General features: G+C 34.7%; 4 protein-coding genes across 11 annotated transcripts; 1 reads left to right on the top strand and 3 right to left on the bottom strand.

Moving 5' to 3' along the window:
* Positions 1-21731: 21731 nt before the first annotated feature.
* On the bottom strand, positions 21732-23732 carry LOC139887536 (uncharacterized). The gene is made up of 3 exons (XM_071870650.1): positions 22997-23732; positions 22463-22642; positions 21732-22408 (listed from the first exon to the last, which is right to left on the bottom strand). The coding sequence occupies exons 1-3, from the start codon at positions 23730-23732 to the stop codon at positions 21732-21734; spliced, it is 1593 nt and encodes a 530-aa protein (XP_071726751.1).
* A 10372-nt stretch (positions 23733-34104) lies between these two features.
* LOC139886491 (aquaporin PIP1-2-like) lies at positions 34105-36277 on the top strand. The gene is made up of 4 exons (XM_071870322.1): positions 34105-34517; positions 35147-35445; positions 35816-35956; positions 36061-36277. The coding sequence occupies exons 1-4, from the start codon at positions 34187-34189 to the stop codon at positions 36154-36156; spliced, it is 867 nt and encodes a 288-aa protein (XP_071726423.1). The 5' UTR covers positions 34105-34186; the 3' UTR covers positions 36157-36277.
* Positions 36278-36931: 654 nt separating this feature from the next.
* LOC139863339 (myosin-17-like) lies at positions 36932-39397 on the bottom strand. Of its 8 annotated transcripts, XM_071851992.1 has the most exons (8): positions 39258-39397; positions 38535-38661; positions 38416-38451; positions 37995-38129; positions 37662-37923; positions 37487-37573; positions 37240-37315; positions 36932-37073 (listed from the first exon to the last, which is right to left on the bottom strand). In XM_071851992.1, the coding sequence occupies exons 2-5, from the start codon at positions 38618-38620 to the stop codon at positions 37911-37913; spliced, it is 270 nt and encodes an 89-aa protein (XP_071708093.1). In that variant the 5' UTR covers positions 38621-38661; positions 39258-39397; the 3' UTR covers positions 36932-37073; positions 37240-37315; positions 37487-37573; positions 37662-37910. The 8 variants fall into 8 exon arrangements, 7 of the variants coding, with proteins under 7 accessions (XP_071708093.1, XP_071708081.1, XP_071708091.1 ...); XM_071851980.1 differs by having other exon boundaries at positions 37240-37573; XM_071851990.1 differs by lacking the exon at positions 36932-37073 and having other exon boundaries at positions 37092-37315.
* Positions 39398-41137: 1740 nt separating this feature from the next.
* LOC139886490 (uncharacterized) lies at positions 41138-43878 on the bottom strand. Its single transcript, XM_071870320.1, has 2 exons — positions 43716-43878; positions 41138-42548 (listed from the first exon to the last, which is right to left on the bottom strand). Exons 1-2 carry the CDS (start codon positions 43812-43814, stop codon positions 41451-41453), a joined length of 1197 nt encoding a protein of 398 aa, XP_071726421.1. The 5' UTR covers positions 43815-43878; the 3' UTR covers positions 41138-41450.
* Positions 43879-72089: the final 28211 nt, after the last annotated feature.

Raw genomic sequence — 72089 nt, forward strand, 5'->3', positions numbered from 1 at the left:
TCTGATCGAATATGTGTTGGAGGCTTTTGTGGTCAGTGAAGATAGTACTTTTAGTTCCATAAAGATAGTGTCTCCACAATTTGAGTGCAAAGACAACGGCTCCAAGTTCGAGTTCGTGAGTAGTGTAGTTTCACTCGTGAATCTTCAGTTGACGAGAAGCATAAGCAATTACCTTCGTTCTTTGCATCAATACGCAACCAAAACTATTTTTTGAGGCATCGCAATATACGTCGAAATCGTCACTGCCTTCAGGAAGGGATATGATAGGTGCGGTGGTCAATTTCTACTTCAAGGTTTGAAATGCTTATTCTTGTTTGGTTTTCCAAAAGAACTTCTTCCCTTTGTGAGTCAGCGCGGTCAAAGGACGCGCAATCAGAGAGAAACCTTCAATAAATCTTCGGTAGTAACCAGTGAGGCCTAAAAATTGGAGGATATAAGTCAGAGTAGTGGGGGTTTCCCACTTGCTGATAGTTTCGATCTTTGCGGGATCAACTTTGATACCCTGGTCGCCCACAATATGACCCAGAAATTAGACTTCCTTTAACCAAAACTCACACTTGGAGAATTTGGCATAAAGTTGCTCTTGTCTTAAGAGTTCCAACACTAGTCGAAGTTGTTGCTCATGTTCTTCTTCTCTTTTGGAGTAGATGAGGATATCATCTATGAAGACGATAACGAACTTATCTAGGTATGGCTTGCATACACGATTCATGAGATCCATAAACACGGCATGTGCGTTGGTTAAACCGAATGGCATTACCAGGAACTCATAGTGACCATAACGAGTTCGGAATACAGTCTTAAGTACGTCGCTCTCCTTCACCCTCAATTGGTGATAACCTGATCGTAAATCGATCTTAGAGTAAACACTTGATCCTTGCAGCTGATCGAAAAGATCGTCAATTCTGGGAAGGGGATACCGATTCTTGATCGTCAATTTGTTGAGTTCGCGGTAGTCGATACACATGCGGAATGATCCATCCTTCTTCTTTACAAACAAAACAGGAGCGCCCCAAGGTGAAGAACTTGGTTGGATAAATCCACGATCTAGCAGTTCTTGTAGTTGACTCTGCAACTCTTGCATTTCAGAAAGTGCTAGTCGATAAGGTACGCAAGCCACAGGTGCTGCTCCTGGTACTAGATCAATCTGAAACTCTACTGATCTCGGTGGGGGTAATCCTGGCAATTCTTCTGGAAAGACGTCGGGAAATTCGTTCACAATTCGTACATCATCTACGCTTTTCTCCTCAGTTTCTAACTTCTTCACATGCGCTAAAACAGCAAAACGCCCCTTTTTCATAATCTTTTGTGCCTTCATGCAACTAATGAGGTTCAACTTTAGGCTACATCTCTCTCCGTAAACAATCAACGGCACACCGTCAGTACCACTGAAATTGTGGGGCTTGCAGCTCTGAAATTCCTTATAAGTACACCCGTTTTGAATGTGCTGGTTAACCGGTGGAGCTTGGGGGTTGACATCCGCCATAGCTGCAGCTACTCGAGCAGCAATCATTTCCTCGATCTGTGCTGATGTGGGCGTTTCCCTTGGAACTCTTCCGTTTTCCATTGATCTTCTAAACAAAAATTTTGACTTAAGTCAAAATCAAGCATTCAATAAATAATAATACAGTATATGGTAACCAACATGGAATCAACACAACACATGTTAATTAAGTATTGCAACTAGATACAGATACCACAAAATCATCATATAGTAACGTAAATAGAACACCGTACAGAAATTTAACAACACAAAGTTCCATTCATTAATAAGAAAGTGGCATACATCTGCATAAGGTTCGTACAATACATGAGTAAAACATGAAACTACAAACGGGATTACATAATGAAATCTAATACAATAGCCCTATGGTGACGGTGGGTAAAGGATGTCCATCATGTGGGACACCTGGTCCTCGAGCTCAGTTACCCGAGCACGGAGGGCATGCACTTCCCTGTTCCTCGACGACGGGAGATGCTGGTGGGGCAGGCAGTGCAGATGGTGCTGGTGGAGCCAGTGGTGCAGATGGTGCAGTACCAGAAGTAGATGGTGCGTAACGGGAAACCTTACGTACGAATGGATCAGCAGGGTATGGCACAACCCGCTTACGGGCGGTAACCCTAACCAACTGTCCACGTGCGTCCAAGAATGGTCTACCTCCGTTAACCCCTGGAATAACAGTACCATCGAAACGATACCGCTTCTTCGGCGGGGTAGAGGGCAGCTGCACGGGCGCCTCCTCAGGGTCCTCCTCGGAATCCTCCTCGCTGGAGTCATCGGATGATGAGTCGTCTGAATCATCTGAAGGTGGATCTGCTCGGCCGGTGGTCATAAGTCGATATCTGCTAGGCGGGATCGGCACGACATGTCCATCAGCAAGGCGTCTAACCCAATGTCCTCGCTCATTACGGAAAGGACTGTCCCCGTTTCCCCTAGGAATCACAGCACCACTGGAATGGTGTTGTGGCTCTGGGAGTCCTGGGCTAGGTGGAGCTGGAATCTCCTCTGGATCCTCGTCTCCGTCTGAGATGATCATCAGGTCAGGGGCGTGGCTACTGTCCCCAGAGGACGAATTGCCAGAGTCGCTGGAGGGTAGCGATGACGGGATCTATGAGTCAGCAGCAGTAGCAGGCAAGGTGGCAGCTGAATATGAGTTGCTCTCCAAGTCAATGATGATGGGTGGAATGTCCGACATCTGAACAAGGAAAAATAACTTTTTTCATGTCAGTAAGACATATAGTAAGCACATAATGAGGCAAAATAACTACGACAATCTAGATCATATATAGCAGTAAATAGCGTGGCAATAATAACAAATCCTACAGAAGTATCGTGCAATCGAAAGCAGATAGTAGCATGCAGTAGTGAAAACAGGTAGTAGCATACGGCATATAGCAGTAAAAGTAAACAGTAGCATGCAGCAACTTCCACAGAAACAAGTAAGCTAGCAAGTTGTAGATTAGTCCTATTAGTGAATCCTATTTGGCTCGGTCTAGACTCACTAATGCAACCTAATTCCCTATAACCAATGCTCTGATACCAAATGTGATGCCCCGTACAAAATTAACTTGTACGGATCATCAACAACAGGATCATTACAAGGTCAAACACTATATGCTGTTTTAAAATAAGTTTGCATTCATAAGAAGAGGTGACGTCTTAACCAACATCAAAAGTTTTACAACCGATAGTATGCTTCTACGAATAGAATCATTTAATAATAGTACGTGACCCAATGGTCATTACAAATTCATTATTCAAAAGTAACATAAATTGTGAATGCAAGGTAAACGTTTCATGCAGAGATATCTCTAACAAAAGCAGCGGGAGTCTACACAGCAAGACTACTACAGCAGAAGCATCAAACCTCTAAGCACCTGAGAAAATATGCTTAAAAATGTCAACACGAATGTTGGTGAGCTATAGTTTAAATTGTAATAGCAATGTACGGTAGGCCACGAGATTTCAGTATTTCAAAACAGTATGAAAAGTATATGCTTAACGCTTAACCGTGGGCACTTGGTAACTAACTTAACGTAATATCACCCTCTAAAAGTACACTTGGCGAGTGCGTAAGTTTACGAAGTATTAAACACCCGTTAAATGCTAGCGCGACTAGCCCGAGTGGGGATGTCAAACCCTGTGGATCCATATCTAAGATTCGCGTTCACCGGTTCAAAAACCAATGACTAAACGTTACCGAGCTAAGGGGAAAGTTTATGCCGTTATATAACCCACGCATATATAAAGTTTAAGTACTCGTGCCTAGTATGTAAAATGTAAAAAGCGCATGTATTCTCAGTTCCCAAAATAGTTAAAGTAAAAAGGGATGCTATAACTCACAGTGAAAAGTAGTAAAGTCGATACGAGATAAGTAAGCAAGTAGTTGGTCCGAAAGATCCTCAACCTAAGTCAAAAGTTACTAAGTCAGTAAATCGTTCCCAAAGGTTTAAAAGTATGTAAATTAGGTCTTAAGTATCATCATCATTCAACAACATAAGTAAAAAAGTAAAGTAAGTTTTCAATCAAGAATAGAGATTGAAACAAAGGTTAACTTCGTTCAGCTGCCACGACCTCTATACGAACTGAAATGAGGTGAGACCAGTGGCCATGTCTCCGTATATGATTCCTTTAACCACTGACCAATTTTCAGAACCAAATTCGTCTTCGTTTGACCGTGGCGACGGTTTAAGTGCGAGTAGGTCAGAAATTTCAGCACAACGTTAAAAGGGCGTAGTGACTTTCGGAAGGCTATAAATCCTAAACCGTATATCGGATTTAGGCGAGGCCTAAACGGAAAATCATCTAATCAAACTGAAATAACTGTAAAACAACTTTCCAGTAGCCCAGGGAGTTTGATCTAACCCAGAAAACAGTAAGCAAAGTGCTCCAGTGGGATTCTTGGTGCTTAATGTTCATCATGGTTCTCATCCTTGATGCTTGTAGCTTCAAGTGTACAACTCGTTGATGTGTTTGCATCAATTTAACCAAGTTTTGACCATCATGAAACTAGTGTATATCAAAGATAAATAGCACAAACCATTTAAGGGTTGTAAGAAGGTTGATGAACCAAAGTTACATCAAGATCTTAGATCTGACACATACATGAGTTCTAATAGTAATATTAAGCTATAAACTTGAATGTAAACTAAATAAACAAGATCTTAAGTTGTCAAACTTAGATCTTAGTTAGATCTTGAAGATCCTAGACTAAAAAGTCTAGATCTAGTATTGTTAAATTAAACCCTAAGTTATAGCACTTGGATCTTCACTTTAATAAAACCATAAATTATGAAACTTAGATTTTAATCTTGTGAAATGTATATAAGCTTATAAGCTTTTGTTTTAGACAAAATTGGAAGACCATAAGATATAGAAACTTAGATCCAACATAGGTGTATAAAGTTATAACTAGAAAATTTAACTTCCATGTTCTTGAACTTACAAAGTTTAAACTTTTAGTTTCAAGAAAAATGAGATCAAGTTTAACTAGTAATACTTGACCAATATAAATAAATCACGAATTTAAAAAAAAGAAAAAGATGAAGAAATAAACTAAAGTTACAAGTAACATATTCATGTTTGTTTCATACTTAAGGAGATTCAAGTCAAAGCTTGGATCTTAAGAAAATAAACCTTAAGTTTCCAAAACATGAACACAAGTAAGATCTTAAAGCTTATGAACTTTAGATCTTTATAACATTTCAAGTGTAGAACCATAAACTAACAAGCTTATATCCTTGTTCTTGATTTCTCATCAAACAAAAGATGGAAGAAGCAAGATTACATGAAGATACAAACTAGAAAGTTTGATCTTTAACAACAAACAACAATCAAGTAAAGTGAGGATGATACTTGGGGATTTCAAAGGAAGGAAGAAGAAAGAAAAAAATATTTTACTTACAATTTAGAGAGAAAAAGTCTAGAGAAAAAAGTGGTGTAAGTATGATATGTGTGGAATGGAGTAAAACTAGCATATATGTAACACACACAAAAAAAAAAATTTGAACTCCCTCCCCATGCCAAACCGTCGGTTTTGGCTTTCCAAAAGGGGTGGTCAATGTTGTTCTTTCATGTGTGGGAGGGTGGTGTTTGCTAGGAAAGTGTATAAGGTTAAATACATGGGAAGGTGGTGCATGCATGCTTGAAACATCCTTGTCTCCAATAATTAATTAATCTTTGTTTAATCTTAATGAATCACTAGCATAATAATGGACTCACTAATTACTTCATTAAGTAATGTAGGGTGGGCCTTGATAGTCCAAGTTCAATAATATAAGCCTATGAATATGTATGCAACAATTTAGTAAAAAGCCCAAGTAATTAACTACTTACATTAGTTAATTAGGAATAATTAATAATAATTAATCATGAACGTAAATAATATTTGAAATATTATTCGTGAAAAGCGCGCGTCGAAAAGATGAGTCAGGACATTGGAAAGTCAATTACGGTGACAAGAAAAATGTATAAGAATACATTTATTAAAACGCAAGTATTAATAATAAATATTAATAATATAAGTCGGAAAATCTAGGGTCGTTACAGATAAAATTATTAGTCCGGTTCAAACCGCGTTTATTGCTGGATGGCAGATTCTAGATGGCCCACTCATGTTGAGTGAGATAATCGATTGGTACAAAAGAAAAAATAAAAAGATGCTCATGTTTAAAGTTGACTTCGAGAAGGCGTACGATTCAGTTGACTGGGAGTATCTCTTATTTATGTTATCGGTTTTGGGTTTTGGTGATAAATGGTGTTCATGGATTAAGGGGTGTCTTTTTTCAGCTCGCACGTCAGTCCTTGTTAATGGCTACCCGACTTGTGAATTTCCATTGAAATAGGGTTTGAGGAAAGGTGATCCTCTCAGCCATTTTCTTTTTATTATTTTCATGGAAAGCCTTCATCTAGCTTTCAATCATGCCATGGAAAGAAATATTATTCGCAGGATTAAAGTGGGGACGGAGAACATTAATCTATCTCATTTTATTTATGCGGATGATGTAATTATTTTTTCAGATTGGAGTGCTATTGAGTTAAGACGCATTCTTCTTATTTTAGAAGTGTTTTATAAGGCCTCGGGTTTAAAGTTAAATATCAATAAGTCCCATGTCTTTGGTATCGGGGTGGACCAAACTGAGGTAGAATCATTTGCGAGTGCTACTGGCACTCGAGTTGGTACGTTTCCTACCTCTTATTTGGGTATTCTTGTTGGTTCGAATATGAAAATTGTGTCGATTTGAGATTCATTATGTGAGAAGTTTCGGTCTAAATTATCTACATGGAAGGCGAGTCTTATATCGGCAGGCGGAAGACTGACCCTTATTAAATTTGTTATGGGTAGTTTAGGGATTTATTGGTTTTCTTTATCTAAATGTCCTGAAATTATTCTTAAACGACTTGAATCGATACGAGCTACCTTTTTGGGGTGGAAGTAACTTGATCACAAAGATGTCTTGGGTCAAATGGGAGAAAGTTTTAGCTTTGTTTGACAAAGGTGGGCTTAATATTGGAAGCCTTAAAGCTTTTAATTTCGCCTTAGTGTTTAAATGGTGGTGGCATTTTTTAAAGAACCCAAATGACTTGTGGGCTAAAGTTGTTAAATCGATACATTGGCATAATTTTCATTCGGATCACAACAGCTCGTTAGTTTGGGCATCGATTGTTTTTGTCTGTTCGAATATCACGAATAAGAAGTTGTTACCAACAGATTGTTTTCGTATGTTAATAGGGGATGGTCGTAGTATTCGATTTTGGCATGACCTATGGGTTGGAAACTGATATTGCTCAATAACATCATATATATCTATCGCAATATCGTGTAAAATGCTCTAGAATCGAGGATAATGAAGGCGTTTCTACAAGTGATAATCCAAGATGCGCAAATTTGTATCGGAAGAGTGATTTACAAAGAGTTTTGATGATTTATGACATTGGTTGATCCCGATACGACTTAAGGTCTATTTAGTGCTCTAAAATGGTAAAACAAAGCTTCCAAGGTGTTAGGCTTCGTCCAAATAAAAGAGGATTGAAAAGAAAGCGAAACAGTGGATTTCAGCATATCTGGACGCCGTCCGGGGTTATAGGACGCCGTCCAGCATCTTGAAACAGGACGCCGTCCTGGATTTGAAGATGCCGTCTAGCTCTTAAGGACGGGACGCCATCCAGCCTTTTTGGACGCCGTCCCGTAGTAGGTTTCAGCCGACTTTTGTGCTTTTTACCTACTTTCTCCACTTTAAAACTACTGTTTTGAGGGACTGTTTCATAACTTACGAACCAGAGAGTACAGAGACGATTTTTAGGAGCAAAATTGGAGAACTCCAAGCTCTTGGAAGAGGCTCAACATCAAGACATCAAAGATCAAAACCTTCATCATCCAAGAACTCCTTGTTCTTGTAGGTTATTCCTTATTCTAAAACAATGATTTCAGTTGTTAATCTGATTTTTATGTTGTCTGTTACCATGATTGTTGGCTAGTTTCTATAATGTTTGTCTAGATTAATAACCAAGGTATTGGATGTAATCTTATTGATTGAATGTATTATGTGTGATAGATTAAAGCTTGAATTAAGAACCATGCTTATTGCTGTTAAAATCATTTGTATCTAGTTAATTGATATGTTGTTGATAAAGAGAACTCTTGTTGATGTATCATATTGATTTACAATCAACTTGTCTTAGATTGATTGTTTACTAAACTGGACCAATGGGGTAAACTAGATTAAAATGGTTAAACAAAATAGGAATGAATTGTGTAGAGCGAACGCAAAGACAATTGTTATTCAAGTCTTTGATCTAGCTAATCAACTAGTCACAAACGAAAAGGTCTAAGTAATAGGGAACCCTCACTTAGTAATTCTAGTTTTAGTACTCGCTAAAGAGAACTCTTGGCGGGTCGATTTAGGTGATTAGCATGCTTATAATAGTTATTTGATTACAAATACAAGAACCATAGTGAAAAGGGAACCCTTGATCTTGTGATTGTGTTTGCGTATTTATTTAAGAGAACTCTTAGTGAACCTATTAGATAACTTACACACATAATTATTCAATCAGGCCTTAATATCAAAACTTACATCCAATACCGAGGGTAAAATATCTAGATGAACATTTCATCTCTTTGATTTAAATCAAAACTATCTTACTTGCTTTCTTTGTATTTATTTTCATCTTATAAATTTAAAAGACCAAAAATATTGTTTTTACATTTAACCTTCTCTGATTTGGCTAAATCGTTAAATGGCCACCAAAACATAAAACTTGTACCTTTAAGTTTCATTTACTTAGTTAATCATAATATAGTTTCTAATTCTAGTTTGGCTAATACAACTGTCCTTGGAACGATACACGGAACTAAACCAGTTACTATACTACTACACGATCGGGTACACTGCCCGTTAGTGTGTAGAAATCTTTAATCGGTATTTTTCCATATTATTTTATACGACAATTTATACGACACTTCTCGCACATCAAGTTTTTGGCGCCGCTGCCGGGGACAGTTTTGTGTCAAAATAGAATTATTAACTGATTTGTGATTAAGTAGTTTCTTAATTATTTTAAATTTTTAATAGTCTTTGATTTTTAAACTTATAGAATCGGTATGTTTAATAGTTTTTGTTAGTTGTGTGATTGACAGTTTATAGGTAACATATGCCACATACCCGAAGTTCAGAATCTCCATTACTTACACCGTTTACAGAACCTGATAGAAAGCTTGTTAGGATTTCAAAAGAAGTACTTGAAATTTTTGAATCTTCATTAAAGCAAGAAACCTTTGATTCAGAATCAAGTACGACCAAGCCTCGATATTCAGACTTTGGTAAACCCGTTCAACCCCCAAATTTTGAAATGGAAGGAGAAAGACCGGTGGTACCACGACAATCAATGGCAGCAAAGATGAAAGCAACTCGGACCGGACAAGGTAGTGCTATTACTCCACCTAATGGTGAGGTAACTTTTGAAATAAAAGGACCTATTCTTCAAATGATTAATAACAGGTGTCAATTTGGTGGTGGTCTGAATGAAGATGCAAACAAACATATTCGTCTCTTTCAAGAGATATGTCTTCTTTTTAAACTTAAACCAGAAACTGACCAGGCCATATTATTAAGACTTTTCCCTTGGACACTCCAAGGGGAAGCACGAAGTTGGTTAGATTCATTGGCCGAGGCTACGATAGAAACGTGGGATGGTATGTTGGAAAAATTTCTTAAGAAATATTTTCCAGCATCCAAGTCCGCGAGACTCCAACACGAAATTACCCAATTCTGTCAAAAGCCGATGGAAACCCTGTACGAAGCATGGAATCGATTTTCCAAAATGCTAAGAGGTTGTCCAAACCATGGTTTGGATACCTTTCAAAAGGTCCAAATCTTTTACAAAGGTTGTGATGTAGCAACCCGAATTTCAATTGACCAAGCGGCCGGTGGTTCTCTTATGGACAAAACCGAGCAAGAGGCTTATGAAATAATCGAGAAGCTAGCCGATTATTCTCATGAGTGGCATCAAGAACGCCCAATTACTCGTAATGCTCAAGTCCAAAGCGCCGGCGCCTATGATGACCTTAGTTCCCTAAGTGTTAAAATAGACGGTGTTGCTCGAACCATGGATAAAATCACCAAGGAAATTCATAGTATGAAAGTAGGTTGTGAATACTGTGGTGGTCTTCATTTAGGAAAAGATTGTGATGCCGGTTTAACAATGGCTCAAAAAGAAGAAGTGACTTTCATAAGCCAAAGAAATAACAATCAATTTCAAGGAAGAGCCCAATTTAACCGGAACTTTAACAGCCCCTACAACCCTCAAGGTCAAAATTCCAATTACCAACAAGGGTCAAGTAGTGGGTTCCAACAACAAACTCCGGGTTTTTATCAAAAACCCCAACAGGAAGAAAAAAAGTCAAATTTGGAGAGTATGTTGGAAAAGTTGATTTCATCACAAACTCAGCTTGTCACAAATATAAACCAAACCAACGAGAAAAACGAACACCAGTTTCAAAATCAACAAGCCTCAATTCAGAATTTGGAGAAACAAATGAGTGGTTTAGCTAATTTACTTAGTGAGAGAAAACCAGGTAGTTTACTGGGCGATACAAATAAGAACCCTCGAAATGAGCACGCCAATGTTATCACCACACGGAGTGGTTTAGCATACGATGCTCCAAAAATGCCCGAAAATTCTGATTTTAGTGTTTCGTTGAACCGAAATGATGAACCGGTTAAGGAGCCGGAAAAAGTGGTTGAAAAGGAAGAACGGGAAAAACCCGTAGTGAAACCATATCAACCACCGCTCCCATACCCAAGAAAACAACAACAAGAAAGGCTAGAGGCCGAAAGGTCAAAATTCCTAGATATATTTAAACAAATTAACATAAATATGCCTTTCATTGATGTAATCTCAGGTATGCCCAAGTATGCTAAGTTCTTAAAAGACTTACTTACTAATCGAAAGAAAATGGAGGAACTTTCATCCGTCACCATGAATGCTAATTGTTCAGCAATTTTGATGAACAAAATACCAAAGAAATTAGCAGATCCTGGAAGTTTTACCATACCATGTCTCCTGGGAGATTTGGATTGCATTAAAGCATTAGCGGATTTAGGGGCTAGCATAAATTTAATGCCTTATTCATTATATGTTAAGCTAAACCCCGGGGTACTAAAACCAACCCGAATGGCAATTCAACTAGCGGACCGCTCTGTTAAATTCCCTCGTGGAATTTTAGAGAATATGTTGGTAAAAGTAGGTACCCTAGTATTTTTGGCTGACTTTGTAATTTTGGACATGGAGGAGGACACACGTGTGCCTCTTATACTAGGTCGACCTTTCCTCAATACTGCTAGAGCTATGATAGATGTTCATGGGCAGAAATTGACCCTTAGTATTGAGGATATGAAGGTTACCTTTTCCGTTGACCATGCCCTACAATACCCCGAGTCTACTGATGATCAATGTTATTATGTGCAAACCATAGACACATATTCGGAGTTGTTGCAGGAATTTCCAGAATTGCAAGGTACGGGAGAATGCATTTTTGCGGAAGGTGATGAAGAGAATATGTTGGAAGAAGTGGAGATGTTGACCACCTTCATGGCTAACGGTTATGAGCCAAATGATGAAGAATACAGAAAGTTGGATTTAGGAAATGAGTACCGATGTAAAACATCGATTGAAGAACCTCCCATTTTAGAACTCAAGCCACTTCCAAAACACTTGGAATATGCTTACCTACAAGAAGGTTCTACTCTCCCGGTTATCATTTCATCCGAACTCTCTGTAAGTGAGAAGTCTAAACTTGTTTCCATGTTAAAAGCCCATAAAACGGCTCTAGCATGGAAAATTCATGACATCAAGGGTATAAGTCCCTCTTATTGTACGCATAAGATATTAATGGAAGATAACTATAAGCCATGTGTACAAAGACAAAGGCGACTCAACCCTAATATGCAAGAAGTTGTTAAAAAGGAGATTGTCAAACTCCTAGATGCAGGTCTCATTTATCCAATTTCGGATAGCCCTTGGGTGAGTCCGGTCCAATGCGTGCCCAAAAAGGGTGGCATGACCGTTGTCACAAATGAAGACGACCAATTAATTTCTACCAGGACTATCACGGGTTGGAGGGTATGTATTGATTACAGAAAATTAAATGATGCTACCCGAAAAGACCATTTTCCTCTTCCTTACATTGATCAAATGTTGGAAAGGTTGGCAGGAAAGAACTTTTATTGTTTTCTTGACGGTTTCTCGGGATATTTCCAAATCCCTATAGCACCAGAGGACCAAGAGAAAACGACCTTTACATGCCCTTATGGTACTTTCTCCTATCGACGTATGCCCTTTGGCTTATGCAATGCTCCTGCTACCTTTCAAAGGTGTATGGTAGCTATTTTTCATGATATGATTGAAGACTTTATGGAAGTATTCATGGATGACTTTTCAGTCTTCAGTGATTCTTTTGACTCATGTCTTCATAATCTTGAGCGTATGTTGATTAGGTGTGAAGAATCAAATCTTGTGCTAAACTGGAAAAAATGCCATTTTATGATAAAAGAGGGCATTGTATTGGGTCATAAAATTTCTTGTGCAGGTCTGGAGGTGGATAGAGCTAAAGTGGAAGTCATAGCCAAATTACCACCACCGTCAAATGTAAAAGGTATAAGAAGTTTTCTGGGGCACGCCGGTTTTTACCGGCAGTTCATTAAAGATTTTTCCAAAATTGCAACCCCCATGAACAAACTTCTTGAGAAAGACGCTCCATTTGTCTTTACGGATGAGTGTCTTACCGCCTTTAACCTACTTAAAGCAAAGCTCACACAATCACCCATTCTCATATCACCGAATTGGTCAATACCATTCGAACTTATGTGTGACGCTAGTGACTTTGCTATTGGTGCCGTCTTGGGGCAAAGAATTGAAAAACATTTCAAGCCCATTTATTATGCTAGCAAGACATTGCAAGGAGCACAACTTAATTACACTACTACCGAGAAGGAACTCCTGGCAATCGTCTTTTCGTTTGATAAATTCCGATCCTATTTGGTACTAGCAAAGACGGTTGTCTATACAGACCACTCGGTATTGAAGTACTTGCTTGCTAAGCAAGATGCTAAACCCCGGTTAATACGTTGGGTCTTGCTTTTGCAAGAATTCGACATCGATATTAAAGACAAAAAGGGGGCCGAAAACCTAGCTGCTGATCACCTTTCTCGACTTGAGAACCCGAATCTTGGGGTTCTCCATGAGACTGTTATCCAAGATAACTTTCCAGACGAAAATCTCATGAAGATTGAGAAAATTGATGATCCATGGTTTGTAGACATAGCCAACTATCTTGCGGGTGGATTCCTAGAAACCGGTTGGTCACATCAGAAAAGAAAGAAATTCTTTAGTGACCTAAAATACTATTTTTAGGAAGACCCTTATCTATTTAGGCGATGTGCGGATGGAATTATTCGTCGGTGTGTTTCGGGGAAAGAATGCACCGAAATTCTGCTTGACTGTCACCTTGGTCCAACAGGTGGGCACTTTGGTCCCCAAATCACGGGGAGGAAAGTTTACGAGGCCGGTTTCTATTGGCCTACAATATTCAAAGATGCCTACACTGTTTGTAAGGCTTGTGACGCGTGCCAACGGGCCGGTCAAATCACTAAACGGGATGAAATGCCTCAACAAAGCATCCAAGTATGCGAGGTGTTCGATGTTTGGCGAATTGACTTTATGGGGCCCTTTCCAAAATCTCATTCTTACCTATACATACTTGTTGCCATAGATTATGTTTCCAAATGGGCGGAGGCAAAACCTCTACCAACAAATGATGGCCGAGTTGTAGTAAACTTTTTGATGGAACTTTTCTCTAGGTTTGGCACGCCAAAAGCTCTTATAAGTGACCGGGGCACCCACTTTTGCAATAAGCAATTGGAAAAGGTGTTGAAGAGATATGGAGTAATCCATAAAATTTCAACATCCTATCATCCCCAGACAAGTGGGCAAGTAGAAAACACCAACCGGTCATTAAAACACATACTTGAAAAGACCGTTGGAGCAAATCCAAAAGAGTGGTCAATCAAGTTAAACGATGCATTGTGGGCCTTTCGCATGGCCTACAAAACACCAATTGGAACAACTCCTTTCCGTATGGTATACGGAAAAGCATGCCATCTCCCGTTGGAGATTGAACACAAAGCGCATTGGGCGCTAAGGGCATGCAATTTGGATTACCAAGAAGCGGGTCGGTTACGTTTGACCCAACTAAACGAATTAGACGAGTTGGGGCTCGAAGCCTATGACAACTCTCTAATTTACAAAGAAAAAACCAAACAATGGCACGACAAAAGATTGAAACATCCAAAAGAATTCATGGAAGGAGATCGTGTCCTTGTTTACAATTCCCGTTTCAAGTTATCACCAGGAAAGCTTAAGTCCCGATGGACGGGACCATTTGTGGTTAGAAAGGTGTACCCTTATGGTACAATTGAAATGGTGAACTGGAAGGGTGATACTTTTAAAGTGAATGGCCACCAGGTCAAACACTATGTTGATGGTCCCCTAGAAATTGAGGATGAGGTTAGCCTCAACTTCAAGAACAAAGCATAAATCAAAATGGGGACGAGTTTGGTGAACGACTCGTTAAAAAATGGTTCACAATTGTAAATAGGTTTGAAATGTGTGCACGATAAATTTTAGTTTGGTACAAAATGATTTACGTTTGGCCTTTAAACACGCGCGACTCAGAAAAACAGGTCAGTGAGTTTTAGTGCAATGGGACGCCGTCCCATTTTCCTGGACGCCGTCCCCATTTAAAGACCTGGACGCCGTCCCATTTTCCTGGACGCCGTCCCCATTTAAAGACCTGGACGCCGTCCTCTTTTGCTAGACTCCGTCCCAAAATGAAACCTTGGATGCCGTCCTCCTTTCTGGACGCCGTCTAGAGTGACTGACTCAGAAAAAAAAATACGTTTTAAATACCTATCCAACCCATTTCTTAACCACAAAAACACATTTTTATCCATTTCTCTCTGCCAAACACGAAACACTCTCCAAAAAACCCTAATTTCTACCTCAATTTCGCGATTTCTTCTTCAAATTCAAACTTCAAATCATGTTTTCTAGGGTATGGATACTCCATTTTTACACTTTTCTTTATCAATTACTTGAATTGTATGTTTATATCTATAAATTGGTGAAGGATAAGTGTTGGGTGTTTGATTTGCATGATTATTGTTAAGATTAACATGCCTTAGTAGTTTAATTGCCCATAATGTGTTTATTTTGCAAAGATTACATGCTTTTAAGGGTTTGTTCATGATTTTAGGGTTTGTGGAATTTGAATCCGAATTTAGGGTGATTAGTTCATGATGTTGAGTTTGTGTATGATGTTAATGAATCTTGTGAAGTATTTTATTGTGTTGGTGATATTGATGTTAAATTGGCCGGGTCATTTTTGAATGTTCTTGAATTTTTTTAGCATATTTTTGAATTGTAATGAACTTATGAAGTATGTATGCTTGATTTTCATTTGTATGGGCCTGTTGAAGTAAATTGATGGAATGGAATGCCATAATGTATGATGTTATAATAGGTCATTTGAACTAAAATTGCGAAAAATGTGTTATGATTTGTGATGAATATCATTAGAATGCAAATTTAAATGTTATGACCTATAACACAACATGCTTGAATCCTTGAGTCATAAGTTGATGCTACATTGTGAAGTTGTGATTTTTATTTTTGAAAAGTTATTAACGGGTTTATGTTGACTATAGTTGACTTTGGTTTAAAATTGTGAACATACGCTTTTGCTTAAATGAGTCATAATACTTATGAACTTGAAATGGAATGATTAAGTTCTCTTGCTACTCGGTTATGTTTTAGCTAACATTAACACAACGGTTTCTATGTTCTTTTGGTCTGGTGTTAATGTTTTGCAGGGACATTCAAGCCTAGGAGGACCGGCAAAGAGAGGAAGGACAGCAGGTTTTGCTCCACCACGACAACCACCACCACAACAGCAACATCATTCATCATCATCGTCAGGAGAAGAAGAAGAGGAGGATCGAAATGATCCTCGAGTTTGGTTGACACAGGTTCAAAACGACGAAGACTACACAGAAACATTTGAGACGATAAACCGTAGGCCTATTAATGCCACTTGGTATTTTATCTGGGGCCCATTGGAAGAGGCGGGTATGCGCCGCCATGTTTCTAACTTACTCGCCATCCCCTACGGTAGAGTAGTCACCCACGCTTGGGAGCAAGTTTTCAGCATCAACGAACCAATTTATCCGGTGCTGCTTAAAGAATTCTACTCAACTGTGCGGTTTAACAATGTCAGCGATTATTTGTCAAATGACTTTCTTCGATTTCGTTTAGGGGGTGAGTACAGGGGTATAAGTAGTTTTGAGCTATGCCGAGTTTTGGGTATTTTTGAGGAACTCACCGATACCCAGTTAGGTGAATACTTGCGGGCCTCCGATTATGTTGGCCGGCATGAATTTAGTGATGTTTCTTATTGGTGAAGGATTTGTAGGCCGAATGCGGCTGCACAGTTTAGATCAAGCAGGCACAGGTACAACGAAATCGCAGCCCGGGATGATAAACTGCTTCATAGACTTATCGCATGCACTTTTAATGCGAGGGTTGAGGGTCACGAGAAAGTGAAAACATTGGATTTATGGATTATGGACCAAATAAAGCGGGGTTGCTATACTGACATTCCTGGGTTGATCGGTAATTATTTCCTGGCCATTGCTACCGAGACACGGCAACAGAAGCCACTTCTGGGAGGCCACTACATCACCCGAATTGCTCGACATTTTAACATAGATTTCAGCAGATTACAGGAGTGTACGAACGTCATGAAACCATTAAAAAGGTTTCTTATATTAATGCTGAAATTCTTATGAAAGATAGAAATGGGCATTTGGTACCTTTTGAGGCAGGTGGCGCAAGTGGCAGTGGCGTGCAGCAAGAACAGCAGCAGGAAGAAGAGGCGGAAATGGAGGCACAGACTAACGTTGGTGATCAGGTTCCGTGGCATCCGTCCCAATCAAGTTGGGACAGTTTGGTTGGTAGTGTTAATAACATGAGGTTGAGCCCGAACGAACAAAGGACGCACAACAACCAAATGTGGGATAGTCAGCAACGAATGGAGCAACGCTAGATTGCTCAAGTACACAATACGGGATGGAACAGTTATGGTATTGATTGGAATAACCATAACTCAGAGTTGTTTTATTCCAACCCCGAGCAGTACTATGGAACGACACGTCTGACACCCCAATACTACACGGATCCTGAACATCCACCTCCCCCTCATCCGATTTATAACTCTACCGCTGCGTTGCAGGATGCTCAGAACAGATTTGAGCAGGAATATCCACAGGGACGCCCGTACAGAGATGGTTCGGGTAATTATTTTTGGCCGTATGATAGCTAGGCCTGCATGCCTTTGATCATTTTGTACTTTGTTTTGAGACAATTTAATTTGTGTGGTGTGATTTTAGACAATATTTGGTTTGTAATAACTGGCTAATTGTGTGGATTTATGAACGGTTGTGGTTGTAAAAACACCGTTCTTTTTATTATAAATTGTGTGGTTTGTTAATTTGTGCAGCGTGATTGAACTTCAAAGACTGGCATTAAGTTCAGCGACATTTGATATTATGATGTGTGTATGATGATAATCGCGGAATGGACGATGCTCTTATGCTGGCAGTAAGTTCAGCGGCATCCGTCTACATGTTCCACGATTTGCAGGTTAAAAATTAAAAATTTCTACAATCACCCTATCGCTTTACCCTCTAAATTTAATCCTTTTTCTGATTTCATGCAATGAGGGCCTTGCATGATCTCAAGTGTGGGGTGGGGAATAGAAATTTATCAGGAACTCGTTTCACTAAAATTAAGGCGTTTATTATAAAAATTTTAATATTTTCAAGTAGCCTTAAAAACGATTAAAAGTCCAAAAACCATGTTATACGCATTATGATCTTAAAATCTAGAAAATAAATGTTGGTTTACATTTTAAATTATTAATAGTCTTTGAAGTTGCACTATCATCCAATTATTTGAATGAAAATCCTACTAGTTTAGTAAGCTAACTTGTAGGTCACTTGTACCAAAACGAGTGTAAACCGTGAGAGAGCGGTGATTGTATAGCGTGGTCGGAAACCGGATCTCGCGCCAGATCGAAAATCCTAAGGACGGTCCTCATTGTTTCTCCTAACAAGGACAATGTTGCGTCCGACCACTTGATATGACCAATAGGATGTATCTTTTCCATCCTCAAGGAAGTAAAGTCTTCCGAATGACACACTTACTGATTCAATTCAGAAGATGTAGTCCAGACCAGTTGTAGGGTGACAAAAAACTCTTGAAAAGTCATTACTGACATCGACTGGAAATCTACTAGGCCTCAACGTCAAACAGGAAAACTGGTAGTCAAAGTTTATCTCAATGAGGGAGATTAACTAGTAAAACGGGGGGGGCACCATGTATACACAAAATGTTAGTGATTTATCAGATCCCCGGAAGGATAACCTCCAGAAAGGTAAAATATCAGCTTTTAAGACTGATAAACCTCAATCTTCATGATTGATTTAACGGATTAGATGATTACCTCATAATTGTCAATGATGTCCGGACGTAATGTGTATCCTCCTAAAGCACATTATTTTCTACCGACATCTCGTAATGTTAGGTACCGTGGGAGGGATTGGCTTGACCAATAGCGGGAAACCCGCACTCATTTTTAAAAATTCATAAAATCCGATCAAAATCGGAAAACGTGCATAGTATTAAAAACTAGCATGATATTTTCAAAACCATAAAACGTTTTCATAAGATCCTGATTTCCCTAGGGTCAAATTTTTCGGATACTTGGCTCTAATCTCCCAAAAATGTGTGTGTGTGTTTCCATTGTGTATATAGCGTGCGTGTGATTTCAATAAAAGTGTGCTATACTTAAAGCGTATGTTTCCATTGTGTATAGAGCGTGAGTTGTGTTTCATATCAACGTGTGTGTTTCGTGTGCTTCGAGTGATTCATGTAATGTTTGTAATCTATATTGTGTGATTATGTTTGATATTGTTCTACTTTGTAAAGAAAGAATTGCTTGAGGACAAGCAAGGTTTAAGTGTGGGGTGTTTTGATATTGCTCAATAACATCATATTTATCTATCGCAATATCGTGTAAAATGCTCTAGAATCGAGGATAATGAAGGCGTTTCTACAAGTGATAATCCAAGATGCGCAAATTTGTATCGGAAGAGTGATTTACAAAGAGTTTTGATGAATTATGACATTGGTTGATCCCGATACGACTTAAGGTCTATTTAGTGCTCTAAAATGGTAAAACAAAGCTTCCAAGGTGTTAGGCTTCGTCCAAATAAAAGAGGATTGAAAAGAAAGCGAAACAGTGGATTTCAGCATATCTGGACGCCGTCCGGGGTTATAGGACGCCGTCCAGCATCTTGAAACAGGACGCCGTCCTGGATTTAAAGACGCCATCTAGCTCTTAAGGACGGGACGCCGTCCAACCTTTTTGGACGCCGTCCCGTAGTAGGTTTCAGCCGACTTTTGTGCTTTTTACCTACTTTCTCCACTTTAAAACTACTGTTTTGAGGGACTGTTTCATAACTTACGAACCAGAGAGTACAGAGACGATTTTTAGGAGCAAAATTGGAGAACTCCAAGCTCTTGGAAGAGGCTCAACATCAAGACATCAAAGATCAAAACCTTCATCATCCAAGAACTCCTTGTTCTTGTAGGTTATTCCTTGTTCTAAAACAATGATTTCAGTTGTTAATCTGATTGTTATGTTGTCTGTTACCATGATTGTTGGCTAGTTTCTATAATGTTTGTCTAGATTAATAACCAAGGTATTGGATGTAATCTTATTGATTGAATGTATTATGTGTGATAGATTAAAGCTTGAATTAAGAACCATGCTTATTGCTGTTAAAATCATTTGTATCTAGTTAATTGATATGTTGTTGATAAAGAGAACTCTTGTTGATGTATCATATTGATTTACAATCAACTTGTCTTAGATTGATTGTTTACTAAACCGGACCAAGGGGGTAAACTAGATTAAAATGGTTAAACAAAATAGGAATGAATTGTGTAGAGCGAACGCAAAGACAATTGTTATTCAAGTCTTTGATCTAGCTAATCAACTAGCCACAAACGAAAAGGTCTAAGTAATAGGGAACCCTCACTTAGTAATTCTAGTTTTAGTACTCGCTAAAGAGAACTCTTGGCGGGTCGATTTAGGTGATTAGCATGCTTATAATAGTTATTTGATTACAAATACAAGAACCATAGTGAAAAGGGAACCCTTGATCTTGTGATTGTGTTTGCGTGTTTATTCAAGAGAACTCTTAGTGAACCTATTAGATAACTTACACACATAATTATTCAATCAGGCCTTAATATCAAAACTTACATCCAATACCGAGGGTAAAATATCTAGATGAACATTTCATCTCTTTGATTTAAATCAAAACTATCTTACTTGCTTTCTTTGCATTTATTTTCATCTTATAAATTTAAAAGACCAAAAATATTGTTCTTACATTTAACCTTCTCTGATTTGGCTAAATCGTTAAATGGCCACCAAAACATAAAACTTGTACCTTTAAGTTTCATTTACTTAGTTAATCATAATATAGTTTCTAATTCTAGTTTGGCTAATACAACTGTCCTTGGAACGATACACGGAACTAAACCAGTTACTATACTACTACACGATCGGGTACACTGCCCGTTAGTGTGTAGAAATCTTTAATCGGTATTTTTCCATATTATTTTATTAGACAATTTATACAACACTTCTCGCACATCAGAAACGAACCTCTTTCGCACCGTTTTAACAGAATACTTCACTTGGATTCAACCCCGAATGCGTACATCTCGGATAAATGGGTCGATGGTAATTGACTTTTCTCGTAGGTTAGAGATTATTTAGGTGGAAGAAATGGGGATCTTATTAATAGTCTTTTCGGGATTATTGGTAAACCTGTTTTGTGCGATCGCCTGGATTCTTTGACATGCTCTTTGAATAAAGATGGTTGTTATACAGTTAAAAAGGCTAGAGAGCTTATTGATCGCATGCTACTTCCGACCTCGCAAGTTAATACTCTTTGGTACGTGGTTATGGCTAGAAAAGTTAATATTTTCTTATGGCGTTTTCGTTTAGATTATCTTTCTGTTCGTTGGAACGTATCCGAGAAGGGGATTGATGTTTCTTCTATTGTTTGTCCGTCTTGTAATAATGAGGTTGAGACTAGAGATCATTTGTTTTAGAGTGTGATGTGGCTCGTGATTTATGGCATAAAATTCGTATCTGGCTTGATTGTGATATGCCTCAATTGTTATCTTGGGATTCCTTTTTGGCGTGGTTAGAAGGTATTCGTTTACGCCCCTTGTCAAAAGATCGGATCATTGCGGTTATGGTGACGTCTTTATGGGCTTTATGGCAGTTCAGGAACGGTGTTGTTTTCTTAGATTCTTTTTGTAACAAAAGTAGATTATTTGATTTCATTAGATTAATTACTTTTCGTTGAATTAAACATAGAGGTCATTTAGTTTTTTTTTTTTTTTTGAAAAGCAACAATTTTATTAACATAACAACTCAAAGTGCAAATGTTACATGAGTACAAACTGTCTCGACATCTATATAAACTCAACACATTGAATTGCTAAGGTAGCATCAAAACTAACTCACGAACTAAGTAAGAAAAACCGACGGGTTATGAAACCAATTATGCCAATCGATCGTTTTCCTTGTATGCCTCTTCGCGATCCATTCGAAGCATTTGACTTGAATTTCACTTAACGCAGCGGGAGTGTTCCAACACTTGTTCTTGAATACCATTTGGTTTCTATTCCACCAAATGAGGTAACAACTCGACCAAACGACTGCTTGCCATATCTCCCCGCCCGAACTCGCACCTTGGTTTAGATTACCCAAAAAAAGATCCTCGATAGTTAAGTTTGAGATATTTCCCAAACCCCACCACTCGAAAACTTTAGTCCACACATCAAAAGCTTTTTTGCATGACATGAGGGAGTGGTCCACCGTCTCAATAGCGTCGTCACATAACGAGCAACACACGGAGTGTAGATCAACCCCTCTTTTGTCAAGTTCCGTACGTACCGGTAGTCGTTTCTTCCTCGCCCTCCAAATAAAAACCTCTATTTTCTTTGGAACCAAATTATTTCGTAAGGATTCACTTGCGTTTGCACCCGCACAAATCGTTTTAGAGTCGATCAAGGTTGTTAATTTTTTCGTTGTAAACTGTCTCCCATTGTTCGCACCCCAAACCCACCCATCTGCACAGCCCGGGTCCGTTGTAACTGTTTTCAGCAGCTCGCCCAAATTATCCAGTTCACCACGTGCACGTCCTGTTGGGCCACAGGCCCAGCTCCAATTTGTTGTAACGTTTACCCCATCCTAACTCAGTCTCTCTTTGACACTTGCCTCCATGTTTGAATCTAACCTTGCTAGCCTTTGGAATTTATTCTTCAGTGCTTCGCTTCCAAGCCATATGTCTGACCAGAAAGAAATGGATGCACCATCCCCAACTTTCCTAACAAAAGAGTTTTTGAAAGCCACACCAAAAGAATCGATCAAGTTACCTGTAGCAATAATATTAGACCAAGTCGATTTATATGAGCAGAGATTAACATGATATCCCTCAACAAGACCACCCGTGGAACCATAGATGCTCGAGATGACCTTAACCCATAAGGAGTCGGCTTCGGTTTTAAACCTCCACCACCACTTACCAATTAAGGCCAAATTTTTATTTTTAAGTGACCCCAAATTTAACCCGCCCAACCCATAAGGAAGTATAAATTCTTCCCATTTTACCCACGAAAATATTAGATTTGTTTCCCGTCCCACCCCAAAAAAAGGAGCGTCTTACACTCTCGAGTTTTTTGATCACACATGGAGGGCGCAGAAAAGGGAGAAAAAGTACAACGGGAGACTATTCAACACCGACTTCACGAGGGTCAACCGTCCACCGTACGACATCGACCGTGCTTTCCAATCCGATAATCGTTTTTCAAATTTACTTATCACCGAAGCCCAACTTTCCAATTTATTCATCTTTCCACCCACCGGGATCCCAAGATAAGTGAATGGGAAGGAACCGACGTTACACTTAAATGATTTTGCCATATTCTCCGTAATGCCCTTGTCAACACCAACACCGTATAAAATGCTCTTATGGTAATTTACTTTAAGACCGGAGGTGAGCTCGAAGCATTTTAAAATCTTCATTAGGTTCCTAAGATTACCCTCACCCCATTCCCCGAAAAAAATGGTATCGTCCGCATATTGAAGATGGGATATTGGGATCTTATTATTCCCGACCTCCACTCCAATGAACAAATTGTTTCTAACGGCCATCTTAGTTAGCACATTAAGCCCTTCCGCCGCGAGGATGAAAAGAAAGGGTGAAAGCGGATCTCCTTGTCTCACACCCCGTTCAATATTGAATTCCGAAGTGGGAGACCCGTTAACAAGTACCGAGATCGAAGCCGACTTTAAACATGAGTGAATCCATTTCCTCCACTTATCACCGAACCCCATTATCTCCATCAGAAAATCCCAATTTAAGCAATCAAAGGCTTTCTCGAAATCTACTTTAAAAATGAGACTTTTGAGATGTTTACTCTTCAAGTAGTCAAGGGTTTCGTTTGCAATGAGCGCCCCGTCCATAATATTTCTACCTTTAATAAACGCGCTTTGCTCATATCCCACAAGATTTTGAATCACCTTCTTAAGCCGGTTTGATAGGAGTTTCGCGATTATTTTATAGTAACTTCCAATTAGAGGTCATTTAGTTTCAAACCGGAACTCATGGCTTTCTATGCTTTTGTTATTATCCCTTAGCGCCTTGCTAGGGATCGTTTTTAATTTTAATATAATCATTCTTTGACCGTTAAAAAAAAACGTAGTATTAACTAAGAGTAACGTTTTATTTATTTATATTTTTATATAGATTAGTCAAACGAATTGCTATATAGTTTAAAACAATAAAGACGGTGATGACATTTGGCTTTGTTATGAACAATGAATTGTGGTGCTGCTACTTATTACGTCTCCCTATTTAGTGAGTTAATGACATATTTGACATGAACTAATGCTAATTTTTATTATATTATTATTATTATTATTATTATTATTATTATTATTATTATTAATTATAGCTTATGTTAATATCAACTATATTATTATTATTATTATTATTATTATTATATTATTATTATTATCATTATCATACCTAAATACTAAAAGGCATGGTCGAAATCGTCGTTTCAGTTACATCGGCTTGCCATTTTGAGTTTGCGTTCACACTACAAACGGTCCCTCAATTTTGGCTTAATTTACACAACGCCCCCTCAAGTTTTCACTTTATCAGGGATAGAAAGCGTAAATATATACTAAATTATTATACCTAAATACTAAAAGGCATGGTCGAAATCATCGTTTCAGTTATATCGGCTTGCCATTTTGAGTTTGCGTTCACACTACAAACGGTCCCTCAATTTTGGCTTAATTTACACAACGCCCCCTCAAGTTTTTACTTTTTTAGGGGTAGAAAGCGTAAATATATACTAAAAGGCATGGTCGAAATCGTCGTTTCAGTTATATCGGCTTGCCGTTTTGAGTTTGCGTTCACACTACAAACGGTCCTTCAATTTTGGCTTAATTTACACAACGTCCCCTCAAGTTTTCACTTTTTCAGGGGTAGAAAGCGTAAATATATAATTCTATTAAATTAAAAGAAAATAATTCCACCCAAATTTTTAACGGGCCCTATCTTCTCGCTCGGTCCGAGTTAAATTTTTTCGAAACCACCGTTCAACTCGAAAAAATCAGACGGACCCAACGGGACTAACTATACGCGAAACGGACATCGTTAAAAACACTAAATAACGGGCCCTATAGTCTCGCTCGGTGCGAGTTAAATTTTTTCGAGGCCACCGTTCAACTCGAAATAATTTTAAGAACACAACACGACTAACTATACGCGAAACGGACATCTTTAAAAAAACACTAAATATTTCGGGCTATATTTCATACATATACATACACGTCCAACAAAAAACCCAACCAACTAGATATATTAGGTATCAAACAACGTGTATCCACATTCGACCGCGCGTTGAATACAACCGCACCAACGCGCGGTCGAATTTATTATTATTATTATTATTATTATTATTATTATTATTATTATTATTATTATTATTATTATTATTATCAATCTACGTCAATACTAAATGAAGTAATTATTAATGTTCGCTATTGCTTTTCTAGCGTGAAATTATATTAAACTCAGAGAGAAGTTATATATATATATATATATATATATATATATATATATATATATATATATATATATATATATATATATATATATATATATATATATATATATATGTTGGTCCCTTGATAACAACAGGAGTATTGTAGAGGGGGGGTGAATACAATTTATTTTAATTAACTTAACAGTTAAACACGATTAGTATTCAAACATGTAAATTAAATAGAGTCACAGGTAATTTTCAACGGTTATTCTTTATTGATTGAATCACAAAGAATCACAACTATCCTTGGCGGAATGATAGTTGGTTGATACAGATTACCTAGAATATAGCTAAGAGGTAAACTAAAAGCTATTACGCGTTTTTGACTCTAAATAAATAAACCCACACCACTAGTTGTTACAATAGTGGATACAACAATTTATAGTAGTCCTATTAACCGTGTAATGGTTCTATTGTCCACTGGTACATAGGATGTCTGTACTTGTGGGGAGAACTGCATCAGAGAGCATGCTCTCCTCTTTCCTCTTTGGTAGCTATTTGCAGGAACACCCCAATTCGGTTTGGCACCACTATTTAATTAAACAAATAGAATGTTGTGTTCCCTAGGTGTTGACAAAGTATAACCCATGTCTGCTGTCATACCCCGTCATAATCCATCTGGACTAAGTCACCAACATCTGGTCCCATTGCGATGATCGACCAAATAATGTCTTTAAAATGAGCAAATGCACAGCAGAAGATTTCTTTCATTCCTGAGAATAAACATGCTTTCAAGTGTCAACCAAAAAGTTAGTGAGTTCATAGGTTTATCATAAAATAATAAAATTCATCATTTTGATAGACCACAAGATTTAAATGCTGCATGATACAAATGGGCCCGAATCCTATACCCACCTGTAATGTACATGCGATATCTTTTAAATACAGTACACCTTTTTCGTGTACAAAATCCTTTTTCATAAATCTTAGTAACCGTACACATATCTCGTGCACAAAAATAACATACACATAACCTGTGTATAAAATCATTCTCTCGATACATGACATTCACTTTTCATTACTTTCATAGCTTGGCTTGGTAACCGACCTTAACATATAATGCGCATAATAATATCCCCAAAACAGAACATCTCGTCTGTATAATAATCATATAAACTTAGAAGTACTAAACACCACGCCCACTAGCCCTTCCGTCTAGTGAATATTCTGGGTGGGGGTGTTAAACCCGGTAGCTACCTTTAGGATTCGCGTTAATTAGGCGTGCACTAATTCTCAAAATTAGTGATGTTCCCTAATTCTTAGGTTACCAAGCAATAATAATCAGGGGAAAAATATTCATATCAATTGTGGCAATTATCACGTCCACATAATTCAATGGTGGCAATTATCACGTCCACATAATTCATTCGATGAATGTTTTGCTTGTGTCTATCTCGTCAAACATTTATAAAAGTATTTCATGTATTCGCAGTTCAAAAATGTATTTCAAAAGCATTTAATAAAGCAGTTGTAAAAGTAGCGCATGTATTCTCAGTCCCAGAAATGTAAAGAGTAAAAGGGAATCAAATGAACTCACCTAATGTATTTTGTAGTAAAAATACATATGACTATATTGAACAATGCAGGGTTGGCCTCAGATTCACGAACCTATATAATTTGTATATTTATTAATACACATGATCATAATCGAGATATTATCTATGTATATATATATATATATATATATATATATATATATATATATATATATATATTGTTGTTAATAATATACTCGTTATACTATATATTATTTTGATGAATTTAATATATTTAGTTCATATATTTTGTATAACTAATATTTATCATAAATGATCAAACTGTATATTAACGTTTAATATATATTTATATATTAATTGATATCTTTTACATATAGTTTAATTAATATCTTTTTAATAATAAAATATGGTGTAATGCATTTTTATATAAAAATATCTATTTGTAACAACGTTACTAGTTTTAGGGATAACAGTATAATAAATTTTAGTAAAAATGACAATCATGATAATAAGTTTAATAATAACATTACTAATATTCATATTATTAATAATAATGATAAGATTAATAATAACACTTATAATGATAATAATAATAATAACTGCATTACTAACAATATTGATCATAATAACTTTAATCATAATAACTTTAATAATAATAATAATAATGAAAGTAATGATAAAATAATAATTGCTAATGATAATAATAATTTTGATAATAATAATAGCCATTTTATTTGTAGTAATAATAATACTAGAATAATAATAATAATAATAATATTATTAATGATAATAATAATTATAATAAAAATAATGTTAATAAAATTATATAAAAACCATGTAAATGAAAATAATAATAATGTTAATTATTATTTAATAATACTACTAATAATAATAACAATAATAATAATAATGATAAAAATGCTAAAGATAATTATAATACCAATAATACTACCTTAAGAGTAATAACAAGTAAATGGTTGCAGCTTCAAAAAAAATGACACGGCCCAGATTCGAACCAGTAACCTCTCGTCTAACAACCACCCACCAAACCATCTAACTGATTGACTGTTTCTAAATTAATTTCACCTTTAATTCTTTTAACCTGTAAGAACTGTTTTACCATCTATCACAACTTCATCAACATACTTAAACTATCATCATCATCATCTATCCTTCATTATCATTACATCCTAACCGAACCATGATCATCATCATTTAACATAAAATCATAACATTATTATCATGTCATCATATCCATCATCATCTTAACATCACCATGTTATCACCTTATCATCATAACCCAACGTCACGATCATCATCGTTACTTAACAATCATCTTTTTCATTATCTTATTTCTTCATCTCAATATCATGTTATTTAAGTACTCATCATCATCTATCATGCATCGTAAAAAAAAAATTAAACGAAGTAGCTGCAGTGCAGCAGTATTGTGTCGAGCAAATTGGGTTTTAACCATGGTCCAATAGTAGCCCAAATAGAAAAATAGAAATAGAGTGGCCCAATCAAGAACTTTGTAATATTTCGGTTTCTTTATCTTTAATAACGAGTGGGGTTTATCTGTTGGTAGCCTGTCGGCCATCTAGAGAAAAAAAATAACAGCAATGATTTGGAAGATAGCCGATGGTTCTTGGTTCAATCATAATCATATTCCTCATCATCAATCATATTTTGTTGTAAAAAAAAAAATAGCAGGAGCAGTAGTTGTATTTAACGTGCACCCGGTATATTCGATTCTCCTTGGGCTTGAATAGAAATAACAACAAAATACAACTATAACAGAAGGAACGGAAGGGTGGTTTTCGAGTGACCGAATAATAAGAAAGAAAGATGATTAGGTTTTCGGTGACACGTTGTTGATGATGGATTGATGGTAGTTTTTCGATGGTGGTGAAGTGGGTCTTGGAACATCAGTAATTCACGATGATGGTAGCTATGATTTTTGAATCGAACAATAACAATGCTCATGTGGGTTTTGTTTTGGGTTGTACGAAGCATAGTATTAAGGGGCAGGGATGGTGTTTGGTGGTTTGTAACCAAAAACAAATAATCGCAGTAGAAGTTTGATTGTGGTGGTTTGGTTTAATCAAAACAGGAATTGAAACGTCATAAAGGTTTTGGTTTGTGATGATTTTGGAAAAATTGATGGGTTGGTGGTTAGATGAAAGTGGTGGTATTCTTGAACGGGTTTCGAGCAGGTAGTAAGTAAAAGCTGTTATCAGTTGGCGGTTTGGGTGAATGAAACAGAAAATAAGCGCGATAGTAGAGCTGTTGTACTTACAGCAGTAGCAGCGACGGACATGGCAGTTTGTAGATTGATTTATTCTGGTGAATTTCACGATTTAGAAGTGGTGATGATGCTTGCAGGGTGACGGTGGTCCGGTGTAGGGTGACAGATAGTGATGGGTTGTCTTTGACAAGAAACACAAAAAAAAATAAAAATGGTGATTATAAGGTGGTATAGGATGTTCGGTTTAGAGGTAATTCTTGGTGATGGTGGTTCATGATGGTACCGATGGTGGAAGGAGGTGATTGTGGTTGCGGTTATGGTTGATGGTACCGGTGGTGATCGAGCTTTAAAAGTATATGATATATATGATATATGTCTTATGTATGTCAAAATACATATATATAATTAGATCATGAAGAAAAGCAAACAGTGACCCTAATTAGTTAATAAGTCACGGGAGTAATTAGACTATTTCTCTGCCTACACTTATTCACGGATATGATTTCGTGTCCAATGCTAAACAGTTAACGTATAAAAGTGTTCCTAAAAATCCCAAATTTTTAGATTAAATGTATTTAATTATTTCACTCATTAACTGTTTGAAACCTGATCAAAAAGGTTCGATAATTATTTATTTTCTGTTCCAATTTATATGTACGGAGTACTAATATTCAAACTTAAAAAGGTAAAAATATATTTAACAAATCTAAGATCTTCGCATTCAATTTACAGTTCAACTTTTATTTCAATCCTTCATGAACATGTACTATATCTATATTAAAACTAACAAAACGTCAACCGAGTGTTACTGACGTTTACTAATTAAGCTCGAAATCATCTATTTTTAATATATTCACATTCTATATATAAACAGTTTTAAAATAGCAAGTTTAATTACTAAAACGAATATATTATATATTTTTAAACAAATAGATTTAATATAACTTTATATATTTACAAGTAATATTTATATACATATTTATATATTTATATATATCTATATATTTATAAATATAGTTTCCATTACTTCGCATATTATTTTACATATTTAATTCTAACAGTTTAATCATATATTATTTCAATAATATCTATATGCATCTATTTATATAGTTGTTCGTGAATCGTCGGGAATAGTCGAAGGGTAATTGATTACATGAACACAATTCAAAGTTTTTGAAACATCAACATTACAGACTTTGCTTATCGTGTCGGAAACATTAAATCATATAAAGATTAAGTTTAAATTTGGTCGGAAATTTCCGGGTCGTCACATCTGCACATGCGTTAAACTTCTGCATTCTCACGTGGTCTTGTAAGGTCACTTGTCAGCCGCCGACGCGTGTCCTTTTCTGTTCAACTTTGTCTTTGACTTCTGTTGAATAGTACAATTGATGTAGACCACTCGGGAAACTACTATGCTTATAATGGAGCATAGCTGTCTTGTGTAGTAAGCTGCATTCCAGCTGTGCTGGTTCTTCATTGCTGAGACACTTGATATTCTTGAACTGCTGAGTACACATCATGTGCTAATTGAAGAACACTGTCTACCTTGTGCTGGTAGACTGAGCAGCAAACTACACTCGACACAGCAATATCTGCTGTCTATACATAAACAAACTTGTGCTGGCTGCACATAACATTTTAGTGCAAATAAATTACAGTTTTTGTCATAATTAAATCATTAATTATTTTAGAGACTCAACAATATATATATATATATATATATATAAGGGCAGATCAATGGGGAAGTAACCAATCGGGAGGAAGTGGGGGGAAACAAATTTTCTTTTCTTTTTTTGAATTTTTTTCAGGCATCAAGATCACACACAAATATGAACATTTAGAAAAGACACTTCGTGATGAATATTATTATTTAGGCGGGAAAACGATCGACAAAAATAACATTCAAGATAATATTGTTCGTGAAGAATGTTAACGTTTTTTTTCTTCATGTTTTGTGAAGTAAAATTTAGCCCGATTTAGAGTTTACGGTTTACGGTTTACGGTTTAGGGTTTGGTGTTTTGGGCTTATTCCATAAACCCAAAACCCCAAACCCTTAACCCTAAACCCTAAACTCTAAACCGTTCGTGTTAAAAACTCAATCTAAATCTTAAATCTAAACCCTAAATCTAAACCCTAAACCCTAAATTTCTAAACTCTAATATCTAAACCCTATAAACCCTAATATCTAAACCCTAATATCTAAAACCTCAACATACGCTCGAAAAACACGATAATTGTTATATATTAGTTCTTCGAGCGTTTTCCCGCCAAAATAAAAATATTTATCACAAAGTGTCATTATTAAATGTTCATATTTTCATCCAATCTATAATGTTCGCGAACAAAGTTTTTTCAAAAAACGAAAAAAAATAAAAAATTTTGCTTCCCCCCGCTTAAATGAGTTTTTTTTTTTTAATCGCAGCTCGAGATCACACAGAGGACTAAACCACCCACACATTTATCTCCCGGAGTTGCATAACCCACCTCCAACTACTGCCCAGAAGAAAACCCGGCCCAATCGGAGGGCATGGGCGATAAAACCTCCTTCCCCCAATGCCCCCGCAACGCGATGTGCGACCTTTGTGTGTATTGCTGCACCCCTCGAGAGTCGAAATTCTGACCTCTCGCTAAAAGAGATAGATCACTACCACATAATTTATAATACTTGGTTTACAAATGAGTTTGTAACCAGTCAATCTAGTGAGTTTAAAAGTTTTGAATCAACTAGAAATTAAACAGATGATTTTGCTACGATACTATTTATCTTGTAGTTTTTCTCTGAATTTCTTATCTTAGAAAGGGACATTTGTCTAAAGTAAGTGTCAATTTTCAAAAATACACTATTAGCTTTACTTTTTTATATTCAACGAGGAATTAATCAATTGGGGTGAAGCGGGTGAAGTAATTTTTTTTTTTCATTTTTTGAAACTTTATTTACGAACATTATAGATTGGATAAAAATATGAACATTTAAAAAAGACACTTTGTGATAAATGTTTTTATTTTGACAGGAAAACGCTCGAAGAAATAATATATAACACTTATCGTGTTTTTCGAGCGTATTTTGAGGGTTTAGAAATCAGGGTTTAGAAATTTAGGGTTTAGGGTTTAGATTTAGGGTATAGATTTAGAATTTAGATTGAGTTTTTAACACGAACGGTTTAAAGTTTAGGGTTTAGTGTTTTGGGTTTAGGACTAAACCCAAAACCCTAAACCCTAAACCTTCCCTAATCCCAAAACATTAAACCCTAAACCCTAAACTCTAAATCGGGCTAAATTTTGACAAAAAGTACTTCACAAAACTTGGAAAAAAAAGTTCAAAGATTAACATTCTTCACGATTAATATTATCTTGAATGTTATTTTTGTCGATCGTTTTTCCGCATAAATAATAATATTCATCACGAATTGTTTTTTTTAAATGTTCATATTTTCGTGTGATCTTAATGTCTGGAAAAAAAATTCGAAAAAAAAATTGCTTCTCCCAATTGATTACTTCCCTATTGATCCTACCCCTATAGGTTTGGCAAGAATTTTTTTTGAAAGGCAGACCTACAATCTACACACGAAACCACGAATATTTACATCTCACTGTCTCAAGTAAAGCTTGAACCCACAACCTCTTGATTGAATGGATCCTCTCATACCGCTAGGCCCTTTGGTATAGGTTCGTCAAGATAAATATATACCACATGTGCACATAGCCACATATTAACAAAATTACAAAAACTCATTTAAGATTTTACGATGCACGAAGAAACAATAACATAAAATGAAGGCAATGGTGTCATATGTTATGGAAGAGTGTAGACACCATAGAAGGGTAAAATGGTAATTTAAGATTGTTTAAGAGACGTTGTGAGCTAGCCTATCATCTTGTGTGTAGGGAGGTCGCTTTCCGTAACGGTAAGAAATTACACCGGCTAATTGCCCACAGCCATTCGTTTCTTTTCCTTTTAATGTTTTTTTTGGGTTAGGTTAAATGGTCCCATCATGCAAATATTATCTTTATTTCCATCTATACTATCCTTCATTTTGTACGGGTCAAGCAGTTAACCTAAAGCATTTCAGGTATGCTCTACGCGATGGATCCGAGAAATTTCTTCTTAACGGGTGTGTAGATGGTAAATGAGAGGATTCGATTTCAAAATTGACGTTTTAAAAAAATTGAACAATTGTTGTATTAGTTATTCATTCAAATATTATATGTGGTTTGTAATTTTGCAATGATTTTATAAACCATTCAAGTGAAGTGATCATTTAATGCAAGTTTATTACTTTTGATTATTACATGACTATTATTGCGATTTAATATTTTGTGCTTGATCTATTTAGTGTTAATTTAGTTAAAGATAAAGACAACGTGTTTAAGTTACATAATACTTTAATGAACTTAAGAATTAATTTGTATGTGATTTAGATAATAACTTGATAAGTACTTGTATTTATTTTAATGAATTAGATCAAGCTTGTTACCAATTGATTACAAACAATTCTCTTTTAAGTAGAACTAGTTTAAAGTAATTAAGCTATTTTCGATTAGTACTCCGACAGAATGAAATTATCAGACCCATGTTTAACTCAATTGTTAATTAATTAGATGTTTTATCTATTTTAATTTTAATTCTTGTTTTTTTAAAAAAAAAAAAATGGCTGGCCAAATTAATCAAACAAGACAACCAATAATTTCATGACACTCTGTAATGGATAAAAACAAACAATTCAGAATCTGTCAAAATCCTTCTGCTCTTTCCAGAACAAACATACATAACATTATTATTTAATAATTATAATAATAATAAATAATAAATAATAAATAATAGATAATAATAATAATGAATGATTAATGATGAATGATTAAGTACAAAATCAAGAAAATTAGTAAACTAATACAATTACTACTCCACCCATTAACCATCTCCCTTCAAAATGAAAGATTTTCAACTATAAAACCCCACAAACCTCATCTTCTCCCCACACAAACTCACCACTCACTCACATTCACTCATACCCTAAATAAATCTTGAAAAAAAGGTTTGAGTAACAACAAAAATGGAGGGTAAGGAAGAAGATGTGAAACTTGGAGCTAACAAGTTTTCAGAAAGGCAACCAATTGGAACATCTGCTCAAACAGATAGTAAAGACTACAAAGAACCACCACCAGCACCTTTATTTGAGCCAGGAGAGTTGTCTTCATGGTCTTTTTACAGAGCTGGAATTGCTGAATTTATTGCAACTTTCTTGTTTCTTTATATTTCTGTGTTGACTGTTATGGGTGTAGCCAAATCTCCAACTAAATGTGGTACAGTTGGTATTCAAGGAATTGCTTGGGCTTTTGGTGGTATGATCTTTGCTCTTGTCTACTGTACTGCTGGTATCTCAGGTATATTTTTTTTCTTCTTGTAATTTTCACCAAGTTTGTGTTTTTAAGTGATATTTTAGCTTTGCTCGACTTTATGCTTGGTGGTTTTTGTGTAATTTAGTATTTAGTACTGTAATACTTAACTTATTTGGGCCTGCAGCCACTAAACCCCTAATCTTTATTGTATTATCTACTTGAAATCTTCTATAAAGTGAGTTTGTGGTGGCTTATTTTAGTGAGATTTCAATTTTTATGTAGAACTTTAGGATTAGTATATTTTGACCAATTGGGGTTGTTCATGGTAATCCCCTATTATACTGTAAGGTTGAAGATCTTGAAAATTTTTGTTCATTTTATATGAACATATTTTTAGCAGATCTATTTTGGTCTCTTTCTACAAAACCCCTGTAGAATTTAACCAAAAGGTTGCAACTTTGAGACATACTTCATCTTTTTGAGGTAAATAGAACCCACCCACATACTTAAATGTGCACCTAATTAAATCCTCTTGATATATGGTAAAATTTAAAAATTTACTCTAGGTGAAAACCCTCCACATCTTTGAACTAAAGTTTGGATAATTATGTCGATTATGCAGACCCCTTTTATCCTCTGATTGTAGTTTTAATTCGTTTTGTTAATGTAAACAGGAGGACACATTAACCCAGCCGTGACATTCGGTTTACTATTGGCAAGAAAACTATCAGTGACCAGGGCAGTTTTCTACATGGTGATGCAGTGCCTAGGAGCCATCTGTGGTGCTGGTGTGGTCAAAGGGTTCCAGGGGAAGAACACATTCACCTCTGTGGGTGGTGGTGCTAATGTTGTAGCCCATGGTTACACCAAGGGATCAGGTCTTGGCGCCGAAATTGTTGGCACTTTTGTGCTCGTTTACACCGTCTTCTCAGCCACTGATGCCAAAAGAAGTGCTAGAGACTCCCATGTCCCTGTATGTATACTCTTGCCTTTTACCCAAAATAAAAATATCAAAAGTTCCGAACTTTAAGTTAACTTTGAATGTTTTATGTATACTTTTGCCTTTAGACAAAATGAAAATATAAAAAGTTCCAAAGTTTAAGTCAACTTTGGATGTTTTATGTATAATCTTGCCTTTAGACGAAATGAAAATATAAAAAGTTCCAAACTTTAAGCTAACTTTGAATGTTTTATGTAAAATCTTGCCTTTAGGCGAAATTAAAAAATTTAAGAAGTTCCAAACTTTAAGCTAACTTTGAATGTTTTATGTACTCTTGCCCTTTATACAGAATGAAAATATAAAAAGTTCAAAACTTTAAGTAACTTTGAATGTTTCATTGTAGATTTTGGCTCCTCTTCCAATCGGATTTGCAGTTTTCTTGGTCCATTTGGCCACCATCCCCATCACCGGAACTGGAATCAACCCTGCAAGAAGTCTTGGAGCCGCGATCATCTACAACAAGGACCATGCTTGGGATGACCATGTAAGATCTAATTTTGATTATCTTTATGTCAAACATTTATTTCGCTAATTGTGCAACAAAGTGTATACAAAAATCCTGATAAATGTTTTTCGTTGTCTTTGTAGTGGATCTTCTGGGTTGGTCCATTTATTGGAGCTGCACTTGCCGCTGCGTACCATGTGATAATCATCAGAGCCATTCCCTTCAAGAGCAGATCTTAAATTAATTTTTATTTCTTTGATTTGTTTGCTTTGTTAATTATGGTATGTCCATTCCAGATGTGAATTGTTATGTTATGTGGTGGTTAGTTATTGTAATAAATGTCTCAATTTTATCCCTTAATGGGTATGTCCAATTGTTTCATATAATTTGGTGCAAATTATTACAAAACCTAATAAAATTGGTTGTCCAAAACCAATGCACCATAACTAATGACAACTCAACATTGCAATATAGTACTCAACTTATACAGTACATGATTAGATCACACTCTAAACAAGGAGTATATGTAGAGATATAGAGTTGAAGTTTTTGATGTGTGATTTAGTATTACATCATCCAAACTCTTTTTCTGAATGATTAAAAACATAATTAGATCACGCTATAAACAAGGAGTATTGCAATTTCGGAATTTTCCTAACACTTTTTTGTTTAATTCTCTTTCAAACTTCATGAATAACGTGATATAGGTTATGTACTAAGACTATGGTTAGACATGTGATGTCAGAGTTAAATTGTGTACTTTTTGGTGAAAAATGAGTTTTTGATTGTGACTGTATTTGACATTCGTTAACCCTAAATGTCAAATTTTTGTGGCAAAATTGGTAGGATGATATAGTAAAATCTGATTGAAAGTTGGGTAATAAATTAATAACAAAATTATATATAAAACTAGGTTGGTGGTCTGCGCGTTGCGGCGGGTTTCATACATCAAACTGAATCGTGTTTTGAATTGTGTTTTTAGATAAGCGAAAATGAACATCTTAGAAAGCATATTTGCATATTAATAGTAGTAGGTGCTTTCACTTTAGAATTCTGGTACAAAATACTGCAACTTACAATATAGAAAACAAATAGTAATAGTAATAGGTGCTTGCACTTTAGGATCTTAGCAGGGCCTTGGCACCATGAATCATATCTACATATTACCGCAACTTAGAATATAGAAAACATATTGACCAAATAAAGGTTATATGCAAGCTTTAAATATTACGAAAGCATCTTAGTTAACGATTATATACAAAAGCATAATCATTTATATATGCGTTTAACTATTTAAACTAAATATTATAAAAGCATCTTACATAGATCATAATTATCCCCCTTTTTTGTAAAGGTAAAAGGTATGTTGTCCGAGAGCATATCTACTATGTAGGTTACCTGCAAATGTTGCAATCAGGTTACCTGCAAACAGCCTCTGATATTAAGCGTTGAAAATAAGTGTGTAACTTAATATAGAAAGCACCGAAAGAAATAACAAAACACAAAAACCACAAAGTTGAAAGAAATAGGGGGTTAATTATTGTTAAAACACTCTTTTGAGTTGAAGACCTTCACACGACAGGCCTTACACAACCGTTCTTTTTCTTCAAATGAGTATGATTGAGGTTTAGCAAATTGGCCTGCCATCCTTCCTACCTAATTACACAACCGTTATCGTTAGTGAAGTACTATTAGGTGTCACTATGTATTATATAAGATGAGTATCTATAACTTGGTTTCTTACTTTCCGTTTACAATGTCGATTGTCCTTCGCAGTGTTTGGTTTTCATGTGGTGGACTGCCACTGCAACTTGATCTGATCTCGTCCAAGTATTAGAGAATATAATTCGCTAATCTATTTGAATTTGTTGTTCAACTGTACATCCATTACTCCTGATCAGCCACTTAAATGTGCAAAAGCATCTTTATTGTTGTTTGAGTTTTGCCAACATCACTTTCTCCGTTGACTACGAATGAATTGCTTTTCCCCTCATTAATCATCTCCCCTATACAAAGTTACTTATATTAGCTATAGAGTAACTTACAATGAGCTAAACAGAATGTTAACTAACAATACCTGTAAACAACATCTACATCTGCTATAGTAAATACATGGGGACTGAGTTCACCAAATCCTCCTCCCTTCGTATCATAGAGATGATGCAATCTTCGAAATGGACTTATAGCAATTAGAATATTTCCAGTTATATCTCTGCCACACACACACAAAAAAAAAAAAAATAAATAAATAAATAAATAAAAGTTGACACGAAAAGTATTGTCAAAAAACCCGTTTATATTTCTTTTAATATAACTTCTAAACTTCTAGGACGCATGTGCTAGACTAAGTATTGTTGTTGTTATTGTTCTAAACTTCTAGGAATATAGTGAAATATGACATCTCACATAAATCTCAATGAAGCTTGTATCTGGTTGCCAAATTTTGTAAAACTCCATGTTTATGCAAAAAAGAAAGTCATGTCAAAAAAGGCAGTAACCTTAGGGAGAACACTTTTGAGACAGTTTGTAAGAATCTATAATCAAAAAAAGTCGGTTAAATCAAACCCATGTAAAATATTAAGTTAAAGATAAGTCATTGTAACATTACACCACTCACCGTCCCGTCCTCCCCTTTGAGGTATGCATATGAAGATGTTGCCCATTAACCTGGATCCACTTCCCCATCAATCCATGATAAAGCATAATCCTACATCTGAGCCTACAATAATATTAACCGGTGCGGCCTGCAAGTATTATATCGTGTTAGCCCCGTTTACACTTCCAGTAGAAACCTGCCACAAACTCAAATAAAATGCAACTTAAATTAAGAAATTTTATGAAATTAGTCAACTTAGAAATCCCATCATAGGATAAACAATTCGCCCCACCAAGATATTTGTATATAGAATGACGTAGTCATCTTAAGCTAAAAGGATTCAAGCTATATTTTTTTTATAAATTACCTTCAAGATTTGCAGACCAAGTAATACAGCCCAAACAAATACCAGAACCTGTACTTCTTTTCAGCAAACATTTTAAAACCGTAAAATCACCCCAAAAAATTAATAATTTATATGACAAAAGTAAAAAAAGCATTCAAAACAAAACCTTAGTTAATCTGACGATTGGAGAACTAATTGTGTACATATAGACGATACACACATATACAAAAGAGGAAAAAAAACAGTGTGTAAATGCTTGAAGGCCAATAAATTTTAAGCTTAACGTTGTCTTTCATCGTGTTGCCAATTTTTGCATTACCCCCAATTGTTACAAACCTAGGAGGTAACATATAATTGTAAATTTATTTAATAAAACAAAAACTGGAAGATGGAGGTACCTCTGATGTAACAAAGGACAATCCTAATCGTCACAAAGGGAAGCTGATTTTCGATGAGTCAATTGGTAGACCGAGAAGTGGAAAGCCTTTTTTTGAGATAGGAACGATAGACAGAGGCAACCAAATAAGAGAAAATAGGGTTTATAAGAAAAATGGGTCGGGTAGGAGATGAAATTGAGGACCAATAGAAGTTAATGTTGATAAGTACCAATCAGAATTTGACACCATTTACCACAATTTATATATATATAAATATTAATATTAAATTAATTCCTAATTGGTTGATAAAAGTGTTAAGCATCCATCAAAAATTCAACCGACGTCCCATAGCGTCAAACTTTGACGCCCCGTTAATGGCATCAGGGGCGTCAAATATGACCAACTCAGTTGACGGAGCTGAAAATGAGGTTGCGTTGCAAATAGTTTAACAATAGATTTTGGGCAACTTTTGACCCGTGTTTCATTTAATCTCTAATGTTTTTAGCTATCTTTTTTATTTTACTTAAGTACTTTGTAACAAGAATTCACCATTTATACCTGAATGGTTTAAAATTGGCATCTCTATGCATTGAAATTGTGTTGAATACTAGAAGCTTACAACATTATATTGCTGCAAGTCATGATGCAGGGGTTTTCTGTCCACCATTCAAGTAATGACGCACCTCTTCGTGCGAGTGAATTCGCTGTCTACATAATTGTGATTCGGTATGTTAGAAAATAATGAATTTTAACCCATTATTATCTTATTTCTAACGGAATGGGCAACGGGAATCAGGAAAACTCGAAATTGATTTGGTATCCAAGAATCTAAAATGGGGTATTAGGATACTAGGCGTCTTTAAGGCCTCTTGATTGTTAAAGCGATTACCTGGCTAACTCACTTATGAAAATCTTTTGTGTTACTTAAAAATTGGAGTAAAACGGTCAAAAGCTCGCACCTTGTGTCGAGTTGAAACGACAACACCTTTGAGATCAAGGTCCTATCATACTATAGATCCATAAAAACTACTGTATATACTTTAAAGATGCATACAAAACCGAAAAGTGAGATCTTATAAACTAACACACTACAACTTAAAACTATACAAGAATACAATATTTATAGTTTTTTTTATAAAAGCATAAGGTGATTATTTAAGTACTTAAGAAGTTATTTCGGAATTGTAAACATAATGAAGAAGGTTGCTAAAGTTATGTAGGAAAATTCTGTTTTAAAATTCTTTCAATTGTACTTAGTTATAAGGTTCAATCGGTTGAACAAGAACCAAACCTCTGACTGGTTCGAAGATAAAATCGATTTCTAGAACGTCGCAACATAAAGGGAATGAGGGAGCATCATGTGGGTGAGTCTTATCATGAAGTTAGTCATTGTCTACAACTAAAATGATAACTTCAATAGTTTTATGTTTTTTAAAAATATAAAACGTGCCATAACCTCTGAATCACCTATAACTTTATGAACTCCGTCTCTAATTCACTAGACGCCCCGAAAACAAACAGAAGATGGGTGCCCTTTGTCTATGTGTTTTCATATCGAATTTTTTTCAGATTAAGGGATGTTATCCAAGTATATATGTAAATTAGTCAAGTGTATAAAATCAACAAAAAATGTAACTCCAAAAACAATATGTAGTTATATAACTTTTGACTTTTAAAACCTTGATTATGACTTTAACCATTTGACAGAGACAAACACCTAATTGGGTATCCCCTAAGTCCTAACCATGTTGATTTTGACAGTGACACAAGACAAAGAACTACTAAGAATTAACTTTCTATTTTGGTTTGCTTTTAATATATCATCCTACTCATCCTAGAAATGAAATTATACAGGCATCTAGAATCCACACAATATACAAAGTTTGTTAATATATAAACAATAGTTCACACCAATTACTATATTGTATTTACAAGAATCTTCATAAACCTATTTTAGTATATCGTCACGGTTTGAATGAAGAAAAAAAATGCTGAAAACCGACAATCGTTACTCATTTCTGGTTGAGTGAACTGGTAACAAACTGAGATACTATATGCAAAACTTTATTATGATCTGAAAAACAAAAAGAATGCTGAGTTGCTGACATACTATACGCAACTAATGAAGAAAGTTATAATTTGGGGTATGTTACATGATAGAATATTTTGTAGTAACTTCTATCTACCTGCCTGAATAAAGGGTTTACCAAATCATTAGCTGACACCTGGTTGTATCATTGGAAAAAAGGCCCAATTTTTAATGGGCCCAGACCCAGTTTCTTTGCCAAGAACCTTCTCACTGGTCCACCAATTAGACTCTGCTCCATCTGTGCTACTGCCAAAGTTGAATTCTTTACCAGACCCAAAGGTGGCAGTTGATCTATGACCTTTAGTCATGTCATCAGAGCAACTATCTCGGGCGTTTGCCATGTCAGCAGTGAGTCTTCGTTCCACACATCTCACAACTTCTTCCGGCGTGATCTCGAATGAAACTCTATGATTAACCATTGTGTGTTGATCATCATTAGCGAAATTGGTGAGTGGGCCCACGTCTGAGTTCTGTCGGTCAAGAACTGAACCGGGCCTGTATGGATCGGGGGTTGTAGCCCCTGATTCTTGAAGTGATTTCCAGCCCGGAGGCCAGAGCTTTCCACCAGACGGGTTGTTGAGGAACGGGGGCCCACCATGTGGAATATCTCCGTATGGAGAAGACGTGCCCGAATTGGTGACACACGACCCAGGTGATATGAGTTGACCCATCGGGCTACCCGGGTAAAGCTGATACATCTGAAATTCTTGGTGAGGTGATGAAAATTTGCGGTCAACTTGACCATTTTGGTTAGCAGAACCTAGAAACCGGGCAAACGGAACCTCAGGTGATGATGGTGTAGTCAAATGAACCGATTCTGGAGGAGGTGTGAATGATGCGGTTGATGGTTCGGTTGTGTACGTTGAAAACGCAGGTGGTGAAACTAACTGTGTTTCATTGGCGTAAGGGCCCACTGCAAACATATTACTCGGGTCACTAGGTGAATACATCCCAGATGATGCAGCTGTAAATGATAGTAAACCGCCAGGTGACTGGACGGCAGATGGTGGTGCCGATTGAAGGAAAGAAGCTGGTGATGACGGAGGAGCAATGAACGGAAGGACTACAGAAGATGATTGAGTCGGGTTTTGAGTTCCCTGAACCTCGGTTCTTGATAAACTAGGTTCGGGAACAAGAACAGCATGACTTATCTTTTTCTTATTATTTGGCTTCTGAGATCCAAAACATGAAGAAATACTCCAAAAACTTCCCCATCTTCGTTTCTATAATATAAGAAATAAATTATAAATTATTATTATTATACAGATGATATAAGGACTAAAGCGCTTATAAGCCTAGCGGTATTCGAGTAGCCTTTCAACCAAATATTGGGGGTTCAAGCCCCTTCATGAGCATATTGATGAACTAATAAGTGTTGGGTGGTTGTTAAAAAAATGATACTCCCTCCGTCCCTAAATTATTGTCCAGTATTCCATTTTGGGATGTCCCAAATTAATTGTCTACTTCCATAAATAGAAATGAAAGGAGATATTTCATTGGTGGATATGGAGAGAGAAGATATTTCATTGGTGGAGAAATAAAGTTAGTGGGATTTCCTAAAACTGTGTGTTTTTTGTCTGGGGACAATTAATCTGGGACGGAGGGAGTATAAGAATCAACATACAACAGTTTAGAAAAAGGTAAAGCAATAAAGCATATAAGGTTGAAATTATACTCTTTTCCTAGTATACTATTGACATGATAAAATAATTTGCCTAGTTTTGGCTATTCACAGCCTCTCAAGTAACTTTATAGCTTGATAGGTCAAGTTATTATGTAGTTTGTGAGTAAGAAATTCAGGGGGCTAATTGTTATGATTATTTTTATTTAATTTTTTTCTATCTCTCAAAAAAAAAAAAAAAACAAAATTAAGTAACATGTCCATCAAGTAAGTGTACAAATTGAACTCCAAAACATCCAAATTAAAAGTGTACAAATTGAACTCCAAATCATCCAACATTTTTGATCACATAGACCAAATTCAAACAATCAACGTATCTGATCAAACTGAATTTAACATTAATTAATCAATTTCACAAATAATACATACACAGTTGGCCTATAGATCTTACAATCAAACAATTTTACATTATACTCCCGTATATGTATATATATATATATATTTAAAAAAAGAAACCTAATCAATCAATCAACAAACCCTAACATCATTTCAAACTACAAAACAAATAAATTAGGATCATTTCAATTACTAATTAATCATTATGACATTCAAATTTTTAAAATCAAACAAAAATCATAAATCGGATTCAATCAGAAACCAGCGATCAACTTCAGATCTTATAAAAATTCAACCAAAACAAATAACTACCGAAAAAACATATAATTAATTAAAATGAACAAAATCAATCAAAACGGTTATAAAATTTAACCTGAACTGAAGATGAATGAGGTGTTCTGTTTTCCGACGAAGAGATCGCCGTTGCAGCAGCGTTGATCGTATCGATTGTATTATAATTAACACCACTCATCTTCAAAATATATAATAATTAATTGATGAACAAAATTGGAAAAATTACACTTAATATTTTATTTCTTCTTCAGAATAATATGATGGTGTGTATGTATATGCATATGTATACATGCGGGTATCGCATTCAGGGTCAAACACGGCAACGACTTAGGATTTTGTTATTGGGAATGCGAATGAGAATAAAAAGTCTAAAAGGTGATGTTTACTGTTTTATAGGGGGTTATTTGTAATATTTGATATTTTTACAAACACGTCCTTGTGGAAAATAATTACTCCTATTATGGCCCCGTTTGTTTTTTCTTTTCTTATTAATTTTTTTTGTCTGAATAAATATATATATATATCGTCTAAAAAAATTAATTAACGAATAAATAATTATTGTTTGTTTTTTAGTCTGAAGAAACGTCTGAATAATTAAATTTACTAAATTAACCTTATAAGTGGGGGGTAAAATAGCAGTTATTAAAAGCTAAAGATTTAAATGGAAATTCACAATTCTTTTGCTTTTTTAAATTAAGACGTGTATTATTTATTAAGTCAAAAACAAACACCCCTTAATAGATTTTTATATTAAGTTCCATTGTATTAAGTCAATTAAATGGAAAACAAACATTGCCTATGTCACCTTAAAGTCGTTAACTTGTACGGAGTATTAAATTATAAATTGTAACTCCGAATTTTTTCTTTCTTTTATTATTTGGTTTTTGTTTAGCTAGAGGCTCATTTTGATTTTTTTGTATCGATTGTACTTGTTATGTCTTTGGATCCGTATTTATGTCATTGTTAGTTTGTTACTTGCAAAAAAAATTGTTACTATTTCACGATTTAGTGAAAAATCATTACTTGTAATAATATTTTGATTAATATTTATAATCAAATTACTAAGTAATGTCAAAAATTTTATTGAGATGTTATTTGATTTTAATAGTTTACTACAAACTAATAAGGAGTAATATAAAATAAATGAATAATTTTATGTTGTTCATGTTATTTGATTTTAATAGTTTACTACAAACTAATAAGGAGTAATATAAAATAAATGAATAATTTTATGTTGTTCATGCTATTAGGAAATAAGATGCAAGTGGTTGTCAGGGTTATTCCGTAACCGTTATTTACTTGCAGTTCAAAAATATGATGATAATGATTTTCGAACTTTAAATTTTTTGTGAGTATAAAAAAACTTCAACAACTTGTTTGTATCGGGATCGTTACTGACATGGAATTCCAAGAAGTGTAGCATATTCTATTGCAATGTTAGACTTATTTAACTATTTATTGTTGTATGAATGATTAACATATTACTTTGTAGTAGTTTGTAAGATGTTTGTAAGTTTAACATCAATAATGATGTTTAAAAATATTATGTTGTTGATTCAACATCAATAATGAGGTTACATATATTTTGTAAGCATCCTAGCCTCCTAGGATATAACTTTTCCAGTCACAGTATAAGAAACCTACTTATAATATACTTCATCCGTCGAAATTATATTGTCCATTATTCATTTTTTGAGATTTTACAAATCAGTGGGGAATCTAGGATGAAAAAAGATATTACTCAAATCATACATAATTATCATCGTAATATCGGTCTCGTTCCGTTAGTATCAAGTTGGTTATAGAATATTTAGCCAGGATATTTGTGGAAGATTAACGCATTTTGTGTCAAGGTATTTATTGAGATGTTTTGGGTGATTTATATTTATTTCGGAGCTTGAAAGTAAAAATATATTGGTCCCGGTTCGAGTCGGGAGTCAAAATAAAAGTTCATGTTATGTTTTAGGCCAAAATGAGTTTTTCACGCCTCGGGTTCGCGAAAATTATCTCCCATTCGCGAGACCATGATCGAATCTTTTTCGCGTTGCGAGATATCAGAAAAACGAACGCGGATTGTGGGAAATAGTGCCTCGCGATCGTGAGGCTGTAGGCACAATCTGGCTCACGTTCACGTGAAGGTGCAGACGGCTTTTAACCCAATTTTGAGTTGCACTTTATCATATCTTATTCTATATGTTGGAAAACGAGACTAGGGGCGATTTTCAGGTTCCAAAACCCTTTCTTCATCAAATCTAAAGGGTTTTAACATCAAGCTTTAGGATTGGATCAAGGATTAAACATTGGTACGCTAGTTTTCATATTTATTAGTGATTTTATCATGAATACTTTGGTTATCACTAAGGTTATTGAATTATCCATGATTATGCTAGGCTAAAAGCCTTGTGTTTACTTAGATGTGAAACTTTTAGTTGTGGATTGTCTTTATATTTATAATTATAATGTTTGAGTATTGATTATTGATTATTGAGTTTGATCAAAAGATCTACTATTGTGTTTATCATTTACTTTATTTTAAGTATATGATTTGTTGACTAGTCTTTGTGAATTGCTTAGTGATAAACAAGGTAAGCTTCAACACTTAGTGATCTATACACTTGCATTTGCGTGTGAGTGGTAATTAAATGGTAATTTGATAACACGTCTTGTAAAAAAATGCATCGAGTAATCGTTGTAATTAAGATTTTACGTGAGTTTAATCTAGGTTGAGTCTCAATAGTTTAATTAAATATAGTTTGGTCTTTTGATTTGATTGAGTTATACATTTATCAGATAATGTCACTAGACTCGCCACTCTTTCAAATTAATTGTCCACTTCCATAAATGGATAAGAAAAATGTGATAGAGTTCTTTTGTGTCTCTACTTTATACATGTAAGACAAAAAATATATGTAAAAAGTAAGAGATAAGACTGGTAGATTTGGAATCGGGAAAAGATATGATTTAATTTGGTGAAACTAATATACTACAATCGACGTCGAGCCTAAGTGTGTGCCCAACATGATTCGGTTGGTAAGTGTAGTGATCCTCTTTTGGATTTGGGTAGTAAGAATGATGGCAATGAGGTATGTTCGTATCTCCTGACATGTATTAGTATTTGTGGTTCAACTCCTAATAATTTGGACAGGTCTCAATCGTTAGTCGATGTTTCAATTACCTCGCCCTTGGTTGCATCATCCCCAAGACCGGTCTACAAGGACATACTAATCATGGACATACTAATCGCGGGTGACACATCCTCATTGCCAAAAGCCGATTCGGTAAGTATTTTTGAAGTTGAGCCTGTTGACATTGTGTCGAGTCATTTGGAAGATTAGGGTCTTTCGGTGGTGACAGGGTCGGTTGTGAACATTCGTGAGATTTTCATCGATGAGAATGTTGACATGGGCTGAAGGATTTTGTTGATGGGCTGAAGGATTTTGTTGATGGGCCGAAGAAGTTAGTTGATGTCAAAACAATTGTCACAAAATGTGACGACCCAGAAATTTTCGACCAAATTTAAACTTAATTCTTAATATGATTTCGACACGATAAGCAAAGTCAGTAATGTTGAGTCTTAAAATTTTTGAACTGTTTAGATGGATTCATTTGACCTTTGACTACTTTCGACGATTCACGAACTACTGTCTGTAAATATATATGTAAATATAATTATATATATATATATATATATATATATATATATATATATATATATATATATATATATATATAAATATAAGAATATATATAATATTTTGAATAAATTAAGTACACTTTAAATAATTAGAATGAAAAATGTAAAATAAGATACGGAATAATTAAACTGCTATTCAAATGAATATATATATATATATATATATATATATATATATATATATATATATATATATATAAATTGAAAAGGACATATGTAATATTAACATATTAAATTTAAGTACAAGTTAAAATATAGTTATTATATTAATAAATATTACTTTCATTATTAATATTGATATCGGTATTATTAATTTAATTTAAAATAATTATATAGATATGAGAGTTGATAAGCATAAGTTGTTATATCAATATTATTAGTATTACTTTCATTATTATTAATGTTAATAATAATATTAATATCTATATTATTAATATTATATAATATATAGATATAAAATTTAAAACATGCAACTTGTTATATGATGATTATTATTTGTATTATCATTAGATATTATTATCATTAAAAATTATTATTTTTATTATTATCATTAATAATATTTTCATTATCATTTTTATAATTATTATTATAATTATGATTAATTATTATTAATATTAGTATTATTATAATTATTAATAAAATTATTAGTATTTACAATATATATAACAGCATGCGCCAATGAATAGTACCCCGCTACAGTACTCAGTTTTTTTTTCTTCTACGAAAGTTTGTTTTTCGATTCAAATTTTCCGGCCCAACGAAGTGGGCTGACTGGCCACTTCTTAGTTATTAGTATTAGTGAAATTATTATTAACTCTATTATTATTATTATTATTATTATTATTATTATTATTATTAGTATATCTTTTCTTATTATTAATGTATTATTATTAATATTAATTATTTATAATTAATGAATTAAATACAGGATATATCATCCGAATAATTCAATGGATTTTACATCACAATCATACTATTTCAAAAGTTGTTTCCTGTCTCTAATTTTGTTACAAATCGAACCAAATCACAAAGCCTGTTACCAATCCTTTTCCACTTTATTTTTTTGCTGTTCTTCTCATTTCCCGTGATTAAAACTGTCGTGACACACACCTATTTATCAATCATCTCTTTCTTATTGATAATTCGTTCGATTTCTCCATCATCTAAATCGACTATAGCTGTAAGTATCTAGTTCTATCTAATTAAATTAATTGATTTTTTTTAAACAGCTCTTTTCCTCTGTTCTTCCACTTTTTAACCATATCACGAATTCGAATCAAATTCAAAAATGTAATAATGTAGTCTTGTTAGGAATTGTCTACTTAATCTATCTGCAAAATCTCAAACTCCAATTCTTCCTAACGAATTCAAATTGTTGAGTCAAAGTTAACATTTTAAAAGCCAAACGAATTGTTCTTGGAGAAATTCGGATTCATTTTGATATTTCACGTTAAATTGAGGATGTAGAAACTTTATAGGGTGGATTTCCAACCTAATTCATGTAGATCTAAAACAGTCTTAAATTCAAAATCCAACTTTGAGTTCCTCAAGACCGTCGCGAGTACTACAGCTGCTGTATTATTATTATTATTATTTTTTCTTCTGTCAATCAATTCACAACTGATGTTAATCTGTTTCGTGATATTCCAAAACCAAAATAAAAGTTAATTCAATGATATTAATCCAGTCTCCAGTCGATTTAAATCATGAAGAAGGAAGAAGGAAATAGAACAGGATATTCAATGGGTTAAGTATAATCGAGTTATGAGTTTAATCAGATAAACTGGGACAGAGGAATGGCTAAGAGATAGTTCGGGTGAGCGAGAGGTCTCGGGTTCGATCCCTGCTTGGTGAATTTTTTTTTTAAATGAGCTTTACAAAGGTTCGTGAATCCGAGGCCAACCCTGCATTTGTTCAATGTCGTCATATGTATTTTTACTACAAAATACAGTATTGCGAGTTTTATTTGCTCCCTTTTTAAATGCTTTTGCAATATATATTTTTGGGACTGAGAATACATGCGCTTTTATAAATGTTTTACGAAATAGACACAAGTAATCGAAACTACATTATATGGTTGAATGGATCGAAGCCGAATATGCCCCTTTTAGCCTGGTAATCTAAGAATTAGGGAACATCACTAATTTTGAGAATTAGTGCACCCCTAATTGACGCGAATCCTAAAGATAGATCTATCAGGCCCAACAAGCCCCATTCTGAAATTTGGAATGCTTTAGTACTTCGAAATTATCATGTCCGATGGGTGTTCCGGAATGATGGGGATATTCTATATGCATCTTGTTAATGTCGGTTATCAGGTGTTCAATCCATATGAATGAATTTTAATTCGCGAGTTACGCGTGACAATATATGAAATCTTGTGGTCTATTAAAATGATGGAAATGAATGATTATGATAAACTAATGAACTTACCAACCTTTTGGTTGACACTTTAAAGCATGTTTATTCTCAGGTATGAAAGAAACCTTTCGCTGTGCATTTACTCATTTTAGAGATATTACTTGGAGTCATTCATGACATATTTCAAAAGACGTTGCAATCGAGTCGTTGAGTTCATCAAGATTATTATTAAGTCGATTATAGTTGGATATATTATGAAATGGTATGCATGCCGTCAACTTTTGATGTAATGAAAGTTTGTCTTTTTAAAAACGAATGCAATGTTGAAAAAATGTATCATATAGAGGTCAAGTACCTCGCGATGTAACCAAATGTAATGTATTCGTCCAGATGAATTAGGACGTGTCCTTTCACAAAATTAAATAAAACAAGCGAAAAGAAACCGTTAACCGATGATACGAATGGTTTGGCTTCCTCTTTGGTATCGAATCGTCCATTCACAGCCTTTGAAGAAATGATAAATCAAATTGGGCCAGAGAAGGTTGACGCTATCTCTTTTAACTCGAAGGTTAAAAATCAAAAGAAAAGGCGTCCGACTCATGATGAAGAAATGAACCGGTTTTCCGTTTTTACTAAAGATATTTAAGTTTTGTTTGTTGGTTGTATTTGTTTAGTTTAGCTGGTGTCAAATCTTTATAGCATAGGTTTGTGCATATTAGATTGACTTCCCTCAAATGTTGTTAGTTGTCGTATTGTTGTTACGAATTGTTTGCTTATGGTCGTGATTCGTTTTGTTGTTGCCTAAGTTGCAGCTGGGACGTCTTGTTTGGTTTGTTGTTGTGTCGAGCTCGTTTGTTGCTCTCGAATTGTATGTTTCTAGGAGTATATGTTTTATGAAACTTCCCTTTGATTATTTAAGTTTTAATTTTTTTCGCTAACAAAAGATGCCTTAAATAGATACATAATAATATCTGTTTAAAATTTTAGAATAACTGTACTTCACGGCCAACTCATGAACTTGGATTCGAATATGTAACTTAGCACAATTAAATCTTTGAAAGCTTGTTACTCTTATTCATATTATAGTAACTTAGCACAATAAAATGTACTAGTTGATAATGTCTAAATTAAATTATATTATACTCCGTAGTAAAAGATTATCAAAAGTTAAAGGGGGTGTTGAGAAATTAAATAAACTGTAGGGGCTAGTTAATTAGTTATTCGATTATGAGTATATTTACCAATTTACCAGTTCAATCAACTTTCAAATTAACTAACTGAATGATAAAATTAAAATGATAATGATAATTAGGAAGACTTTCTATGTGGTGTGCCAATATTAAAATAGGGTGCACGTGTGCTCATTGCCTTTTACTTCCATTATTATCACCTTCCTTCAATCTTCATCTTTTAGGTATAACTTAGACCCCACTTTAAAATTCCTATTCTTTTGAACCACCACCACCTGTACCTTTTAAGTTCTTACTTGTTTATGCTAATAATAACAACTTAATTTAATTGTTTACTTGTAATTTGTTGGTTATCAAACATTTAGATCAAAGTTGAGATTTATAATAACAAGTATAAAGATAAAGAATCTATCTTCCGTTATTACTTATCAAAACAATTTTAATAAAATCAAATATTTCGTATATAATATTTAATGTATCATATATATATATATATATATATATATATATATATATATATATATATATATATATATATATATATATATATATATATATATATATATATATATATATATATATAGGGGTATGATCAAGAGGGAAGTAACCAATCGGGGGCAAGCAAATTTTTTTTTTTCTTCGTTTTTTGAAAAAACTTTGTTCACGAACATTATAGATGAGATAAAAATATGAACATTTAGTAGAGACACTTTGTGATAAATGTTTTTATTTTGGCGGGAAAACGCTCGAAGAAGTAATATATAACAATTATCGTGTTTTTCGAGCGTATTTTGAGGTTTTAGCTATTGGGGTTTAGATATTAGGGTTTATAGGGTTTAGATATTAGGGTTTAGAAATTTAGGATTTAGGGTTTAGATTTAGGATTTAGATTGAGTTTTTAACACGAACGGTTTAGGGTTTAGGGTTTAGGGTTTGAGGGTTTGGGTTTATGGAATAAACCCAAAACACCAAACCCTAAACCCTAAACCCTAAACTCTAAACCCCAAACTCTAAATCGGGCTAAATTTTACTTCACAAAACATGGAAAAAAAACGTTCATATTCTTCACGAACAATATTATCTTGAATGTTATTTTTGTCGATCGTTTTCCCGCCTAAATAATAACATTCATCACGAAGTGTCTCTTCTAAATGTTCATATTTTCGTGTGATCTTGACGCCTGATATTGCTCTAAACATACATATTATTCGACGCAATATCAGTTATATTTCATCAGCTTTTATCATTTAAAAAGACATTCAACGTATAATATTCAAGAAAAATGACAAAAGTGGACAAGAGCTTGCTATTTGAAGAAACGACGATAAAACGATAGTTTTAACCAAATTTATATCAAGAAAAGTTTATCCGAATGAAAGTACAAGATAGATGAAGAAAAGAGTTCAAATGGAAAGTGCCAAGTCAGTACACGTCGATACGAGGTCAACAAAGAACAAACGAAAAAAAATAAAAATATGAAAACTGCAAGATACCCATACGCGAATCGTGTAGGCTTACACGAAACGCGTAGTTTTTTTAGCCTTACGCGAATCGTGTGACCTTTACACGAAACGCGTAATGTTAGGCCGAGTTTAATCATTTATCAGATAAGGACGGCTGGCTTTTGAGTTTTAAAACAATTCTTTTGTTGAATTGTGATACAGCAAGGAACCAATTAAGCTCAACTACTCCCTTCTATTCATGTTAAATAGGGAGTATGTACAGAGAAGAAAAGAGGAGAACACATACAACATATTATTACTATACATATACTATTGTCATTATTATTATCTGTATTATTTTCATTTCAGTTTCAAAGTTCAAATATTAGGATTAGTTTCAAATAGTAAAGGTGTACTGTTCGTGATTAAGGGTGTTATTATTGTAATTTTCTACCATTTGAAGTTAATGAAAGTGAAGAATTTTTAGTAAGTTTACTCTGTTAAAATTATCGTTGTTATTATGTTTGCATATCTATATTTTTATGTTTACCTTAGTGTAATGAATAACTAAATTTCCTTAGTGTTTGTTTAGATGTAGAGCCCCTAGTGAAATGGATTGTTATCAATTGTAAAAGTTAAAATGTAACTTTAGTATTTTTAATATTGAGCCTAGTTAAAAGAACCATTATTGTGTAATTAGGTATTTAACCCTTGCCACTTAATTTATTAAATTTAAATAACGAAAGTTGTTTTTATTTACATAAATTAAGCTTCAACATTAAAAATGATCTAGACGAATTTATGGATAAGTTATTAACACCAATTTAGAAATAAACTTCGGTGGTTTGGGTAATATCAATAATTATATGATAGTGAAATTGTAAAAAGGGAAACCGTTACGATTTGGGTATTGGCGAAAGTCAAAACTAGGCTAGGTCTCAATTTAAATACTTAGGGAATAGTAGCTATCTAAAAAGAATCCGATGAAAATTAGATTTATTTTAGTTAGTTGTAACCTTATATTTATTCGAAAGAAAAATATAAAGTTTATTACCAAAACATTTTAAATAGGGCGTAAACTTAAAACAATCCATGGACCTAGGGGTGACACATTTAAGTAAACACTCCCATTTATCCCATTTATATTTATTATAAAAGTATTATTATTATTATTTACGAATTATTATTATAAAATATAAAAGATTATATAAAAATACTTAAAATTCGTACCAGACTGTTTGTCACATCGTATAAGTCATACGCGAAACGCGTATGTATATGCGAAACGCGTACGCCTGTTTATCAAACTGTACGATCAGATCTACACAATTCGTGTAAGGTTTAAGATATACGCGATACGCGTATAAATACGCGAAACGCGTAGACAGTAATCCGGCTACAGTACCAGTAGGGTTAAAATTAGGGTTTTAATTATTTAATTAGTTTAAAATTAGGGTTTTAGTTATTTAATTATTTATATTTAGGTTATTACTATATAATTAGTATTAGTTCTTATAAAATACTTTAATACATGTTAAATCCTAATAATTAGTGTTAATTATAATACTTTATAATTAGAAATTAGTTTACAATTAGTTAATTATTTTAATTCCTTTTAATTTGTATTAATCTTTTTAAACATGTCATTTAGTTAATTTAAATAAGTTTATATTATAATTGCTCAAAACAAAATTCTACACATATAGTTTTATTAAAAGTTACTATTTTACTAATTACCATTTAGTAATATAATTAATGCATCATAATTAATATAATTTCATTTAGTTCCTTTTTAAGTTAATTATTGTAATCTTGTAATTTTATTTAGTAAATTAGTTTAAGTTATTTTCTTTTACTGTTATTTTATAAATTCCTAATCCAAAACCCCCTTTAATTAAGTTTGACATCAAAGACTATTAAAAACCATTAAACACTCCATCTCCCTGTGGAACGAATCGGATTTACCAACAAACTAAACTACATGAATAGGACTAGTTGCCTATATGTGTGTGAAATCAACCTGAATTCAATAAAATACCACATATACAATAAATCAATTCGTGTAACAAAATAACTCAAATCCGTTCATAAATAAAGGTTACGATCCAGCACATCAACTTTTTGGCGCCGCTGCCGGGGAGTTGGCAGTTAAATAAATAGATAATTTTTCTGATTCGTAGTAGTAGTTGGATTTGTACGTGGACCGGGTTGTTGGATCACCAATTTTATTGGTCAATAGAAGGATCCTGCCCCTCTGCTGCATCTTTTGGCTATTCGGAACGTGGGCAAAATCAGAAGGATAATCTGTTTGTTTAAGGGTTTTTATCATTGTTTTTATGTTATTCGATCCTCTCGAGGAAATTCATTTCCAAGAAAGTTCAAAGTTTATGAATAAATCCTTTAGTTCTTTGTACAATTTCCCAATTGTATGATCCGTTCAGAAAATACTAAACTCGTTAAACTTAATCCGGAACCACAAAGAATTAATAAAAGACAAAAACAACAAAATAGAAATTTTAAAACACCGAAAAACACTAAAAAAGAAACAAGTAAGTAACACTAGAAAAGCTTTTGGTGTTATGATCTCATAATAGAAATTAATGCATGAACTTACGTTCCTCCAACGCTGAATTAACTCCTTCACATCCTGAACCCGAAAGAAAATTCCACGAACGCTTAAGAGCTCAAGAAGTAGAATCTCTTGCTATAAATTTAGAGTCACTTTCCTTAGAATCCGACTCTGAACCAATAATTCAACCAATCATAGAGCCGATTATTAAAGAAGAAGAAGAAATGGCTGATACAAATCAAACGATGGAAGCATTAATGAAGGCCACAAGAAAAGATCAAGGCCATGCAATCATCCAACCCACGATGAGTGATGGCTTTGAAATAAAAGGTCAATTTTTACACATGGTGACTAATACATGTCAATTCGGTGGAGCCCCAAATGAGGATGCTAACGAGCATCTTCGTAAGTTTGTAAGCATTTGCAAGCTTTTCAAAATCAAAGATGTCACCAATGAAGTTACATGTTTAAAAATCTTTCCATGGTCCTTAAAAGATGATGCAAGAGATTGGCTAGACTCATTACCAGAAGGTTATATTGAAAACTGGAATGATATGATGGATAAGTTTTTGTCAGAATTCTTTCCTGCTTCAAAAGCAGCAAAATTGCAAAGTGATATAAATCACTTTATGCAAAAGCCTAATGAAACTCTTTATGAAGCTTGGACCCGATTCAACAAAATGCTTAGGGTATGTCCTCAACACGGGTTGAATACATTCCAAAAGGTCCAAATATTCTATAAAGGAGTCAATGTGGCAACTAGAAAAGATATAGATGTTGCAGCCGGAGGTTCGATCATGAAGAAAACACCTGAAGACGCTCACACGATCATTGCTGATTTAGCTTCCCATTCCCATAATTGGCATCAAGAAATAGAATTCTCTAGATCATCAAGTGTTGCTAGTATTGAAAGCAATGATGAAATTGCGTCTTTAAAAGTTCAAATAGCAAATCAAGCAAGGCAAATCGAGAAAGTAACCAAGGAAATGCATGCTATCAGAGTAGGATGTGAACTATGCCAAGGTCCCCATCTTACTAGAGATTGTGATCAAAGTACAATGGAAGAGCAAGCAAATTTCTTAGGTTACTTACGAAAAGGTGAAATGAACTTCAGTGATTTTCCAGCTATAGAAGCAAACAACCGAAAATATCCTCCTATAAACAGCTATCAAGTAGGAGGACCTTCAGGATCAAATAATAATAACTTTCAAAATAATAATAACTATCAAGGAGGAAATCCAGGTTACCAAAATAACCGGAATTTCCCAAATCAAAATCAAAGAAATCCGCCACCAGGTTATAATAACCGAAATCAACCTCAACGAAATTATCAAAATAATTTCCAACACAATCAACCACAACCACTAGCACTTATGCAACCACAACCATTAGCAATTATGCAACCTCAACCTGAGAGGAAATCTGGTTTAGAAGATCTCTTAAGAGATTTTATGGTTAAGCACGAGCAAAATGCAGAGCTCCAAACTCAGCAAATCCGAAATCAACAAGCCACAATACAAAACTTAGAAAGGGATGTTGGAAGGATATCACAGTTACTATCAGAGAGACCACCAGGTACTCTCCCCTCAAATACTCAAGTGAATCCCAACAACCCCCAAACAAGGAACGAGCATGTAAATGCTATAACTACTAGAAGTGGTTTAACTACTAAACCGGAGACTCTTAAGTCCCCGGAAGTTCCTTTATGTCCTTCTGTTTTACAAATACCGGTTGATGAAAATGAGCAAGTTGACAAAGAACAAGAGAAAGATGATCCACCTGAGGTCATACCAAAGAAAAGTGAAGAACCAACAGTAAAGGTGCATAAGGAACCCATTCCATACCCAAAAGCATTAAAGAAAGACAGGCTCGCAAGGCGGTATGAGAAATTTGCGGACATGATTAAGCAAATTAGCATTAACATGCCACTCGCGGAGGTTCTTAGGGATATGCCCAATTACGGGAAGTTTTTAAAGGATCTCATATCCTCGAAGGGTAAATACCACGACGTTTCTGCCACATTCCTCCATGAGGAATGTTCGGCCATCTTAAAGAAACAAAATGTACCTCCAAAATTAGGAGACCCTGGTAGTTTTATCATACCATGTATGATGGGTGATTCGGTGGTGTACGATGCACTAGCCGACCTAGGTGCAAGTGTTAACCTAATGCCTTACTCATTATATTTAAAACTTGACTTAGGAGACTTAAAACCAACCCGGATGGGTATTCGATTAGCAAACCAATCATTTGATACTCCCATAGGTATAGCCGAGGATATACTTGTAAAAGTTGGCTAACTTATCTTTCCCGTCGACTTTGTTATTCTAGAAATGCAAGAGGACACAAAAGTTCCTATCATTTTAGGACGTCCTTTCCTAAACACTGCAGATGCTATCATTAATGTCCAAAAAGAACAATTGAGTCTAGGTGTGGGAAACGAGAGAATAATTTGTCACATTGACAAAGCCATGAAAAGACCCACTTCTACCGATGACTCTTGTTTTCAAATTGATGTTATAGATCTTTGTGTCGAGAATGAATTGAAGGAGCTACTTGAAATTGATATCCCGGGGTTAGCCCCGGTAAGTGAGAATGAATACTTCAATATTGATAAAGATTTTGATGAGTTGATGAAGGTGGTCACGGATGACGAGACCATAATAGAAGAAATTCCCATGGAAGAGGAATCGTTTGAGGAAATAAAAAATGAAGATAGATTTCGTATAAAAAATTCCTTAGAAGAACCACCCGTACTAGAGCTTAAAGAGCTACCCAAACACTTGGAGTATGCTTATCTCGAAGGTAAATCTCAATTACCAGTAATTATTGCTTCACATCTTTCAGATAATGAGAAGGATAAGCTAATTTCTGTATTAAAAACCCATAAAAAGGCTATAGCCTGGAAAACAACCGACATTCCGGGAATAAACCCGTCTTATTGTACACATAAAATTCTCCTTGAGAATGACTACAAACCCGTAGTACAAAGACAACGCAGGCTAAATCCCAACATGAAAGAGGTTGTTAAAAAGGAGGTCGTCAAGCTTCTTGACGCCGGGTTAATCTACCCCATCTCCGATAGTCCATGGGTTAGTCCAGTACAAGTAGTACCCAAAAAGGGGGGTACAACCGTTATATTAAATGAAAAGGATGAACTCGTCCCAACTAGAACAGTTACCGGCTGGAGAGTCTGTATTGATTACAGACGTCTAAATGATGCCACTAGAAAGGATCATTTCCCGTTACCTTTTATTGATCAAATGCTTGAACGATTAGCGGGAAAAGAATATTATTGCTTTTTAGACGGTTTCTCCGGTTACTTCCAAATTCCAATTGATCCCAACGACCAAGAAAAGACCACATTCACTTGTCCTTTCGGTACCTTTGCCTATCGCCGCATGCCGTTTGGTTTATGCAATGCACCCGGAACCTTTCAAAGGTGCATGATGGCAATCTTTGATGATATGGTAGAGGATTGTATGGAAGTCTTCATGGATGACTTTTCTGTGTTTGGAGACTCCTTTGAATCATGTCTTTTCAATCTAGAACGTATGCTTATCCGATGTGAGAAAGCAAACTTGGTCCTAAATTGGGAAAAATGCCACTTCATGGTGAAAGAGGGCATTGTACTTGGTCACAAAATATCTCGTGCGGGAATAGAGGTAGATAAAGCTAAAATTGAAGTTATCTCTAAGCTACCTAAACCATCAAATGTTAAAGCAATTAGAAGCTTTCTTGGTCACGCAGGATTCTATAGGCGATTTATCAAAGATTTTTCTAAAATCGCCCGCCCATTGACCAAACTTCTTGAAAAGGATGCTCCATTTGACTTCGATTCTAATTGCGAGAATGCATTCTCGATTCTAAAGTCAAAACTCACACAAGCTCCAATTATGGTATCTCCGGATTGGAGTATGCCATTTGAGCTAATGTGTGACGCAAGCGACTATGCTTTAGGTGCTGTTTTAGGACAACGTCCCGATAATCATTTTCTTCCGATTTATTATGCAAGTAAAACTCTAACGGGAGCCCAAATTAATTATACCACCACGGAAAAAGAACTCCTAGCGGTTGTTTATGCATTTGATAAATTTCGGTCATATTTGGTGTTGTCCAAGACCATTGTTTACACGGACCATTCGGCACTTAGGTATTTATTCTCGAAACTAGATGCAAAACATCGTCTCATACGTTGGGTTCTTTTACTTCAAGAATTTGACATTGAGATACGTGACAAGAAAGGAGCTGAGAATCTAGCTGCCGATCATTTATCCCGACTTGAAAACCCCGAATTAGATAAACTTGATGATACAATCATCAAAGATACATTTCCTGACGAATCTCTAATGAGGGTTGAAAAAGAATCTGAAATCCCATGGTTTGCCCATTTTGCAAACTATCTTGCTTCAGACATTCTACAAAAAGGACTTACTTATCAGCAAAAGAAGAAATTCTTTGCAGATTTGAAGTCATATTTCTGGGAATACCCAGACCTATTTCGTGTTGGTGCGGATCAAATAATTCGCCATTGTGTGTACGGACAAGAAGCTCAACAAATTCTTGAGCATTGCCATCAATGGCCAACCGGCGGTCATTTCGGACCAAACCACACTGCAAGAAAAATCCTTGAATCGGGCTTTTATTGGCCCACGATCTTTAAAGATGCCCATGATTTCGTTCGGACTTGTAATGCATGCCAACGAACGGGTAACATCACGAAAAAGGATGAGATGCCTCAAACCGGCATCCAAGTTTGTGAAATCTTTGACATTTGGGGAATCGATTTCATGGGACCCTTTCCAAGTTCACATAAGTGCAAGTACATACTAGTAGCCGTTGACTATGTATCCAAGTGGGCTGAAGCAAAAGCTTTGCCTACAAATGATGCTAGGGTGGTGGTAAACTTCTTGAAAAATCTCTTCTCACGCTTTGGAATCCCAAAAGCACTCATATCCGACCGAGGAACAAATTTTACCAACAACCTTCTTGAAAAGGTGTTGAAGAAGTATGGCGTGACTCATCGTTTCTCTACTCCGTACCACCCGCAAACAAGTGGTCAAGTGGAGAACACGAATCGTGCCTTAAAACGCATACTTGAGAAGACGGTTAATAACAACCCTAAAATCTGGCAACGCAAGTTAGATGACGCGTTGTGGGCTTTTAGGACTGCGTATAAAACACCAATAGGTACCACACCATTTAGACTTGTATACGGTAAAACGTGTCATCTACCTATTGAAGTTGAACACAAGGCATACTGGGCTATGAGAGAATGTAATACTGACCTTGTACAAGCAGGAGAAAATAGGTTATTACAACTTAACGAACTAGATGAATTAAGATTACAAGCCTACGAAAATTCTAAAACATATAAAGAAAAAACTAAAGTATGGCACGATGCACGATTAAAAAAGAAAGAACTTGAATAAGTGGATAAAGTATTGGTATTCCAATCACGTTTCAAGTTTTCACCTGGTAAACTTAGATCCCGATGGACTGGGCCATATATAATAAAACAGGTTTTTCCATCTGGATATGCAGAGTTGTATGGTAAAGACGGTGGAACTTTCAAAGTGAACGGACACAGACTTAAGTTATACTTTGAAGAAATCAATACTACGGAAAGAGACGAAACCACCTTCTACCCTGAGGACAAATAAATTCAGGGTAACTCTAAGGTTTTAAACTCCATTCTCGATTTTTATTCTTATCTTTAAGAGTGGGGTTAGATTGGTCTTTCCCTAGCAGACCCTAAAGAACTAGTCTTCTCCCTCCATTCTACCTTTTTAATTTCTTTTTGTTTTTATTGTGTAATTTCAAGATGCACAGTCAGTATATCTACAACCATTTCATTTTAAAGTGCGATAAGATTTTACCGAGGGATGTGGTGTTAGATATTAAGAAAAGATGCGATAAGGCGAGGAAAGAAGAAAGACAGAAACTAAATGAGACAAACTATGCAAGAGGAAAATCTAAATCAGCTAAAAGGCGTCGAGCACGTCATTTGGGTAAATGTGTGAAATGTGGAAAACCGACTCACTCCGGAGATTGCCCAAAGAACCAAACGGACTCTAATTACGAGTACGTAACCTTATGCCGAGAAGGGCCTTTAAAATGTGCAGAAGAAAACCTCTTAAACCAGCAAGGTTACGCCTACGAAGCAATGGGGAGCGAAATAATGCGACTCCACTACGAGGCGAGCCAACGAGGCTTCACTCTTTAAATCTTTTTCTCGCCAATTGTGTGTTTGTGCATTTTTGTGTGTAATGTTTTGTTGTGTTTGGTTTGTTTTTGTTTGTTGTATGTTCTATTAAAACGGTCTACCATTTAAAAGTGATGAACCTTGAGTTCAATATGTTTTCATTGAAAACGATAAATGTTAAGTGTTACAACTGAATTATCGTTTTTCAAATTGCACGAAATTTCTTGTTGGATTCATAAGATATCTGTTAAATAGTAAACCACGAAAACAAAATAAAAAAAAAAAAAATTTCTTTTCTACTAAATTGAAGGTGAAACGCCTTGAGTTTAACTTGTTTCTTTGAAAATGAAAATGTTTAGGTGTCACAACTGAATTTTCATTCTTCAAATTGCACAAAATTTTTTGTTAAATTCTAAAAGTCTACAGTAGATTGCAAAATATACCTTTTTATCAATAACCGTAAAAATATATAACTTGTAAATCTTTGTCGTGGATAATGATAGGTTTGACGACCGAATTTATCTCTACCTAATCGATAGGAAACAAAGTATTAAGTTTGAAAATTAGTTGATTTAGGGGTATACAAAAAAAAAATAGAGTGTATTTTAATTTGTGTAATTTTTATTTTTCATGTACTTGTTTTAAAATTAAAAATGTTAATAATTTTAACACAAAAATAGAGTGTTTTTATTTTATTTTATTTTAAATTTGTTTTCGAAAAACATTAAAAACTTTAACTTTTAATGGATTGAATTTTATAAATTGAAATTATTAAAACATGTATTGAAATTAAAAATTTATAAACGGATTAAGATCAGGTCTAACAACCGAATTTCCGTTACAAATATAAATTTATAAAAGATATTTTTAAATTCAATTGATTTTAAGTTATATAAAAAAAAAAATTATAGACAAAGCATACGCGAATCGTGTAGACCTACACGAAACGCATGGAATTCAAAGCATACGCGAAACGCGTAGACTTACGCGAAACGCGTAAGGTCAAAAATAGCTGAACATAACAGACGGGCAGCAGTCTGTTCTTTACACACTCTTTTCAATTTTTTTCTGCTGTGGACGAGAAGAAAACACAAAAACTCGAAAACCACACCCAAAAAGTTAAATTAACAATTCCAATCTTCCCCATTCTTCAATCTTTCAACATGCCTAGATTGGTAAGGGTCCTAAACCCATTTTACCTCATGTTCTTCAAGTTTTTTATTATTTATTTTTATGGCTTTAATCCGAATTATATGCATGTTATTGACGAATTCTACTTGATTATTGCTATATTTATGTTGCTAGTATGATATTAAACCCGATTAGCATGAAAATTTGATGTTTAATTGATTATTGAAAAATTAGGGTTTATACAAATTGGGGATAATTGTGAAATTGCTACTGAGGTGTGTTATTTTGGTTGTAATTAAATGTTTTTAAGTGTTTTGTCAGTAGTTATAACTCTTGAACATGATTTTGTTTGTTTGATTTTGTAATTTTTAATTTTAGTATGTTTTTGATAGTTTTTGTCATTTTAATGAATCAAGTATGAACTTTAATGCTATTAAGGATTGTTTAGAAGCTGAAATACACGCAATGTGATTGAATTGAATTAGATACACTTAGATAAATTGCGTGTTTTCACTTGTGAATTAAACTTTGCATATGAAACTTGATTTTTGATTTATGATTTTTGGTTTGTTTCTGTTTTGTTTTGAATCATAGAACTAAAACTTCCAAAGTTGTTGAAATAAATTGATTCATGTGGTGTTGAAAACAAGTTTGTAGGTTGAATTTAGACTCTTTGCTAACATTAACACATCCTATTGGGATGATTTTCTTGTTTTAAAATGTTATGCAGGGACCATTTAGAATGAGGGCATTTAACCAACAACAAGCACAAGATCAAGTTACCCCCGAAATGGAACAACAACTCTTGAACCTACACCCGATCCTGCAATTTCCTAACGAATTACATCAAAGGGTGCAAAAAGTTAAGGATTTACTCATTCTGGTAAATCGAACCATCTCTCCAGTTTACGTTGTTGATTGGGATCCCCTAGGAGACCCAGTCAACTTAGATACACCGATAAGGGAAATTTTAACCCAAAGTTTCACGAATGAATTTGGGAAAATCACGTATTATAATGACTTTGAGAGATTGTTTAGGTTAAATTCTCCTGTATATAGAGAATGGTGTTTAGAATTTTATTCTACCGTTAGGATGAATATACACCCGGAAAATATCGAAGATACTAGTTTCCTACAATTTAGATTAGGTGGTGTAGATAGAGTAATGTCCCTAGGCGACATGACTATGGCTTTAGGGATTTACGACGGTAATGAGATGAATGCTCCAGGTTTTTGGGAATATATTTTTACAGGAGCTAGGTATACAGGAGATTATGATTCTTTGAGTGTCTGGCGCTCTTTTTCCCAAAAGAATACTTATGTAGAAGGCCAAGAATCATACCTTAAGATCACTGATGTTCGCTATCGAATAATTCATAAATTTATAGCGAACACAATTAACCAAAGGGCATTCCTTAATACAGATAAGATTAATTATGTTGACCTTTGGTATTTGGATGCAATCAGAGATAGGGATACGTTTATTAGTATACCCTATGGAGTGGCCTACTTTTTAGCCCATTTTGGTAAGGGTGCTCGAGGATCCAGTGACATGTCGGGGGGTCACTATATCACGTGTTTGGCAGCCTGGTTCGGTCTCGACCCGAACGAATTAGCACCTCCAATCCAACCGATAGATCAACAGGTTAAAACTTTAGGATTGGAGGTGTATAAGACAGCTAAGGCTATACGTGTAAGGGGTGGGGTACGTAGTTTAAGGCAACAGGAAGTTGCTGCTCACGCACCTATGGAAGAGGATGATGAACCCGCGAGGGAAGCTAGGAGGAGACGCAGAGAGACAGATCAGGCTAGCTCGTCTCATACAGGTACTTCTGATTTCGATATGCTCCAAAATTCTTTTAACGCATTGAGTTTAGATGTACGTAACTCATATCAAAACTGGGGAGTGAGATCAGAAGACCAGTATACTGCTTTGTCTCGGCAATTGGGGGATATTAGGCATACCCAACTAGATCAGTATAATTTTCTGTCTAACATCCGATACGATCAGAGGGGTCAGGGAGCACAATTAGAGTGAGCGCATCATCAGGCATATTTATACGCGTCTAACCCGCAGAATTACGCACCCTCAGCCTATCCTTCATACCCCCAATGGCAGACACCCAATGACCCTCTACCTCCACCATATGACCATAACGCCGCCATAGCCGCGAGTCAGGATGCATATAGGCGTTTCTACGAGGAACAACACCTAAACGAGCAATGGCAGCAACAGCAACAGGAAGAAGGCGAACAGGGAGGCCCGTTTTGGAATCCATTTAACTAGTTCTATTCTTTAAAACATTTTTATTTTTATGGTTTGTAATAACATAATTGTATGGTGTGTATTGATACTTTTTATACTTCTTATGTTTTATTATATATTAGTAAGAAATTAGTGTGGGGTAATATTGTTTTGTACGATTGAAGTACAACCCCATGTTTTGTATGTTTTTAACATGGTTTTGACAGGTACAGAAGAAAATGCAATTAGACGAAACGAAACATTGAATTACATTGTGATACAAACGTTGGATAAAATATTAGGTAAAACAATTTGAAAATCCAAATCAGTTAACAAAGGAAGTTCCAAATACTTCACACTATTTGTCCTCTCAAATTTATACATTATTATCTGATTTTATGTAATGAGGGCATTACATAATCTTAAGTGTGGGGTGGGAATATATAAATTCTCGAGAACTTATAATTTGGTGATTTTTATCAAGATTTATAAAAATTTTAAACAAATATATCAAATGAATTTTTAAGGTAACTACGAGCGATTAAAGCATAGGTGTCAAAAACCGAAATTATCGTCTCAATACATTAAAAACGCATAAGTTTATTTGTTTAAAACCTATAAAAGAAAACCAATTATAACAAGAATTTATAAGCCTTATGTTGAGAACCATATATCACATGTTTCTATGAAGTTATTGCAGATATCATTGCTTTGGAACTTATAAACCTGAATATTCCATTATTACGAGTAATAGAGGATGAATCAAGTCCATCCCGTAAGGAAGTAAAGTCTTCCAAATTGACACACTTGCTAACTTATGTTAGAAGATGTAGTCCAGAACAGCTGTAGGTTGACGAAAAATCTTGAAAAGTCATCCCTAAAATCGGCTGGAAATCCACCTAACCTCAGCATCAAACAGGGTTTTTGGTGGTCAGACTTATCCTAACCATGAGATGGATCTGTCTCGTACAATGGGGGGGCACAATGCAAATTAGCTTTTAAGACTAATGAATCTAATCCCCAGATGGATGATCTCCGTAAAGATCAACCGTATCTATGTTTGACCGCGGTCAACATACATATGCCATAACAAATTGAGGTGTGCAAACTCATGGTTCACCGATGATATTCGGACACGATATAATTTTGTTCTAAAACTTATGCTATTTTATGAATTATATTGTGTAAAACTATTTTTTTTTGGACATTCGACTTCAAGTTCCATGATACTACAATCATGGGGGCGAATAGCTTGCTAATCGCCGACTGAGACTTCGGTTTTCAGTTACCCTCAACCGGAATTTGAGGTTAAAACCGGAAAACGTGTCTAGTGTAAAAACTAGCATGACATTTTATAAAATCATAAAACGTTTTCACAAGGTCCAATTTTCCCTAAGGATCCAAATTTTTAAACCTTAAATCACGAGTTTCATGTTTGTTTCTGTTGTCAGAATTTCGTTTCGTGTGGTGTGCGTGTGATTCAATAAAAATTGTGTAGTGTGCAAAACTTATTCCATATAGCGTGTGTTTCATTTCGTGTAGTGTGTGTTGTGTGATCTAATGTTCAATAAGGAAAAATATGTAATGTTCTAATTCTGTTCAAAGATGTAATTGCTTGAGGACAAGCAACGTTCCAGTGTGGGGTATTTTGATATTGCTCTAAACATACATATTATTCGACGCAATATCAGTTATATTTCATCAGCTTTTATCATTTAAAAAGACATTCAACGTATAATATTCAAGAAAAACGACAAAAGTGGACAAGAGCTTGCTATTTGAAGAAAAGACGATAAAACGATAGTTTTAATCAAATTTATATCAAGAAAAGTTTATCCGAATGAAAGTACAAGATAGATGAAGAAAAGAGTTCAAATGGAAAGTGCCAAGTCAGTACACGTCGATACGAGGTCAACAAAGAACAAACGAAAAAAAATAAAAATATGAAAACTGCAAGATACCCATACGCGAATCGTGTAGGCTTACACGAAACGCGTAGTTTTTTTAGCCTTACGCGAATCGTGTGACCTTTACACGAAACGCGTAATGTTAGGCCGAGTTTAATCATTTATCAGATAAGGACGGCTGGCTTTTGAGTTTTAAAACAATTCTTTTGTTGAATTGTGATACAGCAAGGAACCAATTAAGCTCAACTACTCCCTTCTATTCATGTTAAATAGGGAGTATGTACAGAGAAGAAAAGAGGAGAACACATACAACATATTATTACTATACATATACTATTGTCATTATTATTATCTGTATTATTTTCATTTCAGTTTCAAAGTTCAAATATTAGGATTAGTTTCAAATAGTAAAGGTGTACTGTTCGTGATTAAGGGTGTTATTATTGTAATTTTCTACCATTTGAAGTTAATGAAAGTGAAGAATTTTTAGTAAGTTTACTCTGTTAAAATTATCGTTGTTATTATGTTTGCATATCTATATTTTTATGTTTACCTTAGTGTAATGAATAACTAAATTTCCTTAGTGTTTGTTTAGATGTAGAGCCCCTAGTGAAATGGATCGTTATCAATTGTAAAAGTTAAAATGTAACTTTAGTATTTTTAATATTGAGCCTAGTTAAAAGAACCATTATTGTGTAATTAGGTATTTAACCCTTGCCACTTAATTTATTAAATTTAAATAACGAAAGTTGTTTTTATTTACATAAATTAAGCTTCAACATTAAAAATGATCAAGACGAATTTATGGATAAGTTATTAACACCAATTTAAAAATAAACTTCGGTGGTTTGGGTAATATCAATAATTATATGATAGTGAAATTGTAAAAAGGGAAACCGTTACGATTTGGGTATTGGCGAAAGTCAAAACTAGGCTAGGTCTCAATTTAAATACTTAGGGAATAGTAGCTATCTAAAAAGAATCCGATGAAAATTAGATTTATTTTAGTTAGTTGTAACCTTATATTTATTCGGGAAAAAAATATAAAGTTTATTACTAAAACATTTTAAATAGGGCGTAAACTTAAAACAATCCATGGACCTAGGGGTGACACATTTAAGTAAACACTCCCATTTATCCCATTTATATTTATTATAAAAGTATTATTATTATTATTTACGAATTATTATTATAAAATATAAAAGATTATATAAAAATACTTAAAATTCGTACCAGACTGTTTGTCACATCGTATAAGTCATACGCGAAACGCGTATGTATAAGCGAAACTCGTACGCCTGTTTATCAAACTGTACGATCAGATCTACACAATTCGTGTAAGGTTTAAGATATACGCGATATGCGTATAAATACGCGAAACGCGTAGACAGTAATTGATGATGTAGCGTGAGGGTACGAAATAGTATTATTTTTACTAGGAAATACTACAAAATATGACACAAGTTTTATTAATTTACGGATGGGATATACCTAAACCTTGCTACAACACTATAGGCAGTGTACCTAATCGTAGAGTAGTGTAGTTTTTAGTAAGTCCGGTTCGTTCCACAGGGAGCTAGTGATTACGTACTATATTTTTAACTATATTTATATAAAATATATATAATTATATAAGTAGTAATATTATTATAAAAGGGGGGTTTTACCGTTTAATGACCGGTTTGTCGATTCTATATTTTAAGCGTAAAGATAAATGACGATAATTAAAGTGCGTAAAATAATGACAATAAATAAAATGACAGTAAATAAAATTGCGAGTAATAAAATGACAGTAAATAAAGATACGATGAGAAATATAATAAAAGAATTATGCTTATTTAAACTTCCGTAATCATGATGTTTGACGTGTTCATTTTAATTTATTACCATGGGTTAATTGTCCTTTGTCCTGGTTTATTTGATACGTCTATCTGGTTTTTGTCCATAATAGTCCATCGGTCATAAAAATAAAGTGCGAGTATCCTCGTCAAATTACCCTTATACCCGAAGTCAAATATTCCAACTGATTAAGGATTTAAACTGTGACGCAGTTATCACTTCTGTCAACAATTACACCAGTTATCACTGTATGTAATCCACCCCTGTTTTAATTAGTTTATGAATATTAATTCATCCACTTGATCAGAATGAATAATCAATTACCCAACCCAATTGATTAATTAAATGATTATAACAGATTCCATATGAACATCACTAAATAGGACAACCATAATCATTATTAATTATTAGGTTAATTAATTTGAAGATAGGTTCGACAGACTCCAATGAGTTGTCACTCAATTAGACAATACCCCCCATCTATTAATAGTCAATAGTTCAATTTCCACAAGTGTCGGTCTTTTGCCCAAACCTTAATTATGGTCCAAAGTTCAATAACCCCTTCTTAATATTTTAGCCCAACATCACGATTACTTCGGCTCAAATAAGCATAATAATAACTTAGTTACGATACATTAATGTAAAAAGGTTGAACATAACTTACAATGATTAAAAATAGCGTAGCGTTACACGGACAGAATTTCGACTTACACACTCAAACGATCTCTATCATAAATCTTATTATTATCATAATTTAAAATTAAAATTAAGATTATTGTTATATCTTATTAAGTTAACATTATGATAGAGATATAGAATATAGATATTGATAATTGATATTGATAAATAAGAAAAAGATAGAAAAAGGTCTGTTTTTACATTACGATTACAAAGCCTTTTATAGGCGAATTTAGAAATTGAATTTTCACTTATGACCCCTGAACTATGCTCAATTAACAACTTTTTATTATTTAATATTATTCTTATTATGAATTATTTAAATATTATATTTTATTCTTGTGCATAGTTGACTCGTAATTTTTACACCGTTGCGTCGAGCGTTGAGAGTTGACTCTGGTCCCGGTTCCGGATTTTCGAACGTCCTTGCGTACAATTTTATATTTTGTACTTTGCGTTTTGTAACTTGTACTCTTGTCATTTTTAGACGTTCCTCATCAATAATTTGAACCTTTTTGATTGTATCTTGTACTTTTGAGCTTTTTGGACCTTTGTGTCTTCAATTCGTCGTTTTCGCCTTTTGTCTTCGCACTTATTTAAAATAAACGAATATTACTTGAAAATGGAACAATTGCAACTAAAATCTTGTCTTTCTTGGGGGATTTTGCTATGAAATATATGTTCCTTTTTAGCCTTATCAATATCCCCACACTTGAGCGTTGCTTGTCCTCAAGCAATACAGTCTTGAAATAATATAATACATCACACGAATCACTTCTTTATTCTTCACACTTTGTACATCAGTGATTTTGATAGAGCGGTATAAACAATGATAGTAACGATATGGTTAAAGGTGGGTGTGTCATCCACAGTTGCCTTGGGTTTAGGACAACGACACTTGCAATCAAATAGCCGATTTACTTTCGGTTTCCAAAGCAAAGTGCACATTTGAAAGGCGGTTTACAGTCCCACATGACTATAAAAATTTAGATCCTTTAAGGAAATTGGATCTTTATGAAAACATTTGATCTTTTGAAAATTCAAGCTAGATTTTACCCTAGACAAGTTTTCTGATTTGATCCATCATCGGTGTTGCAAAATATATTTGTGGATCAATATTTTGGCTAAAACTTTTAGGTTCGTGTAATCCACTGCTATCCCGGTATCGGAAAGTACACATCCAGTTTACTTGTTCCGTATATTATCTTTCGGTAAACTACCGTCCGGTTGTAAAGGAAAGCGATGAACAAGAAACTGTTAAGGCAATGTCCCGTGACATGCAGATGATTATGGTCTTTTAACGTGTCGGATGCTAGAACTATCCTTGGTAGGAGCGATAGTAAAGATCATCCTATGATTTTTCGATCTGGCACAAGGTCCTGTCTCCGACCATGCTATGCAACCACCGTTCTTACGGTTGACACCCGATTTGGTTCAGGTGACCTAATGAATTCCAGGTGAATTCCTAGGATTTTACGTTCAATGGTAATGAACGCATTGAAAATGGGTTTTCAGAAAACAAATCGGTTTGTATTTTTGATCAAAATATTTTCTCGTTCAAGCTCGAGTTTAGATATCATTGAATTCCATGAGTTTGAATTCTCAATCTTTAAGGTCAATCTCAAGGATTGAGTAATATCAGTCTTAAAAGCTGATTTTTAATCTTTAAGGAGATTATCCTTTCTGGGGATCTGATTCATTAGTCTTATCAAGCTAATTTGCACGGTGCCTCCCCATTGTACTAGATAAATCCTTCTCATGGTTAGGATAAATCTGACCACTTGGCGACCCTGTTTGATGCTGAGGTCCGTGGATTTCCTGCTGATTTTAGAGATGACTTTTCTAGATTTTTCGTCAACCTACAGCTGGTCTGGACGACAACTTCTTGACCTAAATCAAGAAGCGCGTGTCTTTTTCGGAAGACTTTACTTCCTTTTAATGATGGAATTGATTCATCGTGTAGATCCATCTTTCTTTCAAATATATTACAGTAAACCGGGTAAAACTGATTAGTATCATCCAAAACAAAAGTACCTGCAATAATCTTGTACAAAGATATGTGATAGATAATTTTTAATTGAATAACTTGGTACATTCTCCCCACACTTAGTTTCTTTCTTTGCCTTTTTATTCTCCTTTATTCCATTTTAAATGAATTCAAGCATTTTAGGTTGTTTCTCAATTTATGTCCTTTCCGAGGTAACGATAATTTCGGCATTAACACCTAGTTTTATCGTTCATAAATATGTATAAACATGATTTTGAATTCATTTAGTTAAAAAATTTTAAAATTTTCATAATATTTAGAAAATAAGCCAAGTATAAACCCGAGAGAATTTATAACCCTTCCCCACACTTGAGATCATGCAATGCCCTCATTTGCATGAAATCAGACTATAATTATTAATTCATGAGGGTGATTAGTGTAGAAAAGTGATTAAAAATACCCAGTTTGTAATTACAAAGCTCGTCGAATGATAGATGGCGCGCCTCATCGTTCATTCCTTCATTTATTATATCACATTTGTTGTTTTGCATCTTGTCGTCAAAATCAGTACCTTTTGCTGAACTTAATGTTAGTCTTTGAAAGTGCGTTGTTTTACCCTGTTGTTTACATGATAAAATACGAACATATATACATATTTTTAAAGTTGGGTATATTACCCCACGTTCAAAAATTTATAAAATCAAATATATTTTTTTTTGGCATACTTTAAATCAATAAAATTAAAATTAATGATGAAAAAATTTTTCGCCCCGCCCTCGGGTAAAGTAATTTCGGCTCAACGGCCTAGTCTTCAACTCACGACGAATTTTAGAAATTATTTTTTTTTCAACTTAATGAAATAAAGTAAATTTTTGTTTTTAAATTCACACAAAACTTAAAAAGAAAACATATTAATTTCATATAAAACCTAAAAAACAAAAAAAAAATTCAGAATGGGGGGAGAAAACTAGTTCTTTAGTGTCTGCTAGCGGAAAAGACCAATCGAATTCCATTCTCGGAACTACACGAGAACAGAACAACTAACTCCAAACAGCATTTTCTTTTTAGAATATTTGAATCTCCTCACACTTAGGTAGATGTGGTGTCGAAATTGTGATTAACTTCATCATCAATTTCTCTTGGACCATAATCAACTTGCATATCTGTGACTTTTGCTTTAAGCCAGTGACCAGCTTTTTTCGTAA

Source organism: Rutidosis leptorrhynchoides, chromosome 1 (genome assembly GCF_046630445.1).
Source record: "Rutidosis leptorrhynchoides isolate AG116_Rl617_1_P2 chromosome 1, CSIRO_AGI_Rlap_v1, whole genome shotgun sequence".
NCBI classification, from domain to species: Eukaryota; Viridiplantae; Streptophyta; class Magnoliopsida; order Asterales; family Asteraceae; genus Rutidosis; species Rutidosis leptorrhynchoides.

Excerpts from the sequence above, each read along its gene's own strand:
- LOC139863339 (XM_071851992.1), bottom strand. The coding sequence starts at position 38,620 with ATGCTTTATCATGGATTGATGGGGAAGTGGATCCAGGTTAATGGGCAA. Across the intron at positions 38,452-38,534 it reads TCAAAGGGGAGGACGGGACG|ATTCTTACAAACTGTCTCAA; the intron begins GTGAGTGGTGTA and ends TTTTGATTATAG. Across the intron at positions 38,130-38,415 it reads TCAAAAGTGTTCTCCCTAAG|AGATATAACTGGAAATATTC; the intron begins GTTACTGCCTTT and ends TGTGTGTGGCAG.
- LOC139887536 (XM_071870650.1), bottom strand. The coding sequence starts at position 23,732 with ATGGACGGGGCGCTCATTGCAAACGAAACCCTTGACTACTTGAAGAGT. Across the intron at positions 22,643-22,996 it reads CGTGAAGTCGGTGTTGAATA|GTAACTTGATCGATTCTTTT; the intron begins GTCTCCCGTTGT and ends TTATTGCTACAG. Across the intron at positions 22,409-22,462 it reads AAGTGTCAAAGAGAGACTGA|GACGTGCACGTGGTGAACTG; the intron begins GTTAGGATGGGG and ends GTGGCCCAACAG.
- LOC139886490 (XM_071870320.1), bottom strand. The coding sequence starts at position 43,814 with ATGAGTGGTGTTAATTATAATACAATCGATACGATCAACGCTGCTGCA. Across the intron at positions 42,549-43,715 it reads CTCATTCATCTTCAGTTCAG|AAACGAAGATGGGGAAGTTT; the intron begins GTTAAATTTTAT and ends CTTATATTATAG.
- LOC139886491 (XM_071870322.1), top strand. The coding sequence starts at position 34,187 with ATGGAGGGTAAGGAAGAAGATGTGAAACTTGGAGCTAACAAGTTTTCA. Across the intron at positions 35,446-35,815 it reads CTAGAGACTCCCATGTCCCT|ATTTTGGCTCCTCTTCCAAT; the intron begins GTATGTATACTC and ends GTTTCATTGTAG. Across the intron at positions 35,957-36,060 it reads ACCATGCTTGGGATGACCAT|TGGATCTTCTGGGTTGGTCC; the intron begins GTAAGATCTAAT and ends TTGTCTTTGTAG.